This window comes from Hylobates moloch, unplaced genomic scaffold, assembly GCF_009828535.3.
Source record: "Hylobates moloch isolate HMO894 unplaced genomic scaffold, HMol_V3 SCAFFOLD_4, whole genome shotgun sequence".
In the NCBI taxonomy this organism is placed as follows: domain Eukaryota; kingdom Metazoa; phylum Chordata; class Mammalia; order Primates; family Hylobatidae; genus Hylobates; species Hylobates moloch.
In genome coordinates this window covers 86826975-86899063 of record NW_026652279.1, presented here as the reverse complement: position 1 = coordinate 86899063, position 72089 = coordinate 86826975, and the positions used below count along the sequence as shown (strand labels likewise).

At 38.7% G+C, this 72089-nt stretch overlaps 1 non-coding gene and 1 pseudogene across 1 annotated transcript; both read right to left on the bottom strand.

The window, feature by feature from the left end:
* Positions 1-27915: 27915 nt before the first annotated feature.
* Positions 27916-28759, bottom strand: LOC116466377 (voltage-dependent anion-selective channel protein 1-like; annotated as a pseudogene).
* Positions 28760-46576: 17817 nt separating this feature from the next.
* On the bottom strand, positions 46577-46704 carry LOC116467690 (small nucleolar RNA SNORA25). Its single transcript, XR_004247896.1, has one exon. It is a non-coding gene; the product is annotated as a small nucleolar RNA SNORA25 (small nucleolar RNA).
* Between the last annotated feature and the right edge of the window lie 25385 nt (positions 46705-72089).

Here is a 72089-nt window from a genome sequence, read left to right as displayed (position 1 = left end):
CTGAACAATATCCTGAAGTGTGTTTTCCAACTCGGTTCCATTCTCCCCATTACTTTCAGGTACACTAATCAATCATACGTTTGGTCTTTTCACATAGCTCCATATTTCAGGAGGCACAGGGGTCAGGGACCCACTTGAGGAGGCTGTATGTCCATTAGTAGAGCTCAAGCGCTGTGCTGGGAGATCCACTGCTCTCTTCAGAGCTGGCAGGCAGGAACATTAAAGTCTGCTGAAGCTGCACCCACAGCCACCCCTTCCCCCAGGTGCTCTGTCCAAGGGAGATGGGAGTTTTATCTATAAGCCCCTGACTAAGGCTGCTGCCTTTCTTTCAGAGATGCCCTGCTCAGAGAAGAGGAATATAGAGAGGCAGTCTGGCTACAGTGGCTTTGCCATGCTGTGGTGGGTTCTACCCAGTCTGAACTTCCCAGTGGCTTTGTTTACACTGTGAGGGGAAAATGGCCTACTCAAGCCTCAGTAATGGTGGACGTCCTTCCCTGCATCACGCTTGAGCGTCCCAGGTCGACTTCAGACTGCTGTGGTGGCAGCGAGAATTTCAAGCCAGTAGATCTTAGCTGGCTGGGCTCCATGGGGGTGGGACCCGCTGAGCAAAATCACTTGGCTCCCTGATTTCAGCCCCCTTTCCAGGGGAGTGAATGGTTCTGTCTCACTGGGGTTCCAGACACCACTGGGGTATGAAAAAAAAGTCCTGCAGCTAGCTCAGTGTCTGTCCGAATTGCCGCCCAGTTTTGTGCTTGAAATCCAGAGCACTGGTGCTGTAGGCACCCGAGGGAATCTCCTGGTCTCTGGATTGCAAAAACCATGGGAAAAGCATACTATCTGGGCTGGAGAGCACCATCCCTCATAGCACAGTCCCTCATTGCACAGTCCCTCATGACTTCTCTTGGCTAGGCGAGGGAGTTCCCTGACCCCTTGCACTTCCCAAGTGAGGCAACGCTCCATTCTGCTTCTGCTCACCCTCTGTGGGCTGCACCCACTGTCTAACCAGTCCCAGTGAGATGAACTGGGTACCTCAGTTGGAAATGCAGAAATCACCCACCTTCTGCATTGGTCTCGCTGGGAGCTGCAGACCAGAGCTGCTCCTATTCAGTCATCTTGGCTCTCCCCACAACCTTTGTTTTTTTTTGTTTTTTGTTTTTTGTTTTTTTTGAAATGGAGTCCCACTCTGTCATCCAGGCTGGAGTGCAGTGGTGTGATCTCAGCTTACTGCAACCTCTGCCTCCTGGGCTCAAGCAATACTCCTGCCTCAGCCTCCCAAGTAGCTGGGGTTACAGGCATGTACCACCACATCCAACTTAATTTTTGTATTTTTAGAAGAGACAAGATTTCACCATGTTGGCCAGGCTGGTCTCAAACTCCTAGCCTCGAGTGATCTGTGTGCTTTGGCCTCCCAAAGTGCTGGGATTACAGGTGTAGGCCATCACCCCTGGCCAGGAACCCTTCTTGACAACAATAGCCCCACTTAGTACGTGCCACTATTATCTGGCTAATCATATGACTATCCTTGTGCCTTGGATTCTGCTGTAATTCTCGGAAAAAGTAGCAATTATGCTTATATATAACTAAAGAAGAAAAGGAGGATAGAAAGTTTTGGGTAAAAAAGGTAAAAAAAAAAATCTCAAAGAACACAAATATAATTCATGTTGTTGAAAAGATAGAGGAATTACTTACACGCCCAAAATTAGTCTTAATTCTCTGCATCAGTAGTTCTCAAACTTTGGCAAGCATAAGAAGCAACTGGAAGGCATGAGAAAACACAGATTGTAGGGACTTATTCCTAGAGTTTCTACTTCAGCAGGGTCATGTATGTGTGTGTGTGCATTTTTTATTTTAAACAGGTTCCCAGCTGGTCCAGGGAACATACTTTGAGAATGATGGCTTTATCATTTCAGGAAATATCCACTTGCCATATACAATTCAGCTTCTTTCCAACAGTAGTCAAATTAGCGATGAGGTCACCAGTAGCTAATTGCATTTGACTGATGTGCTAAGACAAAGATTCCTAACACCTGTCCAGAGTTTCCTTGGAGCACATTTATTGTATTGTATTCATTACAGGCTGTACTGTAATGAATCCCCTAAAGAAAAATTAGCTTTGTACAACTGTCCCTTGCATATCCTTCCATTCCGAGCCAAGGCACAACTCTGTGTGCCTGCTGGTGAGCACACATTCATTCATTATCGTTTATTATCACCTAAGGCTGTGCTTACCATGCTGCAAAATCACAGCCTGAATAACCAGCCAGGCAACTCTTCTTAATATCATTGTCCTGTAGGTCTGAGTTCTTTAATGTGCAAGAAGCAGAAGAATATTTCCTGGAACTCATTTTTCCCCAAACATTTCCTTCTTATTTTCACAGTAGTCCTCCTGCTGAAGTGGCCCATCATAGGATTAACATTTTTAAAATGGCACATTTAGATGGCAAAGTTGGAGCTCTTGATAACATTCCTGACATTCTTCTGGGCCTTTTTCTTCCCTTCCTCCTGCCTCATTTTCTTTCTTCCAATATTTTAATGTCTCCACTGGAAAACATGCCAGAAGAATTTGGTGAGAGACTGTCATAGAAGTGTGTTAGTGTTGTAGTTCAAAAACGCAGTGAAGGGTGGCAGAATATGACACCCTGCCTGAAATATGCCACTGTGACAGAAAGACTTTTTAAAGTTGAGACAATTGAGAAGATACAGGAAAAGCTACCTGCCCTCCCTTTATTTGCTTCAAAGCAGGACTTACATTTACAAAACTGTCATTCCTCTCTCTACCAGGAAGAACAAAATTAATCACCCTGGAGACTATACCAGAATGCAGTCCACATAATAAACTTTACTATTTAGCCTTTAGCTACCATTAGTTTCCTTTATACTTGCATTTCCACAATTTACTGTCCCTAGAGACATGGGTCCCTTTCTTTTACCTTGTCATTTCTCTTTAAGTTTATTGTTCTGTGTTGAAGACACTGTGTAAGCCAGAGTTCTAGGCCACTGCTTTGAGTTACTCATTTCTGGGCATTCCCACGTGTTATATGCATAATACACATCTTAATAAACTCATTTGGCTGAGCATGGTGGCTCATGCCTATAATCCTAGCTCTTTGGGAGGCTGAGGCAGGAGGATCACTTGAGGCCAGGAGTTCAAGCTTAGCCTGGGAAATATAGCAATACCTTGTTGCTACAAAAAATTTTTAAAAATTAATCAAGTATGGTGGTGCATGCTGTAGTACCAGCTACTCAGGAGGCTGAGGTGGGAGGATCACTTGAACCAAGAAGTTTGAGGATGCACTGAGCTATGATAACACCATGGCATTCCAGCATGGGTGACAAAGCTATACCTTGTCTAGAGAAAAATAAATAAAATAACAATTAGAAACTTGTTTTTTTCTTGTTAATCTGTTTTTTGTTACATGGAGCCCAGCTGAGAACTTAGAAGGGCAGAAGGAAGATTGTTTTTTGTCCCCTACAATAATTTTAGAGCTAGCAAACTAAAACACTAATACCTGTTTTTTTATTGGCAATTCACATATGTGAACTTTCCAGATAAAAAGAAGTTTATCTTTTAAACATCAGCCCCCCTCTTTTAAAAATTTATTTATTCATTCATTCATTCATTAAGTTATTTATTTGAAGAGACAGGTTCTTGCTCTGTTGCCCAGGCTTGAGTACAGTGACACAATCATGGCACATTGTAGCCTCGAACTCCTGGGCTCAAGCAATCCTCTTGCCTTAGCCTCCTGAGTTGCTGGAACTACAAGAGCATACCACTACACTTGGATATTTTATTTTATTTTATTCTATTTTATTTTATTTTATTTTTGTACAGATGGGGTCTTGCTATGGCAGCTTGGTCTTGAACTTATGGCCTCAAGCAATCTTCTCACTTCAGCCTCACAAATTTCTGGGATTACAGGTGTGAGCCACCACACTGCCTCCCCTCTTTTTTTTAATGAAAATTTTAAATTTTTGTTCAAAATGTACTGTGTACTACTTTTTCTTCTTAACAGAATACACCAATTTGTGTAATCTCCCCTTGATGTAAGGTCACCATGACGTGTCTGGTGTTTGTACATAGCTGCAGGGATAAAGTGTGATGGTGGTGGAGTAGGGGGAATGTTCCCACTGACTTTGGAATTCTGGTGTATTTGTCTTTATAATTTTACTGTCACCTAATTTTGTTATTGTCCCTTTTTGCTATTGTTAGTTTCTACCAAAGTTTTAAATTGCTCGTTTAATTTACACACTGTTCTCAGTTGTTCTGAAATTTTTCGAAGTCTCTTTAGAAGTCAAGTACTTAGGCTTTGTGACTTTTTTTTTGTTTGTTTTTGAATATCAAGCTGTGCTCTAACTGCTAAAATAAATTATGTTTAATGACATCAACTTTTTTTTATATGTGGAATAGATGCTCCCAACCTCCTTTCAGAGAAGTGGGAATTTCAAGTGCTTTTCTTTTCTTTTTTTTTTTTTTTTTTTTGAGACAGAGTCTCGCTCTGTCACCCAGGCTGGAGTGCAGTGGCGCCATCTCCGCTCACTGCAAGCTCCGCCTCCCGGATTCATGCCATTCTCCTGCCTCAGCCTCCCCAGTAGCTGGGACCACAGGCGCTGCCACCATGCCCGGCTAATTTTTTTGGTATTTTTAGTAGAGATGGGGTTTCACTGTGTTAGCCAGGATGGTCTCGATCTCCTGACCTCCTGATCTGCCTTCCTCAGCCTCCCAAAGTGCTGGGATTACAGGCGTGAGCCACTGCACCCGGCCAAGTGCTTTTCTAACCACAGGAATGTTTTAGCATTGATGTAGCCATATCTTCTTCTTGTTAAAGAATTAAGGTGTGCACTGCTAAAAAAAAAAAAATAAAAACAATGGACTGGGAAGGGTTGGTCCTAGGTAATAATGTGAAGTATAAAAATGTTTTTCTCTAGACCCCCAGCCTCCTCTTTCCAAAACCTTCCCTCCAACCAAAAGTTGCTTGATTAAATATAAGAATCTCAGTTAGATTAGAAATTTATATAAATGCTGTATTTGTTCATTCTTACACTGCTATAAAGAAACACCTGAGACTGGGTAATTTATAAAGAAAAGAGGTTTAATTGGCTACAGTTGCACAGGCTGTACAGAAAGCATAGCTGAGGAGGCCTCAGGAAACTTAACAATCATGGTGGAAGGTGAAAGGGAAGCAAGCATGTCTTCCCATGGTCAGAGCAAGAGGAGGAAAAAGAAGAAGGAGGTGCTACACACTTTCAAACAACCAGATCTCGTGAGAACTCACTCACATTCACGAGAACAGCAAAGGGAAATCTGTCCCCATGATCCAATCACCTCCCACCAGGCCCCTCCTCCAACACTGGGAATTACAATTCAACCTGAGATTTGGGTGGAGACCCAAATCCAAACCATATCAAATGCCTAAGTTTCTTTTAATTTGGTATATCCCAAATATGAAATGGTACATACCTATACTACAGAAATGTTTTTATCTAAAATTCAAATTTCACTTGACATTCCTTATTTTAATTTGCTAAATCTGCTTTAACTTCAACTTACATTAACTTTTTTCTTTCTTCTCTATCAATTTACTCCCAATGGAAGAATTGTAAAGTCATTCAAACTAAGATATCAAAAGATAGGGAGAGATTATGGTCATCATAGTCATCTTCACTTTAGTGAAAGCAGAATGCTACATGGGAGAATTTTTTTTTTTTTTTGAGACGGAGTCTCACTCTTGTCGCCCAGTCTGGAGTGCAGTGGTGCAATCTCGGCTCACTGCAAGCTCGCCTCCCGGGTTCACACCATTCTCCTGCCTCAGCCTCCCGAGGAGCTGGGACTACGGGTGCCCGCCACCAAGGCTGGCTAATTTTTTGTATTTTTTTAGTAGAGACGGGGAGTTTCACTGTGTTAGCCAGGATGGTCTCAATCTCCTGACCTCGTGATCCACGGGCCTCGGCCTCCCAAAGTGCTGGGATTACAGGCGTGAGCCACCGGACCCGGCCATACATGGGAGAATTTAAATGGTCAACAGGATGGTGGTCAGGAGCCTGGGGTAGAGATGACTTCTTTCCCCTGAACTCCTACTGTGAGAACAGCTTCAGGGCCTCCATGGCAATGCTGACTCAGGAAATGCAGATTAGGAACCTTACCTTGCTTCTGACTTGGCAACTGTATAGAGTACACTTAACATAAATAACTCCACCTTAGAAGAAGGCTGAATTTTATATTTCATAGGGCACTTTGCCAACAAGGATAAGATGTTGTGCCTAATAAACAAATAAAAAAATAAAGACTGCCTCTAACCAGATAAGGACACAAGCACACTTCTTCCACTATCAGTTCTCAAGAGAGGACCCTGTGACTATAAAATATTAGGTATTCAACAGCTCAAAGCGGCCATCTTAACTGACACCGTCTTGCAGTCACTCATGTTAAGAATTTGACATCAGCTGCCAAAGGCTCTGCCACCTTGAAGATTCTTTCTCGCAAGACCTACTGACACTCAGCCCAGACCAGGATTCTTTTTGTCTTCTTCTCTCCCCCTGAACTGGTTCATTAACCTTTTCTCATATCTCTTTTTCCTCTTGATGTTAAATATTACTTTGTTTATTGTGGAATGTTTAACTTACAATATTTATATATTGATAAAATGTGCTATTATGTATGATTTGCAGTGCTGACTTGTGGAATGGCTTCAGCCTGTGTGCCCATGGCTCTGACTACTGAGTAAATGAGTACTGAGGAGAATGCCCTCCTTGGGAACTCCTTGGAGCTTGGGACTTTTGTGATTGAAATAACATTAATAAAAGCTTGACATTGTAGAAAGACACAAACATGTGTGGACCTGGTTATCTCTAACCTTGTACCACTCATGACAGCTACTATAAAACTGTGGATCTAGAACAAGCCATTTAACTTCCTTGCCACAGTTATCTACCGCCATATATCAAGCTAACCAAAACTTAAGGGTTAAAAAAAAAACCACCATTTTATCATATCTAAGAGTTTTATGGTTCAAAAATTCATGCGTGGATCTGCGGAGGGATTCTTTCCCACACGGAGTCACATGAGGACACTTGGTGGTATTGGCTGGTGGCTGCTTAGGTCTAGAGGGTCTGAGACAGCTTCACCCACATACATGGTGCCTATGGACTGGCAATGAAAAGGATCAAAATATATGATCCAAAACATGCCATTTTGACATATTGCTTATTCTGGGATGAAGGCACTTCAGAAGCAATAGATACAGGAAAGAACTTCTCTCTTTCTATCTAAAAGCAGGTCATAAAACTTCCCATGAGAAAGGTGCTGCCCCTGCACCAGGGAGAGAGACTGGGAGTTGATGCTGAAATGCATCTGTACAGACAAGCCTTCTAAAATACACTTTCTCGTCCATTAGTTTACTTCATCTATTTCTGAGTCACTTTCCCACACTACTGCCCCTAGAAGTTTAAACCCTGTTTCCTCTGTCTTGTCACTTCTCCATAAATTTATTGTTCTTTGATATAATTGGTATATAAGCTCTCAGGCCTAACAGCTTTTTTGGATCTTCATTTTTCGTATGAAGGATCCCATGTGCATATAAAAATATTACAATTTGTATGCTTTTCTACTATTAATCTTCTGTCAATGTATATGTTTATATAGAATATGTAATTATATGAAAATTTACATATTCAATTACATATTATATGTGAATATATATAAACATAAATAATATAATTAAATTCTCAGACTCAGATATAGAACCTTAGATGGTAGAGGAAAAGCTTTTCTTCCTTAGAGCTGGTATTGCTCTTTCCACCTAGTGTCCTGTGCGTCTAGGTAGGTCGGACTTCCTCACAAGCAGAGCAGTCTCAGGGCAGTCAGACTTCTAACATGGAGGCTCAGGCTTCAAGACGGAGTGTTTCCAAGAGATCAAGGATGAAGCTGAAAGACTTCTTACCACCGAGCCTCACAAGACATGAACCTTCATTTCTGCCACATTCTGTTGGTGGAAAGAGAGTCAGTCCCAAGGCCAGCCCAGAATACCACGAACCATGGATCACAGTGGGGCTATCCTGGAGGACTAGCTACCACAACCACTGAGACTCAGTTCCTGCCTCTACGAAATGGGCTGTGATTACAAAGTGTTTGTGAGACACACATGGAATAAATGTAAAAAAAAAAAGGAAAATATTGCATTTCTGTTGCATTACATTAGATGACCTGAGTCGGACTCTTCTACTACCATTTCCATTTTATGAATATTGTGTGTCTTATTTATAAATAGCAAATGTATAATTATACACTATTTTGATGTTTCGTAGAATTCTATATATGTAATGGTATATTATATATAAATATATAATACATGTTTATCTATAAATAGATAATACACACACATATAATACATGTTTATCTATAAATAGATAATACACACGCATATATATATACACACATACATATATATATATATACACACATACATATATATATATATATATATACCCTATCTCATCATTTGTATGTAATGAATTGATTTATTTCTGTGTACCTAGAATGGTACTGTTTAGACAGTACCATCCTCGGGAGAGTTGAGAAAATAGTTACTCAGTTTTATATGGGGCTTAATTCTGCCACAGACTCTCAGTTGGGAAAGGCTAGTCTAAAAAGTTGAAATCATTTTGCACACATTAATCTAGCTGCTATAGTACCATCCTTTTAAAATATGATATTACCTTGAATTTAAATATAAAGAGACCTGTTCTCTCCGACTGTGCACACCTCCTTCCACCCCCAGCTGCTGTCTTTACCTAATATAAGTACATTATTCCTGTGTATGCATGTACACACACACACACACAAATAAGGAAGGAGAAATGTACCCACATTTGATGCATAGAATCAAATCAGGTGTGGATCTGCTGGCATTCTCATACCTCCTCTAATCATTAGGCTCACTAGTTAAGAAGCTCAAGGGCTGAAACTTGATTGCTTATTAGAATTCTGCTGTGGAATCCTCACCTTTTCAAGAAAACCCTCAGTAGCATGAGCTATCTGCCAGCCTGCAGCCTTAAGGCTTCTCAGTCATTTGGAGACTCCCATGAAGCCATGAATTTAACACATTATTTATTGGAGAAGACATATAAATTTTACTGCCTGTATGTAGCAAAGCAAAGATTTTTGAGATACCAGATACGTGATCTGACAGGACTTATTTAGCAGCCAGATATTTTGGATTCCTGGAAGAAGTCTTAGAAAGTTAAGCCCTTCAAAATTTCACAAAACTAAAATTCCGTATCTCTGTAATAAAATGCTTCTCTGACACAGTTTACGAACTATGCTCTGCTAAGGTGTTTGATAACATAACCAATTTTCACAAAACATACCAATGAGATTCTGTGTTTATTGGTCAGGTTCTCCAGAGGAAGAGAACCAATAGAATACACATAGAGATAAATATATAAGATGGGATCTATTGGAAATTCGCTTGCATGCTTATGGAGGCCAGGAAGTCCCATGATATGTTGGCTACAAACTGGAGAACGAGGGAAGCTAATGTAATTCAGTCTGAGTCCAAAGGCCTGGAACTAGGGGAGCTGATGATGTAATTCTCAGTCCAAGGCCAAAGGCCTGAGACCTGAAGCTCTGGTGTAGGTCTCAGAGTCCAAAGACCCAAGAACCTTGAGTTCTGATGTCTGAGGGCAGAAGAAGATGGATGGTTCAGCTCCAGAGAGAGGGTGAATTTGTCCTTCCTTCACCTTTTTGTTTTATCTGGGCACCCAACAGATTAAATGCTGTCCTTCCACATATTTGAGGGGGATCTTCTTCATTTAATGTATCAACTCAGATGTTTTTCTCTTCTGGAAACATCCTCACAGACATACCCAGATATGTTTTACAAGTCATCTGGGTAACCCTTAATCCAGCCAAATTGATCCAAAATTAACCACCAGATGCAGTGAGTAGTACTAACATCTCTTTCCTCAGTGGAAATTGCAGAAGCTAAAATACCTTAGCATTACTTTGCATATATTTCGCATTTTACTAAAGAATAAACTGCCAATAATGTTCAGGATTTTTTCCATAGTACAGGTTTTAAAAAAGTTATTGTCATTGTTTTGGTCTAAGGTAATGTTCTGTTATATTATTTCCTCAAGGAATATTGCATAAGTCAAATATTACTGTGTTTCCAAAAGTACAGAGAAATTCAAGAATGAGGTAGGTATCCTGTGTCACTTATCTGGATGGATCTAGTGGTTCTTGATAGTCCTTTAATTCTGGGAATTCGGTCTATGTGTGGAAATCCAGAAAAATCCAAATGTCTTTCTTAATGCAGATGATCAACCTAAGGTCCAAAATCAGTATGTAGAAACTGCAGAGAAGATAAGATTGAAGTGCTACCAAGTCCTCAGAATTTCTAGGAACTTGGTTTTCATTTCACTATACCAGAAGAAACACATCTTAAAAGAAATGGTGGAAACTGGCATTGAAACAATTAAGAATCATCAGGCATTTGGGTTATGTTACTTAATATATTTTCTTAGTATTTTAGGTATGAGTAGGAGGGATAAGAGCCACAGCTAAACAAACAAGTTTGGGAAAGCATTACCTAAGGAACAAGGAAGGATTTGTTGCCATGGAAATATTAGTGTTAGAAAGAAGTTAGAAGCTGTGTTGGACAAGAAAAAAAGAAGGAGGTTTTTAAGGGAAAGTGGATTGTTCGGACACTGAAGCTTGTCAGATTGTGGTGTGCATTATTTGGGGTACACCTGGAGATCACCTGGTGGGAACCTGGCAGCTGGTGTTAGGGATGCAGAGGCTGTTTCATCAAGAGACTTTCTTGACTTTCAGAAGCTTCCTGGGGGCGATCCCAGATGGCTCACTTAGCAGGAAACTCATTTATTTGTAGCTACAAATACTTGCCAGAATCCCTGATGTCCATGTGAACAGGACCACAAGCTCATAGCTGCTCCCCTGTAGTCAATTTGCAAGGCACATTGACTCTTTCAGTCTAAGATGGTACCTTTAGGAACCAGGTCACTCATGTTGTTTATTATTAATTTATGGGTTGGATTTTTAATCAAAATTAACTCAGCAAAGAAGCAGATTGGATTAGCATGGTAAGAAGCTCTGAATTAAGGGCTTTAAATTCTAGAACGTTAGGATAAAAACTGGGGTGGAGATTGTTGGAAGAAGTGGAATACTCTGAGAGAGGCTGAGGTTCAACGGAAGGTCTGGGGTTTTGTGGAGAGTGAAGGGCTTGAATAGCTGCACAAAAGAGAGTTGGGAAGCTATTACATATTAGTGGAAAAATGTAATCTCTGTTACTTGGGGGTGTATTAACGACTTTTAGTTTATTAATTCGCTGGAAAGATGTTCAGTTTCACTCAATCATAGGGTCCCTGGGTGTCATGTTGGGGAGCAGTCATTGAATGGCAGCCTCAATAGGTGAGCAGGGCCCAGATCACAAAGGCCCCTCTATGCTACTTAAAGAGTTTTCTCTTTTTTTTTTTTTTTCAGGCAATAGCAAGTGAGTAGAAGTCTTTAAAGAGGGATGTAAAATAAGCAGACTTACTGTATGCGGAAACAAATACTGATAACAATAAATAGAAAAAACTGATATCTATTGCTAAGGAGAAAAGAACAGTAACTCAGATGAAAGATTGTCATAGACCACTGACAGTAGAAATGAAGATGATAGGCCATTCATTCTACAACTCAACAGATACTTGTTGAATACCTTTTATGTGCTAGGTGCTAAGTTTTATACACAAGGAATACAGAGGTGAATAAAACAGACCAGTTACTTGATCTCAAGGAGTTTATATTCTAGTGGTAAAAATAATAATAAATAATCACCCAGATTAATGACATGATTCTTTCAGCTAGAGAGAAGTTCTTTGAAGAAAATAAAACTGGGTATAAAGGGAGAGTGACTGGGCCAGGTGGCCTCTATTAGGGAGTGACACAAGATTTAGGACTTGACTGACAAGAAGGAGTGAGCCATGTAATCTAGGGGAACAGCATTCCTGGCAGAGGAAACCACCAGTGTAGAAACCTTAAGGATCTAGGTATGTCGGGGGAAGAGTACAAGTAGCTGGAGCAGGTGATGGTGAAACTGTGCTTAACCAAAGAGATAAAGAAACCAATTACTAGACAGAAATTATTCAGTTTGCAGGATGGCAGATGAAAAAAGAAACAGCCTGCTGAAACACTGACACTCCCTCTGCTTAAGAGATGAAAGAACTGGTTGAAATTGGTTGGAACCAATATGGCTGACTGGTGTCTGCATAGAAAGATAGTAAGACGAGAGAACTGCACATGCTCAAGGACCTTACAGACTTCCCCTTTCCTTCCACCAATCACCTACTAATCTCAGAATCTACCCCCTGCCTGCTTTGGAGCCAGCAGGGCAGACAGATTTGAGCTTGACACTCGTGTCTCCTTGTGAGTCAACTTGCAATATAAAGCTTTTCTTTTCTCGAAAACCTGGTGTCATAGCATTGGCTTCTAGCACAAAATACCTTTTATTTGATAACAGTGGGAGGGGTTATGGTTGTATGGAATGGGGCTGAAGAGGAAGATTTGAAGGCTGGAATTGGGAGTTTAGATTCTAAAGGAAATGGAGTGACCTCATTTGGCTTCTACTTTTAAAAGATCACTGATTGGTGTGTGGAAACATGGAGGCCGGCTGTGAGACTATTGTGGTAGTCCAGATGAGAGATGCTGGTACTTGGATCAAGGTACCAATTGCAGAGACAGAAAGAAATGGCAAATGTCAGCATACAAAAGATATTGCAGACCCTCAGCTTTTGAGAGGAAGGTGCTCAGAAAATTCCTCACAAATTTTTAACTATGAAGATATCTCCACAACATGTGATCCATCCCCAAATCAACTAAACTATATGAAAAAGTTGTAACCTTTTTGTTCCCTTAATGAGATTACTACTTATGCCATGAAAAGTAGAGAACAATAAAGTCACAATGGAATATGGTGCAGCACAAGTCCATGAGTAACACAATAACTATACGCATGTTTAACAGAAAACATTTTTATTTGCAGTCATGGTTACCTTTGAAGGAGAGTGTTTCTTAAAAGAACAGGAGTTTTTGTCTCCTGGGATGCTTGATGGCTTGTTTGGAAATGTCTGCATATAGAAGTTAGGAAAGAATGAATTTCCTCATAACAGAGGGAGTAGTTGAGAGTGAACCATCCCTGTGTCTTCCTACTTCTTAAGAAAGTCGGCTGAGCTTACACGTGTGAGGACACATGAAACTTCTGTTAAGAGGAAAAACTTTCCCTCTACCAACTTAATTCCAGTAATAAGGGGCCGGAAAATTAATGGGCAATGGCAGATTAACAGGAAAAAAGATTATTATGCATCCAGGAGCATTCAGATGAAGAGGCTTCCTGAACATCTAGATATAGGAGTTTATATCCCAACTTAATAAAGAAAAGAGAGGAGTGAGAAAGGGCTTCGATGGGAAAACAAATGGGCTTTAGGAAAAACAAATTGGCTTTTAAGAAGATCCAATGAAACATATGACAGTTTTTGATGATGTTGTTATGCAATCTCTCATCCCAGTGAGTGAGTGGTCTTACCTGGAATGAAGCACCCGCAGCAAGAGGATTTATGGCAGCTTCACTCTTGGAAGTCTCTGCTTTTAGTCAGATATGAGAAACTCCAACAAAGCTCTTTCTGCATCTGAAACTAAAATGTCTTCAGTTTAAAATAATCTTCATATCAACTCTAGAATTTGGATGCGTCTCCACACTTTATTTCAACAAAGGCCAATGCACAAACTCAGCATCTCGTTTGGATCCATACGTATGAAGTCAAGATACCACAAATAAGCAGAGACCTAGGAGCAGAGGAGGCCATAGGAATATGGATCTTCACTTGGAAATCTCAGTGCAATTTATGCTTCCTGAAGGTATGGAATTGAATGCTTTAGCCAATCCTATCTAGATAGTTACGTAGTCAGTGAGTCCTTTCTAACTACGAGCATTAATTCCTTTGCTCCAAACAAATTTAAAAGTGCATCTAGCATAAATACTTAGGTGTGACAAGTGTTACAGGGAAAAGAATAAAAGTGTAAGATGTGGACATTTATAAGGTCAGATCTGGGATGAATGTCCTTTGTCTCATTACCTAACTCTGCCACTTTTGTGCGATCTTGAACAGATTAATTCACCTCTCTGAGCCTTAATTTCATTATATATGTATATATGCAATACAGGTTAAGTATCCCTGAAATGCTTATGACAAGAAGGGTTTCACATTTTGTAATCTGTTTTAATTTTGGAATATTTGCATATACCTAATGAGATATGTTGGGGATGGGACACAAGTCTTAATATGGAATTTATTTATGTTTCATACACACCTTATCCACATAACCTAAAGATAATTTTATACAATATTTTAAATAATTTTGTGTAATGACCAGGTGTGGTGGCTCGTGCTTGTAATCCCAGCACTTTGGGAGGCCAAGGCAGGTGAATCACTTGAGTTCAGGAGTTAGAGACCAGTCAGGGCAACATGGTGAAACCCCATCGCTACAAAAAATAAAAATTAGCCAAGTGTGGTGTCATGTGCCTGTAGTACTAGCTATTCAGGAGGCTGAGATGGAAGGATCTATTGAATCTGGGAAGAGTTGAGGCTGCAGTTAGCTGTGATCATGTCACAGCACTCCAGTCTGGGCAACAGAGCAAGACCCTGTCTCAGAAAAACAAACAAAAATATTGTGCATGAAACAAAGTTTGTGTTCAGTAACTAATGTGTATAATATTTAACTCGTGGCATCATATTGGTGCTCAAAAAGTTTCAGATTTTGGAGCATTTTGGATTTTGGATTTCCAGATTAGTGTTGCTTAACCTATATAATTTTTATTTTTGAGTGTTTATTTAAATGCATTACTTCATTTGTCCTTTTCGTAACATGAGATATTGTGATGCCTGTATTAACATTTAACAAACAAAAAAGCTTTAAGACATCAAGCAGGTTCTCCAAGATCACACAGCCAGAAAGTGACAGAGCCAAAATGAGAATCCAGTTCTCTTTGATCCAAAACTTTCTCTCTTAACCACTACATTGTACCACCTTAATATGCTGTAAGGTTGTTATAAGAATTAGGTTAAATTAAATTAATATAAGTGAGAAAGCATAAATAAATTGGTCAGCATAGTTCTGGCACATAGAAGTAACTTTAAAAATGGCAAGTGCTTTATAATTGTTTAATCATGAATAGTAAAATTATCTCTTGCTATGGTTTGAGTGTGTCCCTCAAAGTTTATGTGCTGGAAACTGAATTCTCAGTGCAACAGTGTTAAGAGGTGGGAACTTTAAGAGGTTATTGGTGCATGAGGGCTCTGCCCTTGTAAATGGATTAACATTGTTGTCACAGGAGTGGTTTGTTTTTTAAAAAAATAAATAAATAAAAGTGAGTCCTGTCTTGCTCTCTCATGTTCTCTTGCCCTCCTGCCTGCTGCCATGGAGTGACACAGCACAAAGGCCCTTGCCAGACACTGGCACCCTGATATTGGACTTACCAGCCTTCAGAACCATGAGAAATAATGTCCTTTTGTTTCTAAATTACCCAGCCTGTAGTATTCTGTTATAGCAACACAAAACAGACTAAGAAATCTCTACCTGGCTCTTTTTGTTTGAGTGCTCTCTGACATTTTGGAGATTAAATCTCATAACATATTTTATGCACGCACATACACACACACACAAATCTATTGAATATAGATGCATATGTTATTTTGTTATGAGAGATCAAATGGGTAGTAGCATGTTTTTCAAGGGGGAATTTAGGGAGTAAAATATTGAGGCAGGAGCCTTAGGGAAAGTCTTCATGAAGGAGGTAGAACCTAAGCTGGGGAGAATTTACATGGTTCTTAGCTGGTAAACACAATTTCTCTCAGTACTTCATTTACAATAGAAATTAGCTTAGGCGCTGGATGAATATGACTCATTTAAATGCTCAAAACCATGAATCACTCAATGTAGCACTACGGGTAATTTTAATGAAACATCTTTAATGTCTGTATTCCTTTGTTAACTGCTTCTATTGAATTTAAACAAAAGTCCCATTTTATTCCAAATTTAAATTCAAAAGAGATTTGATCTTTTCTTCCTGCCATTTTGCAACCCATGTAATTTCTCACAAGTGCCTGGAATTAAGATGTTGAGTCAGATGAGAAAGCTGAGTATGAAACTACATGAAACACCAAAGCAGAAGGGGAGACTTTGGAGTGACATATCCAGTTGAAACCACTCGAGCTGGCCCTTCTTAGTTCCTGAGACCTCCTAAATTGCAGTAGCTGACATGACCTCTAATCCTCAACTACTTGGAACACCATAAAATCAGAGAGAAAAAAATTAATTCAAAACATCAAAAATGCCTCACAGAAAAAGATCTACATGTATGTATTAATTAATATCAGCTTTATTCATAAGGCCCCAAAATGGAAATAAACCAAATGTCTAATGACATTGGTAAATGAATAAACCAATTCATTGGTAAATGAATAAACCAACTGTGGTACATCCATGCAAAGAAATACCACACAGCAATAAAAAGAAACAGACTGGTGATACATGCAGCAACAAAATTGAAGCCTCAACATTATGCCAAATGGAAGAAGCTAGGCACAAAATGTTACTACCTACTTTATGACTTTATTACTTTATTTATAGGATATTGTGCAAAAGGAAAAACTATGCAGACAGAAATCAGTTGATTTGTTGCCAGGGACCAAGGATAGGATACCCATTGACTGCAATGGGACAGAGCACTTTTGGGAATTGAATACTGTGTTTGTTTGCTAGAGCTGCGATAACTAGGTACTGCAAATTGAGTAGCTTAAGGAACAGAAATGTATTGTCTCATAGCTGTGGAAGCTAGAAGTCTAAGATCAAAATGTTGACAGGGTTGATTTCTTCTGACAGCTGGGAGGGGAATCTGTTCCACACTCCCCTGTTACTCTCTGGTGGTTTGTTTGCAATCTCTAGGGTTCCCTGCATGGCAGATAATGCATCACTTTGATCTCAGCCTTCATCTTCATGTGGCATTTTCCCTATGTGTGTCTGTGTTAAATTCTTCCCTTTTTATAAGGACATTAGTCATATTTGATGAGGGGCCCACCCAATTCTAGTAGGACCATGTCTTAACTAATTACATCTTCAATTAATCTCTTTCCAAATAAGGTCATATTTGGAGGTACTGTAAGTTAGGACTTGAAGAGGAGTAAAATGTACGTTTTCTTTTACCTTTCTAGGTTTCTGGTTGGGGCTCTGTAACAAAACAGATTAACAAGAAAACAATAACCACGTAAGTCTACTTACATGTATATTTCATATATATAGGGGAGAAACAGGGATGAATAATTCAAAGGGATCATTGAACTTGGATTTACCAACTTGGGCTAACACAAAGGAAAGATGGTTTGGGGCTAGGGAAGCAAGTTACAGGAAGGTGACCAGGAAAAGTATGATAAACAAGGGTATGATTTAAATGTTATGCAGATTTAAGTCAGTGCCTTCTCCATTGATAAGAGTGTCTTGTGATAAACAGTCCTCCTTCTCTTCCTGGTATAAAGAGGGGGACACCCTTAAATGGAGATTTCCTTTATAGATGTAAATTTCCTTTATAAATGGAAACTTATGCTCTGTCTTTAGAGATTCTCTTGTGTCTGCTGTTTCTCAAAATAATTAGCTCAAAATAATTCTTATGCCAAAAAGGCATATTTTGGGGTGGCATATTCTGGTCTCCTACAGACTTCAGAATATTAATTTTGGGGTGACATGATTCAACCTATCACAGAAATGTTCTCTATTGATAGTGGCAGTAAGTACACAGCTGCATACATTTGTCAAATCTTATCAAACTGTACACTTAAAAAGGTAAATTATACCTCAATAAACCTGACTTTCAAATTACGCATCAACTGACTTGACTTAAAAAAAAAAAGGTTGCTCAGGTCTCTACTATATCCTGCTTGGACAACTGCAGAGGCTGCCAGTCTGATCCGTCTCCTTCAGTATCTTGTCCTACATCCAGGTCACTTCTCTGCCTAATACTTCTTTAGGTGCCAATTGTCCTCTGCATAAAGAACAATGCTCCTTAACCTGGGACTCAGGGCTCATGTGACACTTTCATACTTCTCTAATCTTCTCATTTTTCATTGCTTGGCTAGCACATTCATTCACCAGTAACTGCCTGTGACTACCTGTAACACACACACACGTGCACACACACATACACACACACACATCCCATACCCCCCACCTCTGTTTCTTGCCTCAATGCCTTTGCTTTTGTACATACTTCTTTGCTAAAATGTCCTTCTATTCTCTTTTTCTAGCCAAATTCTACTCATTATTTAAATCTCAACTTTCTCTGACATCTCGTTTTTCCCACTCCCAGGCTCAGTTAAGTGCCCTCCCCTGAACTCCCTAACCCTTGTGCAAAGTTCTATTCGTGCACTTACCACCATTTCATAATTACCTCATGTGTATCATTAGACTGAGTTATTCAGTGAGTATACCAGTACTTCAGCCCACTTGTAAGATATGCTCCAAGCTCAGACTCCCCTCAAACTGCCAGCCTTCTACCTCCGAAGCTATAGTCACCCTTCCTTATTCTGTTCCAGGATCTTCTCCAAAGCCATAGAAACTGGCCCCAAGAGAATGCTATGTAAAAACTTTCAACTAATGGGAGAAGAAGTTTTCTTGCATTCCCTTTCACATTTCCCCACGCCCACATGCCATGCTAATTCTCTTTATGTGGACAGTGCTGGGAGGCATTCTATGTACAATACTGTTTAAGAACATGGAGCAATTCCTTATAAAAGTAGATAGAAGTGTGCAGAGTCAAACCTACATTGTCTACAGAAGCAGTCTACATAAAGGGGGATTTGTCTTCTCCCATTCCTCTCACTTCCTCCAATCCTGTATCCTGGCATCACCTCCCAGATAAATATTACACACAGTTGTTATAACTTCTTGTTGTAGTAAGCCTATTGGTATATAATATCTTTATGTGTTTGTTGTAAACTTTTAAAATTTAAAGTATTTTTTTCTGATATTTCTACCCTTTGCTCTTTTTGGTTACTGTTTGTATGGAATACTCTTTTTCATCCTTTCAGTTTCAACCTATTTTCATCTTTGAATCTAAAGTGAGTCTCTTTTAGGCAGCATATAGTTGGATCATGCTTCTTAAATCCATTCTGCCCATCTCTATGCTTTGATTGGAAAGTTTAATGCATTTATAATTAAAGTTAATACTCATAAAGAAGGATTTACTTGTCATCTTGTGATTTATTTTTTATATTCTTTATAGATTTTTTGTCCCTCATTTCCTGCAGGACTGTATTATTTCATGTTTAGTTGAGGTTTTTTTGTAGTGAAATGTTTAAATTTCTTCCTTATTTTCTTTTGTATATATTCTTTAGCCATTTTCTTTGTGGTTATTATGGGAATTAACAACCAAAAGTTGTAACACTGTAATTTGAACATATACCAGCTTAACCTCAATAACATACAAAGATTCTGCTCCTGCAGCTCTGTCCCCACCTCTTTCACTTGTTGATGCTACAGAATTACATCTTTACATACTGGGTGCCCCAAAACATAAACTAATAATTATTAATGCATTAGCCTCTTAAATTATATATGAAATAAAGTGTGAAGCTATAAACCAAAACCACAATAATATTGCCTTGACTAATAATTGCGTTTTTTAAAATGTTATTAGCCTCTTAAATTACACAGAAAATAAAAAGTAGAGTTACACACTATTGTTACAATAATACTAGCTTTTACAATTTTTTATGTATTTACCTTTAATGGATATTTATGTATTCATATAGCTTCAAATTACTGTTTAGTGTCCTTCTATTTTAACCTGCCAGACTCCCTTTAGCATATCTTGTGAGACAAGTATAATTCACAAAATATTGACTGGTTTTCTTCTTCCTTTTGCTATTTGAATACATTAGCCCACTCTGACCCACAGAGTTTCTGATGAGCATATGCTAATAATATTATAGAAAATTCCTTGTATGTGATGAATCACTTCTCTCTTGCTACTTTTAAGATTATTTGTTTTTGGCTTTCAACAGTTTGATTAAAACATGTTTCAGTGTTGACTTCCTTGAGTTCCTTCTATTTGGAGTTTATTGAATATCTTGAATGTTTCTATTTGTGTCTTTCATCAAACCTGAGTTAAGTTTTGACTATTATTTGTTTCAAACAATTTATCTACCTTTTTCTCTCTCTTCTTCTGAGACTTCCAAAATGTGTGTGTTGGATTGCTTGATGTTTCCCATGGGTTCCTTAGGCTCTGTTTACTTTTATTCAGTCTTTTTTCTACTTCTCAGATTTGATCATTTCCATTGTCCTATCATTAAGTTTATCACTTCTTTCTTTCATCCAATCAAATCTGCTTTTGAATCCCTCTAGTAAATTTTTCATTTTTATTATTGTGCTTTTCAGCTCCAGAAATATTTTGTATTTTTAGACTGTCTCTTTATTGGTATTTCCATTTGGTTCATACATTATTTTCTTGACTTTCTCCATATCTTTAAGATGGTTGTTTTAAACTCTTTTGCTAGTATAACTTTTATCAGGTTGTTTTCAGGGACAATTTCTGTTGATACGTTTTTTTCTTTGAATGGTTCATACTTTCCTGTTTCTTGGCGTGACTTGTTATTTTTTGTCAAAAACTGGACATTTGAATCTAATAGTTTGGTAATTCTGGAAATTACATTCTCCTACTTCACCATTCTTGGTTGTGTGTGTGTGTGTGTGTGTGTGTGTGTGTGTGTACATTGTCACGGGCTGTCTCTGTACTGAGGATAAGCTTGAAGTGTACACTTAAAGTTTTCTAGGTCTTCTGTGACCCCATGCCTTTTCCTGGGCATATGTGGTGATCTTCTAATTTCTCCCAGATATCTGATACTAGAGGTACACTGGGGAGATTCTAAACTATTCAATTGTGCCTATGGTATGCATGGCAGAAATTACTAATTGATTTTGGCTGTCTTTGATACAGAACCCCAAAATGGCTTTAGAATTATTTCCAACACAATACTAGATTATTACCAATTCTACCAAAGTTTTTATTCTAACTTTGATGTTTTTTTAAATAAAACACTCCAAAGGATTTGAATCATTTAAAAACGCAAAGCAGACACTGTAGTACAATAGATGTTATTCCTTCTACTTCCTGCCCATACAGTCTTCCTCTTTAGCCTTTTTTTTTTTTACTTTTGTATTTCTGTAGATGCTGCTAACATTGACATGACTATAATTTTTAATGATAAGCAGAAGATTTTTAAATTTCTTCCTCCAACATGAAAATCTACTCACTCCAGCTACTTGCTTGGTACGTGGTAGTAAGATTGCTATTTAATAACTTTTCCTGAATCTCTATATATTGAGAGTGTGTAATAGTCAACTCAGATTATTGCTTTTTAAATCTGTTGTTCTCTGTACCTAGAGATCAAATATCCTTTTTTTATATGTTAGCTTAATGTCATGCTGTGTTTCTGTAGCAATTATTTGTATGGAATTACCCGGTAATTTCACTATACCTTCCTTCAATGTAGACAGAAAAGATTATACCATCATTTCACAGTGTCTCTTTGATTTGTCACACTGGGCATTCGGAACTACTTTTGGAAAAAACAGCAATGAAGCAAAATTGTTTCTCTTTTCAATAGAAAAATTTGGTTTAAGGAAATAAAAGCATTTTCCTTATGATAACAGATGAAAAAATATACCTGTCTCACTGCTGGTAAACTCTTCCAAGATTAGAAGGTGCCTCTTTTCAATGTGACTGGCATATGAGTAGAAGGCGTGGAAGCCATGCTATTGGCAGGGGAAATCAAAGATTTGGCATTACAGGTTTTCCTGCATTTCACAATAATTTCAGTGGCTGGGGGCTAGTTCCTGGGAACTTAGGCTCTACTCTAGGAAAAGGTATGGGTGAAGATGCTGGGGGGTGGGGTGGGGCGGGGCTACTTTCCATTGTAGCTACTTGGAGGAGAGAGGGACATTTGGCAAATTCCTGCTAAATGTCAGGAGCTTTACAGCCATTATTTTTCTTGGTCTTTTCAATAATTTAGCAGAAAGTATTATTTTTTCCAGATGAGAAAACTGAGGCTTAGAAAGATTAAGCAATTGTTCCAACTGCCCATATTTAAACAGAGGTTGCATTGTAATTAAAATGAGGTCTGGATCATAGCTAAACATCCCTTCAGTTTAACTAAAATTTTGCATGAATCTTTTAATCTTTCATTGATAACCATCTCCAAATTACTATTCATGACTAATCTTGGCTTAGCGTAGTACTGCTACAGTGCTTTCTCATTTATTCTCATAGCCTGACCACAGACTGCAATGTCAAGTACTCTTTCCCCACTCTTGACAATCCATTCATCTCCTGTGAGTCTGGATTTAGTGGCACCTAATGTCTTGAGAGCTTGGGGGGTCAAGGAGAGGTCTGCCCTTCAATTGTCTTAAGCCAGAGTGGCGAAGAAAGAGATCTGGTGCCAGGCCATACTCCCCAGTCTCTCTCAGCATGTCCCATGACTTTTTCTAATATCCACTGCTGTCTTTCCATTCTAGAAAAGAGAAAGATGATCCAAGTACCTATATGGAAAACCTAAGGCATTGGGGGTCTGCTGGGAGTCTGAAGCAAGAGGACTGAGATACCCTCAGTAAGACATGACTCCTGAGGAGAGTGGAAAAGCCAATGTTTATTCTGGTTGCCTTCAATTCAGTCATTGCATTCCACATCTCTCTAATGCCTTCCTAAGGTCCCAAATATGGGCAAATGCGATATGAATCAAATGTATGACACTAAATATTTCCTTTATCCAGGATGGGGCAAAGAGGGACTTTATATAAATAAAGGTCAAGGGAAAGTGGTAACACAGTTAACAAATGGCAGCTAAGTTACTTTCAGATGACTGCCCAAGGTCTCTCAAAGCCCCATTTCTGCAAAGCATGTTGTTGTAATCAGCCTTCTTGGATTAATGCTCAGAGGCAGTAAACAAAACACAAAATAGAAAAATATATACATGACAAGCAGCTGGCTAGTACCATCTAGTGGTAGCAAAGAAGCAATAACTTTTAAAATGACCTTTTGAAAAGGGGAAAGGGGAGACTGAAACCATCCATTCCTTTCTGGGGACATGAATGGTTTACCACGAAGGTGCAGAGCTTCATTTTTCTCCGTGGGAGCTTGAGAGTGGCTCAACGCCAGGTTGCTTTTCAGAGAGAAGACAGCTGAGAGAGATTGAGCTGCATTTCAAGATGAGCTTATTTCAATGCCTGAGATAGGAGCACACAAAATTGCACACATAGCTCATTTCCTGTTTGGTTGTCTCTTGTGGGAAGGAATGGTGCTGCTGATCTCTGGGAGAGTTTGGGGGTTTCCTGAAAACCAGCTACTTTGTTTATAAACATTGCCATTCAAAATCCAAGTCCTGGATAAAACTCTGGCTGTGGCAATTGGTTTTGGAGACTTTGTTGTTTGTGACACCTGCCTCCTTTTATCCTAGGCAGAGTTTCAGAGCAGCAAATGCTTGCATGACCTTTCTCCAAAGGATTTCAGTGGATGATCTGCATTCCACTGGGCAAATAATCATCATTGCTATGGTTTATTCAGTACCTACTGTGTGCCAGGTACTGTGGTGATCCTTTTAGCTGCGTTGGCTAATATGATTCTCAAAACCATTTTGAGGCAGGTATTCTTGGTCTCATTTACATAAAAGAGAAGTGAGGCTCAGAGAACTCATATGGCTTGCCCAAGAGCACAGAGGTCATGGAGGTGGTGCTGGGAATCACTCACACAGGAAGGTACCTGACAGCCACTGTGGAGGATGAGCTTACAGCTTCAGCACTGTCCCTATCCTCAGAAAGCTTACGATATTTTTAGGAAGGTAGGACATGCACAAAAATAGAAATATACCATGAGGGCCTGTGCAAGATGGTTATGTTTCTGGAGATTGCTGACAAGGCTATTGAGTCTAAGAGACAGGCTGAGACGTCAATTCCCCTGTCCCCATATGAATAGGCAGCCAAGCCACCCAGAAACATTCGCAATCTCCCCTTCCTCACTGAATGATGTTTAAATGTGCCTGACTTGTTGATCATCAATGAGGTGACACCTGCTGGAATAAGAAAATGCTGTGATCAAGAAGATGGATCTGGTGCCGGGACAAGGTGGACTAGAGTAAAGATTCTGGGGTCAGGGAGATTCATTAGGAGGAAATTGTGAGTAACTTGGGTGTCAAGAGATGCACTGAAATGAAGAGACAGCTGTGGGGATGGAGAGGACGAGCTGACAGGCCAGACGTTGTAAAAGTACCAGAGAGAGTAATTGGGCCCTGTTCCTTGAAAGATGGGGAACAAATATGACTGGTGAGAAGGGGAAAAGGCTGTGTGGGTGCTTCTGGGTTTGTGTGACAGTATGTGTGTGAGTGCAGATGTGTATATGATTGTGTGTGGGGGAGTGTGCGAGCGTGTATGGATGTGAATGTGTGTGTGAATAAGCGTGTGTATGTGAGTGTGGGTGGGTGGGAATGTGTGACTGTGAATATATATGTGTGTGAATGTGAATGTGTGTGAGCATGTGAGTGTGTGTGTGAGCGCGTGCGTGTGTGTGTGTGAGTGTGTGTGTGTGTATGGAGGTCTATTAGGAGAATGTTGTACCTGGTCTCTGAGTTGTTTGTAGAAATGGAAAACAGCTTCTCTTCTGTAACCCATATTGTTTGAGCAGATTGAGCTCCCTAAAGAGATGTTTATATAAACTAAAACAAAAGGTGTCTCTTTATTGGATGTGGTGGACAAGAAAACAAAAATTGGAACCAACATCCTATTTTCCTTGTTATGTTCCTTTGATTTCAAGGCAAGATGGTCTCAATCAAGACACTCTGGACTGAAGGGGCTGGTGGTGAACACCATGTAAATGACCCACCCTGAAAATGACTTGAAAGTTACAAGGGCAGAGCTCCAGCTGAAGGGCAAAGAGGAGACAGGCCTACTGTAAGGTTTCCACTTTGTGACCCAGGTTTAATCTTCTTACAGTGCGCACTGCACACACATTCACACATATACAAATACACATGTGCACATTCAAACACAAGCACACAAATTCACACATGCACATACACGCATGCAAACATATAAACATATGTACACATGGAAACACACAAAAACAGACACACACAAATACACACCTATGCAGACACAGGTACATAAGCACACACATACATGCATACATACACACACAAACATGCACATTACACAAACACATGTACACACACAACACAGCAGCGCTGACTCAGAGTGAATTACAGCAGAAGCAGCAGGAGGTGTTTACTTCTCACTTGATACACAAAACCCAGGCAGATAAAAACATGTACTTATTATTAGCTCAACTTATAAAATCTTGCTTGGGGGTGCAAAATTTAGTACTACAAGGAAGTGGAACTATTTTATGGCCAGGGTTTTCTGACCACTATGTCAATTAATTTATATAGACCCATACATCCTATATTAAGTGTAACTTTCATTCCCTCTTTCCCATGGTGAATGACACAAAACTTTTAGGAAACTCTTTAGACAAGCAATAAAATAAATTCATTGTTGTGCATGTTGGGTTTGAGTGAAATGATTTCTAAGGAGCAGGTTGGAGTGGAGCTTGGGTGAGAATCAGGGCTGGAAATACGAATGTGGAAATGAGTAGCATAGAAGGACATTTTTATTAGGAATTGGAAGAGCTCACATGTAATTCAGAAAAACAGCACCACTGGGAATGTCAGCTAATATTATTAGGTAAATATCACTCAAAGAATGTCAGCATTTAATGAAGACCCCCTGAATGTACTTTTATTAAATTGTAAGTGATATGCTCAAAGGGTGCTGAATTTGTTGATGTAAGTTTACTTTTTTTAGTCACGTGAAATTAGATTCTCCCTCATTTGTGAACCACTCCCTTAGAGAAGGGCTGTGTTGATATGACCCCAAACTACCAAGCTGTAGTTAATTTGGGGCTTGCAGTAGGCCCAGCAAGTGATATAAATTGCTCTAGAATTGAATTATGAGTAGAAATCAAGCATAGGCAAGTGAGGAGAGAGGAATATGGAGACAGGAGGAAGAGAAACTTATTATTATGCTGTGGCCAATTTCATTATGCTGTGAAGGTATAACATAATTTGGAATCATTAATAGTTATATGAATCCCTTCTGAACTCTTGGGTTTTGAGGTAAGTTTTGCGCTAGTAAAATAGTTGCCATATATGCCTGACTATAAGGTGAGTTTATCATTTTTTCTTAAACAATTATCACTTAGAGAAGAGGGACTTTGATATTACATGGTATGGGCTTTATTGTTAATACTCAATTTTGAATAATAAAGATATATTTGGGAAAGACACATTTGACTAAAAATACCTTAAACAATGCTAATTTTGAGAATTTTTTAAGGTCAGCTGATAAAATTTTTTTGACAAAAATTAACATAGTTTAAGTTTAAATTATTTTAAACACAATTTAAATTATAACATTTCACTTGTACCCCTGTGTATATGATCATGCAATTTCAAATGTTGAATATAAGGAAGGCTTAAAGTTTCAAAGATTACTTTTAGGAGGAGTACAGTAAATCATAATGTAGAGGTTGCAAATAAATACCTGTAAGACAAACAAAACAATTTTCTGAAAAAATATACACAAATTGGCTTCTTGTGGCTTGAGATGAGATATTCATTGACGGCCTCCACACAAACGGAGAAGAATCATCTCTCGATCAGTTTAGACGGTAAGAAAGACACGGGCCCTGGAACCTGTTAGAAAAGTGAGTCAAGCAATGGTGAAAGCAATAAAGACAAGATGTGAATGAGGCATTCGAATAAAATTGTTTCAAATGCAATGTTGCTAAATTAATATAAACTTACTCTTTTAAGTCTGTATGTGAAGCTAAATGAATAAATTAGATAGTAGAATTTGCCTATTTGTTTTTTCCCTGTTTATTTACATTTAATTAATAAAGACAATAGGAGGATGAGGTTTCAGTATTCTATTCAAATTTTATTTTAAGTGATGTTACAGTATTTGAAGGGAAGGTTCTAATTCCACACAAAATGGAAGAATATAAAGTGTATTCATTAAACTGCTAAAAAATAGAGTGGTGAGAATACAACAGAAGTCCAATTTAGATTCTGAGTGTTGTCACCATGTTATTACAATCACACAGCCTCTTCCAAACTTATAGCTGGAGCTCCCGGAAGCTATTTCATACTCTGCTCCAAGGACCAAAAACCACAATGTAAAACTGAATTAAGTCCTGAATTATTGGCTTCATCACATGCACCTTCTTCCACCTCAAAATGGCACAAAAGAAACAGTTACCACACCTTGCAGACCTTTTGGTGTAAAAGAGGTGTTGATGAACTGGAGTAGAAGCAGGTCATGAAGAGCTGTCTTAAAATGTCCCTTTCAAGGTGAGTTTGTACACACCATCTAGCAAGGAGCTTCTCATCAAGTAGGGTTAGGTAACCATGGTTCATTTCTCAGGAAGTCACAATTTCATTCATTTACTCAATATGCATTTACAAAGTGCCTACATATCATCAGCTTCCAATTGCAGTCATTTCTAGATAAAAAAGAAACCTGATCTCTAGAGGGGCCACCTAGCTCCGCAAGTCTACAGCTGAAAGGATCTTTTGTGGAATTGGGTTTCTTCTGTACTTCTGAAAGGGTAACACCTTAAAGCTGAATTGTCTTTAAAACCTGAAGGTCTGACATGATATTTAGCAGTATTTGCATCCCAGACATACAACAATGAAAGATACACTAAATTCTGAAGGCAGCTATGCTTCAAAATACTTTAAATTAAATGACTGTACGGTATTCATTTAGGCTTCAAATTCCAGTCCTAGACTGAGCTTGTGGCCACTGACACTGATGTTCTTGCCATCCAGGAGAGCTGACAGTGTCAGTTTGATACCTGGCTTTAGGGTCCTGAGTGTATCCTACACTTATCAGGTTGGATGTGTTCACTTTACCTGCAAAGCAGTCTTTGGAGTCAATCTGATACTTGGCTGCTATTCTGAAATGAGTGTTATTGTTTCCTGCTGTCCAGGAGAGATTGACAGCGCTCTCCAATTTCTTGTTCACCTTCTGGTAAATGGAGCCACTGAACTCTTATCCTGTCATTCACATGTGTGAAGCTAGAATTCATCAGTCTTGTAGCCAACCGCAAAGTCGCTTTGGGTTACTCAGGACTTTGCAGTCTCAAAATTCATTTGGTTGCCAGCCAGCCAACCTTCCTAACCTGGCACCAGCATGCCCCAGATTAAAGGCCCAGTGATGTCCAAATCCACATTGCAGCCCAGGCCGATGGGCTCCTGATCGTACACTGTCTTGATTTTAGCATGTTTTTTCCCCAGTGTTAGGTAAGAAGAATGAGTGGAAGGAAGGTCAGTTGCAGTCCACATGTGAGCTGATCTTCATGGCAGTCTTGGTGCCTCACATGTTGTCAGTGTTCCATTTCCCCACAAATGCCAGGCCGCACTCAATGCTACTGTACTTGGTTTCCAGGCTGCCCATCACTTTGGTGGTCTCAGTGTTGGCTGAACCCGAACTTGTAAATTCCAGATTTTGTTTTTAAATGAAGTTTTATTACACCAAGTCCATAGCTTCGGTGAAGGGATCCCTGGCAGATTTGCCAAGATTGGCATGTGTGAGTGGCACAGCCATCCTCTGCCCAGAGGTAGTGATGATGGCCTCCAGCAGCCATGGCGGGAAGGTATGGATATTTGCCTATTTGTAATAAGACTGTTTATATTATAGGTCAAAATCATTTTGGGGGATGAGAGAGAAGAAGGTTAAAAATTTCATTAGAAACCTGGAGAAAGGCTTGCTTTTTGTCATCTCCCCATTCCACAAAATGAGAAGGCCACATCTCATCACTGGGTAATCTTCACAAGTGACCAGTTGCTTTGTGTGCACATAGGAGCCTGGCATCAAAGAAGGATGTAATGCAGGGAGGAGTTTGCTCTGGCACAGTCTCTAGCCTCTCTTTCACCAGAGTCAAAGTGATTCTGGCTTCAGCAATTTGTGTTTCAGCCTGGGTCCATTCTAGGTGGTATGAACATGCAGTATTTCTCAAACTTTTCCGAAGAGGGACCCACCTTGCCAAAAGAGCATGCAGACTGATGCCTGGACATCTTGGGATGTCTTCGACTTAATCTTAAAAATTTATGCAAATTTTACATACTGTGGCATAACTAGATGTCATGGCATAGGACCATGCGTACCCCAGTGGTGACTGATACTCGCAGTTGAGAAGTATGGCACAGGCCTGGGCTTTGGAGTCTGGAAGATATAGTGGCCTTGCTGCCTATAACAAGTTGACCTTGTAATGTAAACACTGTGAACTTTGATTTTATTTTCTTTTTCTTTTTTTCTTGAGACAGGGTCTTACTTTGTCACCCAGGCTGGAGTGCCATGGTGCAGTGGCGTAATCTCAGCTCACTGCAGCCTTGACCTCCCAGGCTCAAGTGATCCTTTTACCTCAGCCCCCACAAGTAGCTGGGACTATAGTCATGTGCCACCATGTGCAGCTAATTTTTGTATTTTTTGTAGAGATTGGGTTTTGCCATGTTGTCCAGCTGGTCTTGAACTCCTGAGCTCAAGTGATCCACCTGCCTTGGCCTCCCAAAGTGTTAGGATTACAGCCGTAAGCCACCATGCTGGGCCATGAGCCTTGGTTTTCTTACCTATCCAATACAGACACACCTTGGACGGTTGTAATGGGGATTAAATGAGATGACTGATATAATAAGTGTAACGAATGTTGGCTCCTCCTCAAGCACCAAACTACACTCAGAGATATAGCAGCTTGGAGAGACTTACCCAGGAGTTTAGACTTGTCCACTGTCAAGTCTGGAGTGGCTTAGATCCCAACGCCACATTGATTCTTGTAGAGATTTAGCATGGAGGTCAACCAACACGTCTGGGATTAATCCAGACCTCACTTTCTGGACGGGGTCCTTGGAATTTGGAAGTGGAGGAGCCTTAGAAGATGACTGACTTTTTAGAAAAGAATGAGGCAGTGACTGTCAGAAGCAAGTTTTCCCTTGTTCTTCTTGAACTCCCTCTTCCTCTCCTCTCATTTTATCTCTAGGCCTCTTCAGTCTTTTTATTGATCCTTTCTTCCAATGAAACTCTACTTGAAGACAACAGAGTCCTGTTAATAGTCAGATTTAGTCATTTCTTCTTAATCTCTATCCTATTTAATCTTTTTGTCCAGTTTGATGCTATGAGCCTTTCAGTTTTGTAATGTTTCTCCCTTGGTTTCCCTAGAACTTCTCTAACAGGTTTAGGTTGCCTCCATCCTCCCTCGTTGCATTCCATGCCTTTTTCCATTCAGCTTTTAAATACCTTTGCTTTGCCCTTAGCCTTTCATATTTGGACTCCTTTGTGTATTTACCTGGCTCATCTGTTCCTACGACTTCAGTATCATTCTCTGGTTTTCCTCCCTCTGATTTATGCTCTGCACACCATTGTTCTTTTATTTTAAAGTAGCTTACTGGAATTTCTGGAGTACAAGCATTTCAGAGAATGATTGGGGTGTGCCTTGAGAGGTAGACAGGATCAAAATTACAGGTACCTTGTACCCATGTTAATGGATCAATCTTGATAGAATAGTTATGCTAGTATAAAAACATCTCAACAAACTCATTGGCTTCATACAACAAGAACTAGCTCACAGCAACATCTTCCACAAGTAGCTGGGGCGGGGGTGGGGTTCTGCTTTTTGTCTTCCTGACTGAGGAATCCAGGCTGATGAAATAGATTTGATCTGAAACATTGCCTGTTGCCAAACCAGACAGAAGGGGATGGAAGACAGAATTGCATATTGGCTCTTAAAACTTCTGCCTAGAAATCGCTTGTACTACTTCTGAAAATGTGTCATTGGCTAAATCAGGTCATACGGCCACATCCAATTTCAAGAGGGCAGAGCATTATTCTCCTTTCATGTACCTAGGAGAGTGTTGGAAATAGTTGGTGAATAGCCCTGATGACTACCCAGTCCTATCACACAATTCGTAGTTAATTTAGTTTCCTTTTGACATGCAAAAAATACTTACATCTTTCCTAAGGGATTATAGCCCAAAATTTTAACCAACCAACTGGATTCTATTTCAAGTCCAGGATCTCTGAGTGATGCCTTTGGTCACCTTGGTCCTGACATGTACCCTGTTATTACAGAGACCTATACATTCATAAGGTAAGTTGTTTGTCTCTCCTTACACCCCTTATAACAGTATGCCAAGGTTAGGATGGCCCCAGTAGACATTCAGATGAAGGAAAAATGCAAGATACATTCATCACTGGTATACAGCAAAGGTAAAGATGTTGCAATGGCTCTCTACCCTTGGAACAAGGCATGCTATACAGTCATCCCTCAATATCTGTGGGAGATTAGTTTCAAGATGCCCTGCGAATACCAAAATCCGTGGATGCTCAAGTCGCTTATATAAATGGTGTAGTATTTGCATATAACCTATGTACATCTTCCTGTACAATTGTTATACTGCATTGTTTTACAAGTTTGTATTTTTTATTGTGGTGTTGTTATGTTTATCGCTTTTTTCCCCCAAATATTTTCCATCTGAGGTTGGTTGAATTTGAGACGTAGAACCTGTGGATATGGAGGGACAACTGTATATGATTAGGTTTCAGATTCTGTTCCCTGGAAAGGGCTCTTCAGTCTGTTGTTTTCTGTAGCTCTTGGCTCCACCTCATGTGAGGTTTTCTTCCTTTCATTTTCCTCCTTGGGTATTGCTAGAATATGCCTTCAGCAGGTGCTGTAACATTTTCTCAGTCTAATTCTTGCCTGTTGATGTTCGACGGCCTATGGTCATTTTCAGTTCCAAAAACTCAAAAAAGTTTCTTTTAGTGCAGGTTGATAATTCTTTTGCTGGATGACTCTCAAACACTGAGATTCTTATCTGTTCAATTACAGTCAGTTTCACATGTCAATAACCACACCAGCAGTCCTCAAGACTAAAGAGTCTTAATTTTCATATTAGCTATAATTTTTTACTTTCTTGCTGTCACCAGCTACCACTCCCTCCTATCCTTGAATTAATTTTTGCTGCCTGAGCCTATCAAACGTGGGTGGAAAAATCACCTTTAGGTTCTTTTCCCTGAGCAATCTTAACCAACTTAAAGGACTTACTGGACACTACAACTTAATTTGATATTTACCCGGGGTACCCTAATTTATCCATGGATTTTTAAAATGGATCTCATGACAATTCCTTAATTTGTTCCTAGATGAAACATTCAGTTTTAATGGGTCATCTTTGCCCAAAATCCTACTCATTTTCTCCTGTTTGAGTTTGAGAAGCAGCTGCCTTTTTAATGCCAAATTCTCTGAATTTCTGGGCCCTCTCCATGTTTTCTACATTATACTTACAAACGAGCCACTACTTTTTTGAGCTCATTTCTTTCTCAGAGAACCATTTCTAGCACAGTCAACTGGAACTGACACATACTACTTACTGTTTTTCAATCTCTTTCAATCTTGCTACATGTTCATTGTGTTTGTAATCTACCTAAAAAGTTCATTTAGGCCAGATTTTTCCAACTGTTTTTCTATTGCATAACATGGGTTACCATTTTTGTAACCTCCAGTAGCAGTTTTCTCACCACTGTCATCCAGCCCCTTGACTAATACACACAACTAATTTTCTTTGTTATGAAATTACCCAATTTCTGGTAATAATGTCTGTATCAGTCAGATAGGCAAGATTATGCTGAGATTAAAAAACAAACAAACAGAAAACTCTGTGGCTTAACACAGCATAAGTTTATTTTTCCCTCAAAGTCTATTATAGACCTGGAGAAGGCTCTAATACAGGTGAGTAACAGGCAGAGGTTGGAACAGTTTGGAGGACTCAGAAGAAGACAGGAAGATGTGGGAAAATTTGGAACTTCCTAGAGACTTGTTGAATGGTTTTGACCAAAATGCTGATAGTGATATGGACAATGAAGTCCAAGCTGAGGTGGTCTCAGATGGAGATGAGGAAGTTACTGGGAACTGGAGTAAATGTCGCTTTTGCTATGCTTTAGCAAAGAGATTGGCAGGATTTTACCACTGCCCTAGAGATCTGTGGAACTTTGACCTTGAGAAAGATGATCCGAAATTGAAACTTATGTTTAAAAAGGAAGGAGAGCATAAAAGTTTGGGAAATTTGCAGCCTGACCATGTAGTAAGACAGAAAAACCCATTTTCTGGGGAGGAATTCAAGTCAAATTTGCATAAGTAACGAAGAGTCAAATGTTAATTGCCAAGACAATGGGGAAAATGTCTCCAGGGCATGTCAGAGATCTGGATGGTAGCCCCTACCATCACAGGCCTGGAGGCCTAGGAGCAAAAAATGGTTTCATGGGCCGAGCCAGGCCCCCACTGCTCTGAGCAGCCTCAAGAATTGGTGCGTCTATCCCAGCTACTCCATTCAACTCCAGTCATGGCTAAAAGGGGCCAAGGTACAGCTTGGACTGTTGCTTCAGAGAATGCAAGTCCCAAGCCTTGGTGGCTTCCACATAGTGTTGGGCCTGCAGGTGCACAGAAGTCAAGATTTGAGATTTAAGAACCTCTGCTTAGATTTCAGAGGATGTATGGAAATGTCTGAATGTCCAGGCAGAAGTTTGCTGCCAAGGCAGAACCCTCAGAGAGAACCTCTGCTAGGGCAGTGAAGAAGGGAAATGTGGGGTGAGAGATAGCCCCCACTGAGGCATTGCCTAGTGGAACTGTGAGAAGAAGGCCACCATCCTCCAGATCCCAGAAGGGTAGATCGACTAACAGCTTGCACAGCGCACCTGGAAAAGCCCCAGACACTCAGCACCAGTCTGTGAAAGCAGCTGGGAGAGGGGCTATACACCGCGAAGCTGCAGGGGCAGAGCTGCCCAAGACCATGGAAACCCACCTCTTGTATCAGTGTGACCTGGATGTGAGACATGGATTTCAAGGAGATCATTTTGGAGCTTTAAGATTTAATGACTTCCCTCTTGGATTTCAGAATTACATGGGGCCTTTAGCACCTTTGTTTTGGCCAATTTCTCCCATTTGCAATGGGAATATTTACCCAATGCCTGTACCCCCGTTATATCTTGGAAATAACTAACTTGCTTTTGGTTTTACAGGCTTATAAACAGAAGGGACTTGACTTGTCTCAGATGAGACTTTGGACTTGGACTTTTAAGTTAACGCTGGAATAAGACTTTGGGGATTGTTGGGAAGGCATGATTGGTTTTGAAATGTGATTTGGTTCTCAAATCACATTTACATGAGATTTGAGAGGGGCTAGGGCAAAATGATATGGTTTGGCTCTGTGTCCCCACTAAAATCTCATCTCAAATTGTAATCCCCATGTGCCAGAGAAGGAAGTGATTGCATTATGGAGCTGTTTCCCCCATGCTGTTCTCATGATAGTGAGTGGATTATCACTAGATCTAATGGTTTTTTAAATGGTAGTTTTTCCTGCACTCTCACAAGCTCTCTCACTGCCATGTAAGATATGCCTGTTTTCCCTTCCACCATGATTGTAAGTTTCCTGAAGCCTCCCAAGCCATGAGGAACTGAGTTAATGAAACCTCTTTCCTTTATAAATCACCCAGTCTTAGGAAGTTATTTACAGCAGTGTGAAAATGGACTAATAAACAATTACCTTTTTACTTTTAACTCCTTTACCTTTCCTTAGACTCTCCAAACTCCCCACTAGCATTTAGTTGATTAACTCATTTTCAAAGTTTAGTTCAGGTGTTATCTTCTTGAAGCAAAATAATAATTACAATAGCTCACAGTCAGTAAGCATGTATTATGTTCTAAACAGCTCTGTATTTTTTTTTTTTAGATGGAGTCTTGCTCTGTCACCCAGGCTGGAGTGCAGTAGTGCAATCTTGGCTCACTGCAACCTCTGCCTCCTGGGTTCAGGTGATTCTCCTGCCTCTGCCTCCTGAGTAGCTGGGATTACAGGTGCCTGCCTCCAGGCCCAGCTAATTTTTGTATTTTTAGTAGAGACAGGGTTTCACCATGTTGGCCAGGCTGGTCTCAAACTCCTGACCTCATGATCTGCCTGCCTCAGCCTCCCAAAGTGCTGGGATTACAGGTGTGAGCCACCATGCCTGGCCAGCTATGTATTATTTAACTTAGTTTACACAATAACTCCACAAGGTTGGTCTTAATATAACCATTATATATGGAAAAAGAGCATCTTTCATTTAAGCAACTCTCCTAAGCTCGTAAAATTAGTAAGTTGTTGGGTTAGAATTCAAGTCCAAGTGAGTCAAAATTTGAAGCCTGTGCTTTTAACCACCATTCCACCTCACCATAATGTAATTGACACGTCCCGTGTGTTACTCTTGCATCACACTTATAATGCACTGTTTTTTATTATTCTCTGCCCATCTTTCTCTCCAACTATAATCTTCTTGATTACAGACACTATATAATCAATGCCAACCATGGAGTATGGCATTTCGAGACACTGAACATATACTTGCTAATATTAAAGCGTGATAAATTACTGACTTAAATTAAGATTCTGTAACAATTTTTTACTTGGGTTTCTGCATTAGTTTTCTTTTGCGGTGAAAAGAACAATCACAAATTTGGTGATTTTAAAAAGCATGTATTTATTATCTCCTGGTTTCTGTAGCCCAGAAGTCAGGCACAGTTTAACTGAGTTCTGTGTTCAGAGTGTCACAAAATTGCATTCAAGGTGTCAGACTAGCTGTGTTCCGCTATTGAATTCGAGGTCTTCTTCTAAGCTTACACAGTTGGAAGAATTCAGTTCCTGGCTGGGAGCGCTGGTTCACACCTGTAATACCAGCACTTTGGGAGGTCAAGGTGGGCAGATCATGAGGTCAGGAGATGGAGACCATCCTGGCTAACATGGTGAAACCCCGTCTCTACTAAAAATACAAAAAATCAGCTGAGCACAATGGTGTGCGCCTGTAGTCCCAGCTACTCTGGAGGCTGAGGCAGGAGAATGGCGTGAACCCAGGAGGCAGAGCTTGCAGTGAGCCCAGATCAGACCACTGGAGTCGGGTACCTGGGTGAAAGAGCGAGACTCTGTCTCAAAAAAAAAAAAAAAAAGAATTCAGTTCCTTGTGGTTGTAGGACTCAAGGCCTGATTTCTTGCTGTCTGTCAATTGGGTACCACCTCTCAGGTTCTAGAGGTTCCTGCCCTTATTGTCCATATGGCCTGTTCATAGCTCTTATAATGTGGCAGCTGGATTCTGTAAAGCCAGCCAGAGAAGCCATTGCTCTAGTCTACTGAGATGAAGTCTCACATAAAGTAACATAATTATGGGACTGACTGCCATACTCTATTTGCTAGAAGCAAGTTGCAGGTTTTTCCCACATTTAAGGGGAGGGGATTACACAAGGACAAGATTCATTGGGGGTTATTTTATAATTCGGCCTCTCATAATTCCTTTCTCTCCTTTAAGTCTGTTCATTTCTCTCTGCTGATATTAGTGACAGAAAACTTTTCCCATATTTTTACCACTCAAACTGATTCTTCCTTGCACAGTTTTTTTCTTAGATCTTAACTGCTATTTGAATAATGTCCAGATTGCATTGATACATTAAAACTCTCCACATCCCCTAACAATATGACATCACTACTGTTAATATTCTGATGTAAATTCATAATGCCATCATATGTATGGTATATTGAAAATTATAACTGTAATTTTAAACAAAAACAGGTTCACTGCAATCCTATTTTACATCTTACTTCTTAACTTAATAATATATAATGAACATTCTAACACCATTAAATTTTCTTTTATAGCATAATTTGTAATTTCTGTACGGTAGTGTATCATACAGATAACATGTAATTTATTTAATTGGCTTACTATTATTGGACGTTTATATTATTTCCAACATTTTGCTATTGTGAAAGCTCTTTAATAAGCTCTCCCATAGTTATTTCTGCCTGTAATCATAATTATTTTTAGTAAGATAAATTCTTAAAAGTAAATTTTTGTGTGTCAAAGAAGATGTGCATTTTTAAGTTATTTGATTTACCAAATTGCACTTCAGAAATTTAGAGTTTAGACAGCAGCACCTAAGGAAACTCAACATGGAGAATTATGTGTGTGTGTGCATATGTGTTTTCTATTACTTTTCTAGCATATTGCTATTTTTCAAGTTATATGACTAATACATGTTTTTTTAAACAGGGAATTTCAGAAGTCCCAAATGCATAATTAATTTGCTTTTCGCTTTTCTAATTTCATCCATCTGAGGTAGCCAGTATTAACAATTTGCTGTAAATCCCCCCAAACCATCCTTATTAGATGTGAGTGTCTATATATTTCAATTTAATAGTTGAAAAATGGCATCTCACTGTTGCTTTAATTTGGTTTTCTGGACTTACTAGTGAGGCTAAACATGCCTTTATTGGTGTTGGTACGTTTGCAAGTTTTGTTTCTTAGTTTTTGGTTCATTTCTTTTCAATTGTTATTAACCATTATGGGGTCAACCATTCATAGCCTGTTAATGCTCCAGTTTCAGTATTGTTCATAATTGTTACATTTTACGTTGTTCCCTTCACTTCACAAAATCTCATTTTTGCACATTATTTCACAGCACAAATAACTTGAGTGTGAGGCATAAACACTTTTAATGTAGACCGAAGAACATTCCAAAAGTATCTTTGGATTATAAAATATTTCATTTCCCAAGTGACAGCTCATTTATTTCAACTAAAACTCATTATCACATAATTCCAATTTATTGAAAGTATTTAAGATATACCCAGTTATTATAATAAGATTTCAACTATATTAGAAAAATTTATTAAAAATGTGTTCAAAAGACAATGTTACTTTTGTACTTGTACATCATTTTTTTCTCTTGGATATTTCATGCCTCTGTTATACTCTTGGCTTTAGTATTAAGCCTAAAAGAGTTCATATTACTTCCTAAAATTGCCCAGATACAACACTAGGAGTAAAATGTGTACCATGAGAAGCTGACATATTTCCTATTAGCATAGTGACAAAGCTAATGTACGAAGGCATGCTGAATTTTCAGAGGGTAGATTTTCCTTTTAGTTCTTGGATTTATAAAACTCCAAAGTGCTTCTGTGAAGAGCATCAGATTTAGTGAAAGAGATGAAAGGTAACAGGCAGAGCTTAGTAGAGTTAGCTTTCAAAGCAGTCTTTGTTTTCCCTGGAAATGGATTATGGAATCTAATTTTCAATTTTATAAATCTGTGTGGAAGACAAGGAAATAAGGAGTTGTCTGTTCTTTATTGATCATGCTATATCTTCCTTTAGCCGCATCAATCTGCACCAGGGTTTTCTTTCATTCTCTAGTTTTGTGTATTGCATGCTGGATTACTTCAGCATACCTTTTCAAATTTTTTTACCACTTAAAAAGAATACTAGGACTGCTGTTTACTGCTAAGAGAAATTGATTTCAAGTGTGAAAATAATAGAGAGCTTATTATCAGTGACTAAGAGATATTCAAATTCAGCACAGAAAGAAATGGGATCACAGACCTCAGCGATGAAAACATCCAAGAAGAAAGCTGGGAGAACAAATTGTATTCAGTTTTGGAAATTAAGAAATCTTTTGAGCACAGCAAAAGAGGAAAATTCTACCAAAGCCTATGAATGGGAGAAAGCAACTGAAATTTCAAAAAGAGATTTGGTAAGTGTAGCATGTAGGTAGAAATATACTATGAGATTATTTTCTGGACTTGTCTGTATTCCCATAACATTTTATACTGAAAATAAAAGACTTTTTAAAATGCATATAGGGAAAAGAGAAAGAAAATGTTGATGATGAATGTCATATTCCCCCGCAACCTTCAATTGAGGGATAGAGTGTCTTCTTAGTAGTCACCTCTTTGCTGGTACAGCACTGCTTCACTCTTAGCAAGAACATCCTCTCCTCTCACAACTACAGCATTCCTTAGAAGTCACACTAGAAAATGATTCAGTGTAAGTACAGCTGAGAAATGTGATTAGAATTTCTTTAAAACCTAATGGAAATTGGGCCAACTCTAAGAAAGCCATCACCCTAGAGAAAGAAGGAGGTAAAGTAAACATAGTTACAAAAGCAGACTAAAACTGAAGAGAGCCCAACACTCCTCTGTGTATCAGGCAGAGGCGAGACCTCCTTTTCCTCTGCTTATGGGTGCCTTACCCTTGTGCTGTAGATCCCCCACTTCTCTACTAGCAAGGGGTGACTAATCTTATAAACAATGTTCATTTGAACATGTAACATGCTATAGGTATGAAAAATAAGTTTCATCTCCTCATGGACATACTTTGGATTAATATTGAAATGTTTTAAATATGTGCTGCTGTATGTTGTTTGTTTCCTGTCTAAGAAATCTTAGCCTACCAAAGGTGGTGAAGATTTTCTCCTATTTACTTGTAGAATTTCATGGCTTTAGATTTTATGATGAGGCTTATAATCTGTACTTAATTAACTATTTTATGTATGGTATAAAATTAAAACATGATTTTCCCCCAAATGAATATTTACGTGTTCCACTATCATGTGTTGGAAGTCTATTCCTCTCTCCTCCATGGAGTTACCTTGAAATCATTGTTAAAAATCTATTGACCATGGGCAAGCTCCAGTGCTCATTATTAGAACCACAAGTATTTTCCAATGCTTCCAATTGATTCAGCTTTACTGTAGTATCATTTATTTTGAAATAATATTTTTTAGGTTTGAAACTATAAAATGTTGGCAAAAACAGAACCCATGTTACTTAAACAATCTGTTATCATAAATATGTGGGTCTATTTCTGGAACTAATTTTGTTTTATTGTTATATATTCAATCTTATTTCATCACTACTAAAAATGTCTGCTGTTTGAATGACAAAGACAACATTAAGAAAATGAAAAGGGAAGCCACCGACAGAAAGAAAATATTCACAATATGCACATGTAACAAAGGACATGTATCCCAAATGCATAGAGTTCTGATAACTCAATCATAAGACAAAAAGAATGCAACAAAAATGGGTAACAGATTTTAGTAGAAATGTCACAAGATATGCAAATGATTGATAAGCACATAAAAAGATGCCCAACATCATTAGTCATTAGAAAAATGCAAATGAGCACCAGAAAGAGATTCCACTGCGCATCCAGGAGAATGAGGAAAGTGAAAAAGCCGTGTTGGTGAGGATGTATGTAGAGTCTTGAATATTGACCTTTATTAAATTTATCCTCAATTAACACTCAACGTGATCTGGACACTTTGGACACCAAAAATCTTTTCTTAATTAAACAATTTGTTGCAGTAAATACAAAGAGAGGATGTAAGAAATTTTACATAATACATTATGATACTGCTATCTGTTAAATATAAGTTTATGACATTTGAGCTTGGTAACTATGTTGCCCAGTGTTTACTTGAAAAAATATGGATATCCACGACTTAGGATGGTTCAACTTACAATTTATCAATGGTGCAACAATGATACACATTCAATAGAAACTGTACTTTGAGTATCCACACAGCCATTCTGTTTTCTACTTTTAGTACAGTATTCAATACATTACAAAAGATAGTAAATACTTTATTATAAAACGGGCTCTGTGTTAGATGATTTTTCCCAACTGTAGGCTAATGTAAGTGTTTGGGCCATGTTTAAGGTAGACTAGGTTAAACTATGATGTTTGGTAGGGTAGGTGTATTAAATGCATTTTTGACATAGTATTTTCATGGTCTTATTGGGACCAATTCCCATCATAAGTCAAGAAGCATCTGTGCTTAATTATACTAACAGTCCGTATAACATATGAAATTGGTGAGTAAACCAGTGTTATCATGATGGCTCAGTGAATTTGAATACCATATCTTTATCAGAGTTTTAATCTTTTATAGTATTGTTTCTATGGGGAAATTAGATGCTATTTTTTAGTGTTATTTAATTTCAGCAAAGGGTGCTATGACAAATTGATATTCACATGCAAAAGAATGACGTTGGGTCCTAACCTCACACCACATACAAAAATTAACTCAAAAAGGATCAGAGACTTAAATGTAGAAGGTAAAACCTTTAAAGAAAACTTAGGGATAAATCTTTATGACCTTAAATTTATCAATGGTTTCTTCCATATGACAGTAAAAGCATGAATAATAAAACATAGATAAATTGGTGTATTAGGGTTCCTTTGAGAAAAGGAAAAAATAGGAGATGTAGAAGTATATGCAGAAACAGAGCCACTATGAAGGATTGACTCATGCAGTTATGGAGGCTGAAAAGTCCCATGCTCTGCTGTCTATAAACTGGAAGCCTGGGAAAGCTGGTGGTCCAGTTCCAGTACACGTCCAAATACCTGAGAACCAGGAAGTCAATAGTGTAAGTCCTAGTCCAGAGTCCTGAGAACCAAGTGCACTGATAGGAGAAGCAAGGAGAGCAAATTTTCCTTTCCTTTGTCTTCTTGTTCTACTCTGGCCCTCAATAGATTGGATGATTCCCACTTACATTGGTGAGGGCAAACTTATGTACTCAAAAGTTAATCTTTTATGAAAACATCCTCACAGGCACACCCAGAAATAATGCTGGTTATCTGGGCATCCCTTAACCCACTCAAGCTGACACATAAAAATAATCATCATAATTGGCTTTTATCAAAATTAAAAACGTTTCTGCTTCAAAGGGCACTATCAAGAAAGTTAAAAGACAACCCACAGAATGAAATAAAGTATTTGAAATTTATGTATCCAATAAGGAACTCGTGTATAGAATATATAAGGACTTCTACAACTCAATCATAAAAAGACCACCAAATTTAAAAATAGACAAGAGGTTCAAATAAGGATTTCTCAAAAGATATAGAAATGACCAATGAGGCCATTAAAAAGGTTCAACATCATTTGTCATTAGGAAAACACACATCAAAACCACAATGAGATGCCACTTCATACCCATTAGGATGGCTATAATCAAAAAGAGATGTAATAAGTAATATTGGCAAGGATATAGAGAAATCAGAACCCTCATAAACTGCTGGTGGGGATTTAAAAAATGATGCAGTGATTTTGGAAAACATCCTGGCACTTCCTCAGAAAGTTAAACATAAAATTGTAATTTGATCCAGAAATTCCATTCCTAGCTATATACCTAAGAGTAATAAAGACATATATCCACACAAACACTTGTACACGAGTGCTCATAGCATCATTATTCATAATAGCCAAGAGGTAGAAACAACCCAAATGTTCATGAACTGACAAATAGATAAACAAAATGTAAATGTGGTATATGCATAGAATAGAATATTATTCAGTCATTAAAAGAAAGGAGATTTTGTCACATGCTACAACATGTTTGAATCTTGACAACATCATGCTAAGTGAAAGAAGCCAGGTATAGAGGACCACATATTATATGACTACATTTATCTGTAATGTTCAGAAAAGGCAAATCCATAGAGACATAAAGTAGATTAGTGGTTGTCTAGTGGTAGATTAATGCTAGGGTAGGGAGCAGAGATGGATGTATTGGAGAGCAGTTCACGGGACATGATTTTTTTGGTGGGGGTGGTGGTGATGAAAATGTTCAAATTGGTTGTGTTGATGGCTGCATAGTTTACTCAACACAGGTACATGAGTAGATTTAGAATACATGTGTAAAATTCAATAAAATTCACAGTACAGTTGTTCTGTGAATATATCAAAAACTACTGAATTTTAAAAATGAACTGTAAATGAGTACTTTTTTTTTTTTTGAGACAGAGTCTTGCTCTGTCGCCCAGGCTGGAGTGCAGTGGCACAATCTCGGCTCACTGCAAGCTCTGCCTCCTGGGTTCACGCCATTCTCCTGCCTCAGCCTCTCCGAGTAGCTGGGACTACAGGCGCCCGCCACTACACCCTGCTAATTTTTTTGTATTTTTAGTACAGACGGGGTTTCACCGTGGTCTCGATCTCCTGACCTTGTGATCCGCCCGCCTCGGCCTCCCAAAGTGCTGGGATTACAAGTGTGAGCCACCGTGCCCGGCCTAAATGAGTACATTTTTATGACAGCTTGATTGAGATAGTTTAGATACTGTAAAATGGACTCATTTAGGATATATTTTATGGTATCTAAATACCATAAATATATAATTTAGATACCATAAAATGTATCCTAAATGAGTATCTATCTCAATCAAGCTGTTATAAAAATAGTTTTATTTGTCTTCTTTTGATTTATAATACTTTCTGGCAAGATAAGTCAGTATAAGTACCCATTTGGTCAATAGCATTTTAAAAATGCCATAGCTTTGAGATGCTCACATATATTTTTTAAATTATTGGACATTGATTATGATGTAGATCTTTTCAAAAGATGGATATATAAAAAGGTTTGCAATTTTTAGGTTATGGTGGATGAGAGTTTTAGTTGAATACACTCGTTATTAAGTTGTGATGAAGTGTCTTATTATTACTGGTACTCAAATATTTAGACTTTTACATAATTAAGGTAAAAATTTGTACCTTAGAAATTGCTTATTTTCAGGAAAAATTGTTACATGGGAACACATACACACACACACACACATGTTAGATGGGATTGTTCAATGGAAAAGATCTGGAACAGAGAAACTACCCATGGGCCAGAATGAGATTCTGGAGGAGAACAGCTCACAAGTTTCATGTGAGTACCCATGAACATGAACAAATGAGAGTTTCCTGCCATCCTGAGTAATTCCTATAAGTCTGACACACCTATGGCGTGATCATGGATTATTTCATGACTTAAGTTACAAATGGATCTACAATAAACCTTAAAAGACCAAAATATTATGTATCAATGTTGGTCACATAAGACCCACAATATAAGGATTTTTAAAGGCAACCTAAAACTGAAAGTAGTCTGCTCTTGAAGCACAAAGCCCAACACCCCCTTGAGAAAAAGCATAAACCCCATACCAAGAATGACAATGAGGTGCCAATATGGTACTGAACTCCAGAATTGGTTGAGGGTGAAGAGAGTGATACAATCAAACAGCTCCTTGGAAGATTGGAAGCAGCCTGCTGACCTGGTCTCTTGTGTAATTTCACCAATGCAGCTTCAGAAAATCATTAGGAATGAAAGCCCCAGTCGTGGCACATGGTCAGTTGCCCTGACTGCGCACCTCTGGAGGTGATACAGGATGGGTGACAGCAGAACACCTCACTAGCTTCTGGATAGTGTGTGCAAATGGGACTACCTCAATCAGGAGAGAATAAAGAGTTTAAGGTAGCTCTGAGGCTCAATTTTAAACCATGTGGCACAGTTGTGAACTGCTGAGAAACAGCAGTAGCAAACAGATTAGGCATCTGTGAAGATGAAGGAGCTCCCTTTGAACAAAGGCTTCAGGCTGAGTTGAGTCTTAAGTGTGCAACTCTCAGACACCTGCGGGTTTGGAAAACAGTGTTTGCAGCTATAAATCAAAGTTCTGGTTTTATGTGGACAAAATGTAGAGATAAACCATTTGTACTGGTCTTTTAAATTGTGCATGCACACATCACTGGTATTGCCTTTTAACTAACAGACAACCGTAAATTCTGGGACTCTTTAAGCATTGTTTTGATGCCTTCAATATTGCCCATAGGGTATTACATTAATGAGTTGTTCAGATGTATGAAAAAATAAAAATATTAAGAGAATTTGGGAGAGGACCAACATAACATCTCTCTACCAGAAATTTGTATTAAATACTCTTTTGTAACTGGAGAGATTTTCTAATGAAAAAACAAATTGAGACATTGGACACTTCTCTTTGAAATGAGACCTCTTTGAAAATTGCTCTCAAAATGACGAAAACAATTATTTGACCATTATAGACCAAAAAGAAATAATAGAGTTTTCAGACTCAGGTTAGCATTTTGAAAACAGAGTAAAACACATTTACATTCAAATTAAGTTCAAACATTTATTTGTTTTCATTTCTACAAAGATTTACATTATATGAACTCTTCTATTGAAAAATTACTTGAGCTAACCAAAAGGTCAAGGTCAATGGAAAGAATAAGATGGGTTATCTGTGTAGGTTATAATGTCCTGTACAAAAATAATTCTGCAATCACTTTTCAGCCTTCCTTTCCCGCTTAGTAGCTGGCTTCTTTTTTGAGGCAAGCACTTATCCAAGAATGATTGACTCAGTTAGAGGACAAATCCTTAAAACGATCCACTATGCCCGATGATTTTAGAGGAGTCTGTCCTATTTTCCTTGCTGTCTTGTTTACCTGACCTTCTCAGTTACTAAATAAGAGTGGATTTAATGAAGAGAGGGCTTTTATTTATCATTCAAGTGCCAAGTTCTTTGTTAAGGGACAGGTCTTTCTCTTAGGGAGGAATACTCAGGCAACTATCCTGAGAATTTGAAACTCAGCTCTGTGATAGTCAAGATTTCCCAAGAGAAGTTATTCTTCCATATTATGGTGTTACTTTTTCTATGATGAATTTTACAAAGGCAAAGTGGATAAAAGAATCAGAGCACTTAATTATCCTTCAGGGAAAAAAAAAGCAGTCTTTTCCCTTTGATAATTATCTCAGTTTTCAAATTAATTTCAACAATGAGCACTTGGTCTCATGCAGAACTTTTAAATAAAACTGGAAGAAAATTTTAACTAGAAATGTAAAAATGCTCACTACTAGGGTTAGTTATTGTAAAAGATAATTATTTGGGTGATAGCTTATACAGCAATTTGAAAGATATGTTTTATTTCTGTCCAATGAATACATGTACATGATTTTAAAGACAAATGCACTATAGAATGTAATATAAAGAAATACCAGTACCCCTGGTCCTGCATATGGTTAGAAACGATTTAGCTTTTTAAAACATACTCTCTTTCCCTCCCCCAGGTAATTGCATTCTCTTACCTTCCAAATATAGCTATGTCAAAAATTCTACAAAATTAATAGTCACTCCTCAGCCACATGACGTCCATGATTATATTTCCTTTTTTAGGTAAAGCTTGTTGAATTCTCTTCAGTTGATAATTGCCTCCGTTTAATTTTTGCTTTGGTTCTTAATGCCTTAGGGGTAGTTTATCATTGCCAGAAATGTAACTCTCCCCTCAGTAGATTCAATGTAACAGGTAATACAGCCTTCACTTGTGGTGTCTGTGTGTGTGTGTGTGTGTGTGTGTGTGTGTGTGTGTGTTTTATTCTTTTTTCTTAGAGATATAACTCCTGGAGTCTTCTGTCCATTTGCACCAATTGATAGTGGCTGTTCCTTTGGCTTACTACAAGCCGTCATCACTAGAATACCCTTCTTTCTGCTGTGTTAGACTTCTTGTGTTCTGAAACCCAGTTTTTTGCTTTCTTGGTTTCCTCCCTTATTTTCATTAAGTACATCCTCCAGTAACTCCATAAGATAAGATGCCTAAAAGGTAAACTTTTTGGAATATTGTTTGATTGATAGTTTTCCCAGATATACCATTCCATGTTATAAATAATTTTTTTTTAACTTTGAGACATTTACTTCCTACATTACCAATCATGGGTTATTAGGTCATGATTATTAGCAGCTAAGTCTTATATCTGCTTAGGAAGATATAGCACTGCTGAGTGACTATGGCATCCTATGGAGAACTTCAATATTTGGTCATACATTAAGAGCTCTTGGTTTTGCAGCTCCACAAGCCCTCTTTGAAGTGATCTACATGTTAGAAATAATTTTTTCTATAATTTTGAAGGCCTCCCACCACTATTTTCTAATTTCTACTGTTGTTTTTGGGATACTTCCTAATGTCGTTTTTATTCATGACTATATGTTACCCATAATTTTTCTTTCTGGGAGCTTTTTGCTTTTTCTTTTGCCTTAGTATTGTGAAATTTCATAAAGACACGCTCTTTCAGGAAGATAAGAACTTTTATTTTATTATTCTGAGCACTCAGTTTGGAAATCTGTGTTGTTCCACTCTATAGGATCTTCTTGAGATTTTTATTTAATCATTCCCTCCTTTCTGTTTTCACTCTTCTCTCTTTCTGGTGTTTTTAATTAGTATACTATTGGAAGTCCTGATCCTTTTTTTCCTTGTATTTTGCATCCCTTTTTTCCTTGTATTTTGTATCTCTTTGTGAGTTTTTCTTCTCTCTGAAATATTTATTAAATCTTGGCTTTCAACTCTTCTATCAAGTTTTGTTGTTTACATTTTTGCATTCTGTTTTTATCTTCTGAGAATTTTGTATTGTCTGAATAATCCTTTTTAAATAGCATCCCTTCCTGCATGCCATTTCTTCTCTTACATCTCTGAGAATATTGTAGTTCTAAAAAGTTTTTTTTCTGCTCTGTTTGCTGTCTTGGAGTTCTCCTTTTTACTTTGTTTCAAATCAGTTTGTTCTTTTACGTTAGGCTTTTCTAGTGATCACATTTAAAACAGACATAAAAACATATTTATGAGTATGCCTTGTTAACTGCTAAGCTTCAATATAGGGTGACTGGTGGTGGCCCAGCTACTTTGTTTCAGGCCTTCATTTGTGTATTTTTGTAGGTCTTTTGCCATGGGCAGATGTTTTCTTAGTTTGTTGTTTAGAGACATAAAATCCACCTGCTCCTTTCCTGGAAGCTGAGTGATGAAGGTTGCTGAATGTCTCAAGGTTCCGTATGTCAAAGTTTACATAACTTCCCTGTTTTTAATACAGCCCCTCATCTTCCCCCTCAGCTATATCTCTTGTGAGCAACCTAACATCCTTTCAGGTAAAATTCTCCAGGGTGAACTTCCAGGCTTTAGCTGTATTGGGAAAGGATGATTGCAAGAGTGAAGCCAAATTCTCCCTTTAAAAATTTAACCAGTCCTTCAACTTATCCTTCTGTTTTCAGACACTGTCCTTCCCCTTTTAGAAGAACTTATTTCTGCCATTTCCAGAGCATTTTGGAGGGCTTTAAGGTGAACATCAATTTGCTTCTCGTTAGCCTCCTCCACTTTAGAAGTAGATTGTAGTTTTCTCTGAGATTGGAAGTCAGTTACCGCTCATAATCTATCTTCCAGTGTTTAGATTTTGCTTTTATCTCTTGTATATTGTGTCTCTGTTCCTATTCTCCTTGTCTTCCTGGGTTTTCTTTCCTATGTCTTGTATTTTAAATGTAATTTAAAAGGCAGTGGAGACAGACTGTGTGTTCAATCGTCTTGCTTAACTAGAAGTCCTGACATGTGGAAATAGCAGTGTACCTCTTGAAAAACCTAAGTATTGGGGAATTCTCTTCATTGATTATATGAAGAGAGTCTCATGTACCAAGTAACATAATTTTGCATTAAGTTAGAGATTAAAGCAATACCATGGACAAGATTTATTTTTAAAAAGTAATTTTCATCTCAAATGACAGCCATGAAGGATCATAAAGACCTTGAAACTATGGTCAAGGTGTGGAAAATTTCAAGGATAGAGAAGAAGAGGGTTTTTTTTTTTGTATCACACTATTTATCTCAATATTCATATATCATGACAACCTCTTATTGTACAGTTGTTATGAGTTTAATAAAATTTCCATCATGTTTGATATAAAGTATCATGGGCATGGCTGGTATATTATGCAGTTAGTCATTATGCTACCACTGTGGGTTAACCTCAGAAGGTCTAAAAAACACTCAAATTTTGTTATATTATAGAAAATGCCCCCAAAATACCTTTCTTGGAGGAGTCTAAAAGCCAATGAGATGGAAGTCTTTCTACTGAAATTCTCTTATAAACAACGACAACAAACTAGTCAGCTGTGTCGGCGCTGGTTGATGTTTTTCCTGTGCTCTGACTACATTATTGGGCATGGCTTGAGGTAAGGGCTTTTCTGGAGGTAGGTCAGTGTAGCACACTGCAGCACCCAGTAGATTTGTGGCTTCTGGGCTGTCATCCTGGACTCCTGTGTTCCCAATTTATTTCCTCCACATATCCCCACACTCTATTCCCTCTGAACTCAGATCAAAACCTCAGAACCTTTCTTTCAGTTGGCACCTATTAACAATGTATGGGGGTTGACTTGTAAGCTGATCCCTATTTGCCATTCTTTACCTGGAGGAAGCTGGAAACCTGAAGAAGGTACAAAGTTTTTAAAAGAAATTATCATCAGAAATAATGACAATATTAAGATTTTCGCTCTTAAGATTTTAGAAAATTGGGAGCTCTAGACTAAAGCTTGTTGCTTTAAGACAGTTTAAAGTTTTCTTAGATTTTATTTTATTTTCCCAAAGATATAGCCAGTAGGATACTGAAAGTAAAAAAAGGCTATCATGCAACCTCCAGGGATAGTTGAAAGGTGGGAACCTTCTGAGTCACAATTCAAAGCCAGGCTGGTAGATACATATGCCCTGAAAGAGTGCATCAGGACAGTTGTACAGCGGGTCCTGGAATTTGCAACTACAAGAAAAGGGTCACTTAAGGGACCAGCATGTCTAAGGAGACTGTTAATGGTCAAGATGAGGCATAAAAGTTCATACAAATTAGAGGATATATAAATGGATTCAACCGATTATTTGATCCAATTAAAATCAGCCATATTAAATTCTTTTAAACATAGAAAAGTAACTTTTCGTACTGATCTTAAGCAACCCAAATATCCACAAATTCCATGAGAGTACACATGAAGTAATATTAGTATTGATATTAGTATTAGTAAGTATGGCTTCTTGTTAAACCCCTGACAGGGGACTTGAGCACTTTCTGTCACCTGGAAGTTTCCTTTTCTCTAAAAGTTGCTCATAGCAGGGTCTAGTCTTCCTGGATCTCCTGCTCTGCTTCTTTTTCTTTTTTGCATTTTTGTTTCTCGTAGTTAATAATTATTAAGTACTTGCTTTGCGTCAGATGTTATGATTAAAGCTTGACAAGCACAATCTCAGTTAATCTTCATACTGAGCTTATGTCACAGGAGCCATTATTCTCCTTGGTGTATACGTGAGAGAACAGAGTGTCTGGAGTTGTTATGCAATTGGCCACTCCACTGAAGTAGAGTGGAGTGGAGCGTGGACTCACCAGTAGAGTTTTTCTAATGGCAAAGCCTGTGTTTCTGTGACTAGGATACAGAGGCCTGTTGATGAAGGCCTCTCCTCATGGTCATTGCTACAGGAGGGGATGGTCTTGGGGCTGTTCCCTCCTATCCTTGTCCAAGCACAGCTTTTTCTACTCCTGAGAGTCCTCAGACTGGCCTGACCTGTAGTCAGACTGCAGGACCTCTGAGGCAACTATTCTTGTACCCTCAGGCATCAGGCTCCAAAGTCTTTCATAAAAGCCACTCTTAGTCTTCCTCTAATTCTTTCCTGTCTCCTTCCTATAGGCCCCAGGACTTAAAAAGAAACAAATAACCTGGCAAAAAAAAAAAAAAAAGCTTTCTCTTTGCTGCCTCAGTCCAAAATTAATGCTGTAGTGAAAATAGACATCTAGCTCATAAGATCAGAAAACAGCAAGACCCTGAAATTCCATTTCGGACCCAGCTGGGGCGTTTTTCTCTTATAAGTGAAAACTCTCTCCACGTGTATCTTCCACACAGCGAAATAATGGCAAACCCAGGGCAACAACCTGAACATTTAGATCCCATGGGACAAGTAAAACCACCAGGAGAAGGGGAGTGAACTCCAAGAAACTAAATCTAAGTACTTTTTAGATGGACTTTTGATGAGTATTGGGTCAATTTTGGAGCAGTTTTATGGAGGAGCTGGGTGTAAATGTGTTGCACATTTGAAAAGGCAGAATATTTCTACAAGGAAACATTTTATTCTCATAATTCTATCTTTTTCAGGTATTTCTAGATTAAGTCTTTTTAAAATGGTGATGAAAGGCCCAATAAAAAACACAAAAAACAAAAACAAAAAAACAGTGATGCAGCAAGAACTCGGCCCCTCAGCTCCAGTGAGACCCTGTTGTACATGAACAGGGTCATGGTCACTCTGTTCCCACAGCAGAGACTGGTTGCCAAGGACAGGCTGAGATCTGCTCTATCTGCTCCTGTCCTGGGGCCACTTTGGTTCTAAAATCATTTTGTAGCTTTGGCTGAACACATAGGGGCTTCAGCCAAGTCTGTGAGTGTTGGGGGACTGGCGGGGAGAAGAATTGTTTAAAAAGTAGCCACCAAAAGCTGTAAAACAATTGAAATAAGGGTAAAAGAACAAGAGTCAAGATAATGAAGAGAAGGATGTGGCTGGGCATGGTGGCTCATGCCTGTGATCCCAGCACTTTGGGAAGCTCAAGCCTGTAATCTCAGCACTTTGGGAGGCTGAGGAGAGTGGATCACCTGAGGTCAAGAGTTCGAGACCAGCCTGGCCAACATGGTGAAACCCTGTCTCTACTAAAAATACAAAAATTAGCTGGATGTGATGGCGGGCACTTGTAATCCCAACTACTTGGGAGCCTGAGGCAGGAGAATCAGCCTCAGGTTGCGGTGAGCCGAGATCGTGCCATGGCACTCCAGCTCGGGCGACAGAGCAAGAATTCGTCTCAAGAAAAAAATAAAAATAAAGAGAAAGATGTGTTAAAATGATAAATATTTGTATAAGAATATCCAAGTAAAGAGAAATTGATGCACCTGAGTGCCAAATGTGGTTGTCAGATAAAGAGGTAAGACAAAAAGAGTTCATGATGACTTTAACAGCTTTTATTATTTAATAGAAGAAAGAGTATCAATTTATCAGGAAAGATCAACTGTTTCTTGTGACATAATTTTAAGTTCAGAATTTCTTGTTACAATTATTTTATTTTATTCCTTTTTATTCCCAGTTGCTTTATTAAATCATGGAGATCAAGGATTATGTATACTTTCTTTTTGTCTTCATATCCTTAGTAATAAACATAGTGTCCAGAAGAGATGTTGATTAATAAGTGAATGAATAAATAATATAATAATGATCAGGAATAAATAACATCTTTTCTAGCATATTTAAAGACTTAGTCACTTGTACATCTGGGAAAGTATTTCTGTGAGGCACAAAATAATATAATCCAGGCTAAAGTTTTTAGATGCTCTGACTAATTATAATTATGGAGAGAGCTTAGAAATGGAGGAAATCATTATTAGTAAAGTCATCAGAAATCTCAATTTTCTTCAGGAGGTTTTTGTCAAGATTTGGATGGTCAGTAGTTGAAGATGGAAATTATAAGTGAGTACTTAAAGTACAGACAGCTTTTCTCTGTTTTTGACCGGAAAAACAATCCATAATAACTTAGATTCTAAGTACATAGAAAACAAGGCTGACTGTAATCCCAGCACTTTGGGAGGCCGAGGCGGGTGGATCATTTTAGGTCAGGAGTTTGAGACCAGCCTGGCCAACATGGTGAGTCAGGAGATTTTCTTGCAGATGGGTTTGTGGTCTCAGTAACTTTGAAGAATGAAGCTGCGGACCTTCGCGGTGAGTGTTACAGCTCAAAAAGAGTCCACGGACCAGGAGACTGAGCAGCAGCGCAGTTTATTGAACAAAGTGAAACGAAAGCTTTCATGTGGTAGAAGGGGACCTGGAAAGGCTGCCATTGCTGGGTCGGGTGGCTAGGGCTTATATCCCTGTGTTATCCCCTCACCTTTCTTTCTTTTTGTCCATTGAGAGTGCTTCTTTTATCAATCCTCCCTTGGAGTGGTTAATTTTGAATCCTTCACTCAATTGGTTAAGAACTCAAAACCCTGAGTCACAGGGGTCTTTTGCCAAAGTCCCCGAACCAGCCCAGGAAGTCTTGTCAACTCCACATGTCAATGGTGAGACCCTGTCTGTACTAAAAATACAAAAATTAGCTGGGCGTGGTTGTGCATGCCTTTACCTCCAGCTAATTGAGAAGCTGAGGCATGAGAATTGCTTGAACCTGGGAGTAGAGGTGGCAGTGAGCCAAGATCACGCCACTGCACTCCAGCTTGGGCAACAGAGTGAGACTTTGTCTCTAAAAAAAAAAAACAAAACAAACAACAACAACAACAACAAAAAACAAGGGTGACATTTTTGTATTAAAAAAAAATCCTAAAATGTAAAAATCTTCAAAATCAAATTTTTGCCCATATGGAAGACCGTACCAAATTGGTTACACTATCACAGGATATTTGGGGGTAGAATCAAACCCAAATATTGTAAAATAATTTTAGTTCTGTTTACATGCTAATGAAAGCCTTAAAGTTCTGCAATACAAAATACATAACTAGTGTTAGTAGATTAAAAAATGGGGTCAAGATTATTGACTTTGGAATCAGATAACTTGAGTTTAAGGCTTTACTTCACACAGCTTCTACCACTCCTGTGACCTTGTGCTAGTTAGAGATAGTAATACTTACTTCACCAGGATATGAAGACAAACAGAATAATATGCTAAGCACTTAGCATGGAGCGAGGCATTAGTAGGTATTCCATAGGTAGTCACTGTTATTTCTGTTAAAAAATAAAAAATAAAAAAAAAAGAAAATGCTTAGAGAAAAATGTTGAGCTTGCCTGACCTTGAAGGGTCAAGGTTATAATGTTAAAATACAAAGAATCTGTGGAATATGTTTTTAAAGTACAATTCAAATATTAATAGATAATAGTAATGTAGATAATAGATAATCCAAATAATAGTTTTGAATTTCAAATAAGTAATATATTAATTGAACTGTTCTCACTCGGGACATCTTATCTGCATAATAGAATGTGTGTGTTTCCCATCTGCTCCTGTCTGGGAGGCAGAGATCCAGTCACCTAAAAGCTATACCATATTACTTAGGTGTAGATTAAAAAGCTAAAGGAATAAGGAACGTTCTGGCTTGATGACATTTAAAATGTGAATTTGCTCTTTCAAAAGGTCATTACTGTCCATTGTTTCTCAAAGCGGTGTGATAGAAATTTAAAGGAGTGTCCTGAGCATGCCTGATGTAACACCCTGATTCATAGGTGTGGCTTTTCTTTTATATTAAGGCCAAAATGTTTCCTATGGGACTATACATCTCTGAAATGACAGTGCAAGGCTTCTGGAAGGTGATTCCACACACGGTAAATACTGCTTTTGCTTTACTGGTGCTCAGGGAGGTTTGTAAGACTTGGAGAGGTGATAAGTCCAGGACCCACAGTGCTGGCCTGCATTCCAGGTGGGTCAGAACATATAAGAAGGCTGGTTTGTGGTTTTCCTCCATGCTGTAGACAGTGGGTGCCTAGCTAAAGCTCCTTGCTTTGACTTCTTTTATAGTTCTTCATGTTTCCTATTTAGGGAAGACACTGTTCACAAACAGACTCACTCTGGCCCCTGAGATAGAAGGGACCAGGATAGAGAGCAAAGGAGGAAGGGAATCAAGGGCTGGGAAGAGTAGAGGCTAAGAGAGAGATCTGGAGAAGATGTTGATGACCACTTAGCAATGAACTGTTTTGATAAGATATCATTTGTTTGAAATTCTAGGAAAGTCATCACTAAATTTTACTGGTTGTATTTGTCCATTTTACAACCCTATTTTGATACATACTGAGCTTGTGTGTCATTCATTGTTCATTCAATCAGAAGAAAAGAACCACTTTATCAAGGGCTTTGTTGCTGGGGTCTGATCTTATGCAACTATGCAGCTGGTTAAACTGTCTCTGTGAGGCTGTTGCCCTCACATCAGCTGCTGGAACTTACAGTCTACAGGCTGGGAATCAGGAAGGATACTATAACTAAAATAGAGCTCACCTGATCACTTACAAAAGCTTCTGCACTAATGTGGCAAGATTATTTAAAATCATCGACATCCATGTGGCTCAGAATATATTTATATTTTCAGATTATCAACACAGTTTTTTTAATTAAACAAATTTAAACTACTAAGAGTTAGCTTGAAATCTTTAGAGACTTGTGAACCTCCAGTTTAAGAAACTCCCAGTTAAGAAACCTTGTTATAAATGGAAAAAGAGTCAGAGAGACTGGATTCAAATCCTGTCTCAACTATTAGTTGTGATCTGACATGTTCTTAAAATTTCTACATCTCTGTTTCCTCATAAAAAAATAGATAGTAATGCACATATATAATGCATTGGTTGGAAAAATTCAATGAGGAATTCACTAATTCAGTAAATACTTATTGAGAATTTACAATGTACCAAGACCGTGCAATGGACATATAACAATGAACAAAAGGGGATAAAAGTCCAGTAAGTGAAGACAGACAAAGTACATATATATATATACACATATATATGTATATATGTATACATATATATGTACATATGTATACATATATATATGTATATATATATACACATACATAATGTCAGGTGGTGATATGCACTAGGAAGAAAAAAAGCAGGGCCAAGAGACAGGATGAATGGCGAGGTGGTATTTTATAAATGACAGGTAAGGAGGCTGTGTCAGCTATCAATGGCTGAGTAAAAAATTACCCCAGAAATTATTAGCTTAAAACAATACATATTAATTATCTCACAGTTCCTGTGTGGATCAAGAATCTGGACAATGATTAGCTTCAGGATATCTCATAAGGTTGTAATCAAGGAGTTGGCAAAGGCTGAGGTCTTCTCTGAAGGCCCGACTGGGGAAAGCTCCACTTACAAGCTCCCTTATGTGGTGGTTGACTAGATTTGATGCTTTGAGAGCTGTTAGACTGAGAGCCTCAGGCCTGTGCTGACTGTTGGCCGGAGGCTGCATTCTGCTTCTTGCCACATGGGCCTCTCCAATGTGGCAGCTTATCTCATCAAAGCTTGCAAGAGAGACACCCTCCCACCAAGGCAGAAGTAACAATCTTTATAACCAAATTATTTATGTGACAACCCCCCCGCCCAGTGTTGCTATCTGCTATTGGTTAAAAGCAAATTATTCCATGAGAGGGAGTTATGAATACCAAGAAGTGGGACTCTGTAGACACGATCCTAGAGGCTACTTGCCACAGAGGGCCTCCCTATAGAGAAAATATTTATTTCTCTCTTAAATGAATACCAATTTAATTGGAAGAGTAAGACTTATGTATAACTCAGGGAAGAGTTTTCTGTGGAAGAGGAAATAGTAAGTGCAAAGAATTGGAGGTGAGAGTGTCCTTGATGTGTCCAAGGGTCAGGATGAAAACCAGAGTTGCTGAAGAAGCAGGGGAGAGGCAGAGGGTGAAAGAAGTTCAAGAAGATAGAAAAGCTGATTCATGCAGGTCTTGAAGGTCATGGGAAAATGTTTGGATGAGATTCTTAATTTATTTTGAATGAGATTAGAAGTCATTAGAAGACCTGAGGGAGTGGAATCACAGAGAGTATTTGTCTCTGAAAAGGGTCTGGCTGCTGTGGGGATGGTGGTGGGAAAACAAAAGTAAAATAAGGGACACCCAGTGACAGGCTGGGGCAATGGTCCTGGTGAGTGATGAGGGTTGTTTTCAGGATGGTGGTAACAGTCACTGAAAAATAGAAAGCATTCAATCAGTGTCAGTCATAATATTATTATTGCCTTTGTTTCTTAGATCCATGAATCTCAAATAATTATACGTGTGAGTATTGCCTGAGTAATTTGTTTTAAATATAGATATGAGGCTCTCCATCCAGGGCAGTGACTTAGTATGTTTTGAGGGCAGGGTGGTATAACATAAATCTGCATTTTAAAGACTTAATTGATTATTCTGCTGTGGGTTGTTCATGGCTATATGATAAGAAACATTACCTTTCTTCTTCTTATTTTTTATAAAACACAAAGTAAATGTGATATGAAGAATCTCCCTAACTGCCACACACACACTCACACAAACATTGGAATTACTGAATTCATTATTTAGTGAAGTCTGACATGCTCTTGGAACAAGGGTGATTCTGCTGTGAAGAATATAGGGACAGGGCAATAGAGTGGAGTGTTTTCCCAACAGTCATTCCTATACTCAAGTTCCCACGAGGAGAGAGCAGAGTGGTGGGGATATATTTCTTTTTTTTTTTCTTTTCGTTTTTTCAAACCTAATTTTTCCAGGTAACTCTCTAAATTCAGGCCGATAGATAGATGTGTCTCTGTTTTAATCAAACTTCATGGGTGTCTTAAAAGGAAAGATGTTGCATAAATTATCAGTACAGGTATTAGAAACTAAAGTTATGTTTCTCTCATGCAATCTTGACAATGGCAGCAGATTGTGTTTGACATGTCATTAATGACACAAGAGTTAGAAAAATGACTTAGTTTTGTGCAAAACTAAGCATGTTACTTGGATAACTCATTTTTACTGATAAAATGTAAAGTCATGTTCAGTAAAGCCGGTGATCTTTGTGTATGGCTGTGTGTGTGTGCATGCGTGCGTGTTTAGGGGCAGCCTTGGTTATTGAAATGATAGTATCTCACTTAGTTCAAGAACACATGATCCTTTAGAAATCGTGAGATTAGACATCATGTCTCTCTTTTTCTTAGTCCACCCTCTTTTCATATGTTATATTTACATTTTCCTTTGGAATTAAAAATATTATGGGTAAGAAGTGTCTCTTACCTATTCCAGAATCCATGCCCCTTCATTAGAGTTAGCCAATATTAACTCCTATGTATCCTTCTAGAAATTTTCCATGTATATGCTCTGATCCTTTTGTTTATCCAAATGGAACCATACTAAGTGTACTGTTCCATACCATACGTTTTCTCTATATATTAGCTTTTTCTTTAAACAATTAAATCCATTTTTTATTTGAATAATACAATATATTGTAAAAAGATTCAAACATCACAAAAGAGAAGACAGTGTAGAGTAGGTCTTCCTCCTAACCAGTTATCCTGATCCCCTCAGTTACTCTCCCCAGATAAACCCTTTTTTATTCATTTCTTGAGTATCCTTCTGGAGATGGTCTATGCATATACATGCACAGAGATGCATGTATCTATGTCATCCTTTGTGGTGCTATATTGTGAAAACCACTTAGTACTTCTGGGCATCTAGATAGGAGACAAATTATTCATAAGCAAATATGAGGCACCTCTCTGCCTACTCTAAAAGAGAAATACTGACTGTGGGTTTAGGGAAACTGGAGATCAAACAAAAATGCAAGCATATGAGCTCCCTCGATATATACAAGAAGGGGAGGAAAGTTTTTCATTTAGAAGAAGCTTGGCCTTAAGAAATAGAAATGAAGGGAGCTCTCTATGACCTTAGCCTGGGCCAGAAACAGATTAAGATGCAGAAAACATTCTGACATTGAGATTCTAGAACAAAAATAGACTGGCATCCAGTAACTGGATATGAAGGTCTGGTCTCTTAAGCTGGCTCCATCTGACTTTGCCTGTCATTACCATTGATATGTTTTTGGTCTCCAAACAGCTGGATGGCAATTTTTCTAAATGTAATACAAACTTGACTGATCTTAAATGAAATAAAAACAATTTTATTACCACTTGTAAGATTCTTAGTGAGCAGAAGTAAATGGAGTTTCTTAATGTTGACATCGCTTCAAGAAATAGCCTTTAAAACCTTAGATGGTCAAAGTGAAGGCAAAAAGGGTGTGATTCTGCTACTGTCTAAGCCCAAATTCTAAGATTGCTAGTCTCAGTGGGAATATTCCTTGGATCCATCCATCCCTTTTCCTATTGTTCTTTCCTATTGTCTGTCATCAGAAATGACAAACATAGTGATACAAATGGGAGATGGGGAAATACTGGGTAGAAGAGGGCGGTTCCCTGTCACCCTCAAACTTGGAAACCTGCAACCCTAAATGGGAACAAGTATTCCTGTTTTCGCACTCAGAAGTTGCCTTTTGGCCCACCACACCCTCTATCCTGTACCCATCATATAAACCCCAAACCCCAGGCTCCATGAGCAGATGAACAGAAGGGCAAAAGAGCAGCAGAACAGCATGGCACAGACGGAGAGGAGAGTTTGACATCAAGAGGAGTTCAGCTGGGGATGGTTGGAGAGGAGACCGGCCGCTGGGTGGCCAAACTCCAGGGGAAGATCATCTTCCCACCCCATTCCCTTTCCAGCTTCCTATCCATCCTACTGAGAGCCACCTCCGTCACTCAGTTAAACCTCTGCATTCACTATCCTTCAAGTCCATGTGTGACCTTATTCTTCCTGGTTGCCAGATACCAGACAAGAACTTGGTACTAAGAGGGCACTGAGCTGATTAACACTTAGGCCATCTATAGATGGCAGAGCTAAAAGAGCACTGTAGCATGCCCACTGGGGCTTTGGGAGTTGCAGGCACCCACCCCTAGATGCTACTCTGGGGCTGGAGCCCAAAAGTGCTCACCCTGGCTCCTGCACCTGCCTGTCTGTGTGCTCCTCTTCCTGTAAGGGGTTTGAGCAGCAGTTGCAGCTGAACAGACAAGCCACACCCCTGTTGCACATCCTGAAAGGGGGGTCAGGGAACTCTTCCATTTCAATAGAGCTTTGAGGTCTTATTTATATACATCAGCAAATACATTCTGTTGGAGAAGCTGATGTCCCAATAGAATACTGTAAATGTCTTGAAATCTGAGAACTTACTTTCCAATTGCAACGAGTTTCCTGGTAATTGTAGGTAATAGTCACCAGAAAATAGGATTTGAAGATAACAAAGAGAAGTCCTTGCTGGAAGTGTGAGTTCTGATTGACTCCTGGATCAGAAAATTTTCCCACTAGGATTTTCTAAAGGGGCTATTGACTTACTTTCCTAATGTCTCAAACCAGCCCATAAATCATAGCAAAGAATATACACAGATTTTATTTCTTAAGCCAAAGAGTGAGTGAGAAAGAAAGAGATAGAAAGGTTAAAATATTAGTTATTGATTTTTTGGCAGGCAAAATTAATAGTAGCTTCTCTTCCTCCATAATTAAATCTGTGTCCTAACTATAACCTCTCTTTTATTGAAAAGCCCAAGAAATGCATGAAGAATTTTGGGATTACTGCTTTGATTGAATCTGCTAAATAAAAATATTATTCTTCATGGGAGGTTGAATTGCTATTTGGACTGCTGATGTGAAGTTTTCCATTTGGCTGCTCCCTCTGGGAGAACTAGCTCAGCCTTAAGCAAGCCTTCTCTCCTTAGGGAACCAGAGTTTCAGAAGCAAACCTGACTAGAATAGACAAACTGTGGCTGGTGAAGCCCATGGACGCCTTGTGTGTTCTAGTACATGATTGAAATAAGACTCAATTACTTTTGACCCAAGAGTCTTACCAGAAGTGATGTATAAACATGATACAATTTTCTTTCTACACATTTACATTAATTGGTACAGGGAAAATAAATTGATACACATTTAATTCTTTCAAAGTCATTTTTATAATCATATTTGTTGTTTTGCTGTTTCTGTTGTCTCTTTCAGAAAGTACATGAAAATGAGTTGGCATTTATGTGACACAGTAGTTGGAAAGCAAGCTTGACACTGTTTACAGCAATAAAATGAAAAAGAGCGATTTATTTCCCAAAAGTCCTTCATATTCAGATCTTTTGGGTTCTATACATGCTCACTTGTTATACTCATTCTTTCCCAAGTCATTTCTGTCCATTGTCCATAAGTTAACCCAAGAAGATTTAGGTTCAATATAAAGATACATTGAGGCATCTGATAGACATTAGTCACCCTAGGATGACTGAAGGATAAAGAGTTTGTGTCTGGAACCAAGCTGTGGGACAAAATAAAAGCCTGCGGAGCCACCCTTGGTAGCAGCATTCTTTCCCAGACCTTGGCACTTAGCTCCATTGCAAGAGTGAAATTCCTATTCTTAAGCAGTCTCAACCTTCCTTAGACACCAAGCATAATGCAAAAGACACGGTCCTAGATCCCCACTGTCCTTGGTTGAGGAGGTTTGTGGGTAGCAACAGGTGGCTCAGGCTGTGGTTGAATAGACAGCTGGAGTGAGAACCCTGGAAATACCTAGGCTTGACTTCCCATGATGCAGCATTTGTGGGCAAAATGAGGAAGTTAGAGCTTCCTCTGTTTAGAAATGGTTTCCTGAGGTCAGTGCCTGGCTGGGCTGATCATCTTTCCTTTAAGCAAAACTAAATTCATCTATTTCTGGTTGAAATGGGCTCAGCATCATCACCAGTTCATGCCTAACATTGTTGCAACCTTTGCTAATTTCATCTAATTCATAACTGCTTAGTGTATCTTCAAAGTAATTGATAGAACAAAATAATTTCTGGTAAAAAATATCTCCAGCCGGGCATGGTGGCTCATGCCTATAATCCCAGCACTTTGGGAGGCCGAGGTGGGTAGATCACGAGGTCAAGAGACCAGGACCATCTTGGCTAACACGGTGAAACTCTGTCTCTACTAAAAATACAAAAAAATTAGCTGGGCATGGTGGTGGGCACCTGTAGTCCTAGCTACTCTGGAGGCTAAAGCAGGAGAATGGCGTGAACCCAGGAGCCAGAGCTTGCAGTGAGCCAAGATCACACCACTGCACTCCAGTCGGGGTGACAGAGTGAGACTCCATCTCTCTAAAAAAAAAAAAAAAAAAAAAAAAAAACTTCATGTATTTATATTTTTGTCTTCTTTGAAGACTATTCGGATGATTTTCCTCTTTATTATGGGCTATCAGTTTTACTATTGCCAGGATATTTATTATACTGGTATTGATCATTTAATAAATTTCATTAATTCTATGTTATCTTAGAATGTTTTGATACTCAGTTCACCTCATCCATAGTTATAATCTTTGCCTTTGTCTCTGCTTTATTTCAGATACAGACGGTTGTATTGTCTTAATTCCCTTAAAAAGTTTATTCATAAAATTCTCATTCACTTACACATAAGATACTATGTACATATGCTTTCTGAAGGTTTTCTAAATGTGATGGTTGGTATTGAGAAAATATAATTCTTGCATATCGTATAGGCTTTTTGTCAAATATAATAGGCCTTTGGAATTAGAGGCATCCTTAAAAGTATTGCCAGAGAATCAACAGCTTAGTGTAGTTTTAATTATGTATCTGTATCTTAAACCTTATCTTTAATTCTTGAGCATGTGGTTGACTTATTTGCATTATTATTATTTTATATTTTAGAATAGGACATCATACCTTGCTCTCCCTGTCACATCCACCTCACCTATCTTCCACTCCACTCCCAGGCCCCAAGAACTATCAACTGGTGAAATAGGAGGTGGGAAAAGCCAGATGCGGTGGCTCTGCCTATAATCCTAGCACTTTGGGAGGCCGGGTGGGTGGATCATTTGAGGTCAAGAGTTCAAGACCAGCCTGGCCAACATGGTGAAATCCTGTCTCTACTAGAATAAAAAATTAGCTAGGCATGGTGGCACGCGCCTGTAATCCCAGCTACTCAGGAGGCTGAGGCAGGAGAATCGCCAGAACCCAGGAGGCGGAGGTTGCAATGAACCGAGATTGTGCCACTGCTCTCTAGCCTGGGTGACAGAGCAAAACTCCATCTCAAAAAAAAAAAAAAAAAAGAGGGCGTGGGGAATCTGCCTATACATCTACATTTCCTAGTGTCCTCAGTTGTACCAGTGTGCCACCAGACATTTCTGGCTGGATACTGTAATTGTTGCTAAGTCTTGTTATTTCTTCATCCAGCCACCATGTCCTGTTGATTGTTTCTTTTAAATATCTCTGATGTCCTTCTTTCTCTCCATTCCTGCTGTCACTTCTTTGATGGGAGGCCTATGCACCATATGTCTTAAATATTCTGACAGCTTCTTATTCATTTCTTCTTTGAACAACATTTGCTGAATGCCTTCAAATCCCCAGACTGTGCCCTGGGGATACAAGAATGGAAAGATAACACATGCTCAGAAAGAGCTCTCAGTGTAGGGGAAGGCAAACAAGAAAACAGAAAAAGTGTTAAGAAAATTTGCTTAAGTGTAGAAACAAGTGCTTTGGAAACCCGGAGGAAGAAAGAATTCATTTCCTACCATTGAATTTATAGGTTTTATGCAAATGTAACACTTCAGGCAAGGAAAACTCTATCGTCCTGCCCCCTGACTCCTCTACTCACCTCTGCTCTTAGAATGGATTTTCTAAAAGGCAATTTTGATCAGACCTCTCCTCAAAGGTGGCCCATGACTTTCCCATCACATACAGATTAATCTCCATTGTTATTTACCACAGTTTACGTCAGTGATTTATATCTAGTCATGAGCCCACTGCCTCCCTTCACTCCACTGCTATTATTCTCATCCAGTGCATAAAATGCACCACCTTCAATTGTTTATCCACTCTAGTAATCTCATTTTCCAACTTGATGCTTCCTCCCTGGTTCAGCCTTTTATAACAAGTCTTTCTATTCTGTTGTAAATCCATCATTTCAACTCACACATCTTCACAGAATTCTCCCTTCTACTATTCTGCTTAAGTGAAATGTATCATTTTCTCTGAAGCCTCATCTTTCTTGCAATCCCCTTGAAAAGGGGCTGCTCCCTCTCTCTTACCCTTGAGGTCCACAGCTCACATAGGAGCTAAGCCAGCAGGAGGGGGGCTCAGCGTTCTCTCTCATTCCTATTATCAGACCTGCACTCTTTTCCAAAATCTTTTCTTTCTTTCTTTTTGAGGAGAATAGCAGCTATGTATAGCCTTCTCCTTTTTTCTCTCCCTTCTTCTCAGTCGTGTTTTTCATCTCTCTTTTATGTATTTTGAGGACCTTACCTCTCACGGTTTCCACAGCATCCCTTGCTGCATTAGGCAGGGTAGAGTTTCGATTGCTGTCAAAAAGAAAATCCCAAATGCCTTGGCTTAAATAAGTTTGGAGTTTATTTCTGTCATATAAATATCTAAGCAGGTGGTCCACGGCCAGCATGAGGCCTAATAGAGTTGAGGATGTAATAGAGTCTGACTTTATTTTGGATGTGGGACTGACTGCTGTTCTACCTCACCCCTCACTCTTTCCCTTTTACCACACATCTGGGCAAGCCAATAAGGAAGCCTCTGTGCTCCCTCCTTTGGAATCAGCAGGGAGTTCAATGCACACAAGTGCTGGCCAGCTTGAGAACCCTCACCCCATGTCCTCATCACAGTGAAAACCAAAGCCATTCACTCTACCTTTTTCTCAAGCCATTTTGAACCTGCTTGAGTGCCTACCCAGCTCTCAACAAAAAGCCTCAATATGTGAATAATAAACCTTTTCAATGTGTGTCTGAGTGTGTGTGTGTGTGTGTGTGTGTGTGAGAGAGAGAGAGAGAGAGAGAGCATATCATTCTTGACATCCGATTCAATTTCAGAAAGAGGGCTTCATTCCTACACTCTGCTGAGAAGATACTAAACAAGGACCTGGATGCTTTCCATCTTGCAATTTTGCCATTTTCAACAAGCAGTTTACATTAAATGACCCAAGGTGACTGCTCCAGCTCCTGGCATCACATTCACATTCCAGACAATGGAAAAGAGGAGAAGAGAAGGGATGTGCACACAATTTCTCTTTCAGAGCATGACCAGTAAGTTGCGTACATTATTTCTTACTCACGTTCCGTTGGCCAGAGTCTAGAAGCACAGACAACTATCAGGGAACTGAAAAATGTACTCTTTATCTGGGTACATTATTTGTATTAAATGTACTCTTTATCTGGGTACATTATTTGGATAGGCAAACCAAATACTCTATAGCTATACAAGAAAGAGAGAATAGATGTTAAGGAATAATGAGCAGTCTCTCCGACCCTTACTTCACGGTCTGATAGAGGAAAAATTACGTAGCTCAGCAAAACTAAAAAATAGTAAGACTTAGTGAGTCTTTAGGACCAAGATAAGACAAGAATGGAAGAATTAAGTTCATATTCCTAGCCTACTGACTTGACGTATCATAGGCACATCATACATAGTAACTTGCTATTATTATGAAGCAATACTAAAAATATTACTTCTATTAATAATAATATTTTCCTCTACCATAAATTTTGTAATCATCACAGAAAAGCTCTCTCTACATAGTGGACTAGTAATTCAAATATTTATCTTTCCTGAGTCTGAATTTCATTTGCCTGTATATCCATTCTGTTTGATCAATCTGATGATATTACCAAGCTCTTTCTTGTCCTTATCTACATTGCAGTAATTGCTAAGCCCAATATCCACTCTGTAATTTTAACCACCTAACCAACTTCTTTTTTTTTCCTTCCACTCTTGCATATTTCTGTTCTTCACTTCCCTATTCTTTCTTCATTTTGTCCTTCCATTCTTTCTTCTTTCCAATTTCTGTAGTTCCTTATCACTCCTAAGCTATATTTCAGTTTTTTCCTCACTCGACTCACTTTCTCATTCCTCTCAGTAGCTAGAATAACAAGTTTCCACCCATCTCTTACTCTGCAACTTCACCATCCTTAATAGACATCCACATTATTTTGAAGAACAGAAAGCCCACTAGGAAATACACTGCCTACTTAATTTCTCTCTCCAAAATCAGTGAATATCTGTTTCTCTTCCTCTCCAGAGTGAAACTTTTCAACTCATTTCTTCTCAGGCACTTATCTGTTTAGAGCCTTTTTTTTTCTTTTTTGAGACAGAGTTTCGCTCCTGTTGCCCAGGCTGCAGTGCAATGGTGCAATCTTGGCTCACTGCAATCTCTACTTCCCAGATTCAAGCAATTCTTCTGTCTCAGCCTCCCAAGTAGCTGGGACTACAGGCATGCACCACCATGCCCAGCTAATTTTTTTATATTTTTAGTAGAGACGCAGTTTCACCATGTTGGCCAGGCTGGTCTCAAATGCCTGACCTCCAGTAATCCACCCACCTCAGCCTCCCAAAGTGCTGGGATTACAGGCGCAAGCCACCGCACCTGGCCTGGAGCCTTTTATTTGCTATTTATTTAGCCATTCTATGTCCACCGTCGTCTTTTCTTAGAAGGTATAATGATAATCTATTGCTGTGTAACAAATTGTTCTCAAATTTAGAGGCTTAAAAAATGAATCATGTCATAATTTTGGTAGTTGAGGAATATGGACACAGCTTAGGGTTTCTCAGAAGGTTGTAATCAAGGTGTCATATGTGGCTGCAGTCTCATCTGAAGCTTAAGGAAGAACCCCTTTCAAGCTCCTTCATGTGGGAGAAAGGTCTGGGGTCCTCACTGGCTGGTGGACTTAGGATTTCAGTTACTTACCACATAGACTGCTCTATAGAACAGTTCCCAATATGGCAGATGGCTTCCCCGAGAGAGAATAAGGGAGAGAGTCCACACAGAACAAGCAAGATAGAAGCTGCGGTAATCTAAGTTTTGACTCCCAACATTGTTACTGCATTCTACATATTAGAAGCAAGTCACTAGGTAGTCTAGCCCCATCAAGGGAAAAGGGATTGCACAGGGCATGAACATCAGCATATAGGAGTCCTTGGGAGTCATTGTGAAGCTGCCTATTCTAGAAGGTTACACATGCCTTCTTTGTTATCAAGCCTGCTGAAAAGGTGGGCCAATTCCAGTGTTTTCAATTCTTCTTCTTCCCATTGATGTCTTGCTTTTGTATCCACCTCTGTTCTGATGGCTCTACTGGAGTCATTAATGTCTTCCAAATGCCAGATTCAGTAGGCAATATTTTTGTCTTAGATTATTCTAATTCTTTGCAGAATTTGACAACAATTTGATATAACTGACTACCCCTTATTCTAATATATTTCCTTTGGCTATCCTGACATTATTCCCTCTTGGTTCATCCATTACCTAACCTCCTGCTTTTTCATTGTCATCTTACGTGATAATAATTGTTCTCATTCCTCTTCTCCTCATTTTTTCTATTCTTCCTGAGAATTCTCATTGGCTTCAGCTGCCCTACACATGCTAATGACTCCAGCCCAAGTCTCTCTTTTGTCCTCAAGACACATATATTCTAATGAACTGCCAAATGACCATCCCAAATTTGACACTGAAAATCTAATATGTCCCACACAGAAATCATAACTTTCTGCCACCACATTCCTCTTCCTGAGTTTCTCTTTTGATGGATTGCACTATCATCCTCTCTGTCACTCCAGCCATGATTCCAGGAATCAATCTAGGCTCCTCTTGCTCACCTCCTACAACAATCGGATTAAACACTATTTATTTCATGCCCTCTCTTCTTACTTAATTTGGCTCCCTCTTCTCTGTCTTCACTGCTGTTTTTGCCAGCTCAGCTGTCATTATTTCTCTTCTGGATTGTTAAATTGTCTCCCTGCCTTCTCATCCTCCCCTTTAATCTATCCTAAGCATAGCTGTCAAGCTGATCTTTCTATGATACAAATTTAATTACCTCATTGCCCTATTTTAATATCCCCAAATGGCTCCCTGTCTTCCACAGGATTGAATCTTAGTGCTGAATGACATGGCATACAAGGATTTGGTCTTTGCCTCATTCTCCTACCTTTTTCATCTCACTCTCCTACAGGTTTCCTACTTTCCAGCCATACTAAAGTATGTGCAATTCCTTGACCACACCCTATGTTCTCTTGCCTCTGTTCTTGGGCACATGCTCTTCCCAACAATGTTCTTTGTATTGACGATCTTCCTCCTATATCTAGCTAATTTCTATTCTTTCCTCAGACTCAGCACAGAAGTCACCTTCAGATGTCCTTCTTTGAGACTCTTTCTCCCAGTCAGACTCATTTTCCTTCTCTTATTTTATGTTCCCATCACACCCTATGCAAACTTACAGTATAGTGCTTATGCCACTAGGCTATTCATATTGGTTTCTCGCTGTCTCCCTCAAGAGAAAGCAAGACAGGCTTACAGATATTCTACCTCTGAACCTTTCATAATGCCTGTTTCATAGAAGGCATTAAATAAATGTTTGATGAGTAAATTGTAGGGGAGAAATGTAATATCTTTTCCTCACCTATCACAAGGGTCATGGTTAAGACCCCCACAACAAAAGATAAAAGCACAGAAATTTATTTAATAAAAGTTTTACATGACATGGAAACCTTCAGAAATGAGGACTTAAAGACCCAGGGAAAACTGTAATTTACGAACAGTCATGTGGAAATACGATTGGAGGATAAAAAGGTAGGATCTACTGGTAATAAGCTAGTGGTGGATGGGGACTTAGGAAGACCTACTTGTTCCTATCCTTTTCTGTGTCCTTGTGTGACATTTCTTCTTCTGGGTATAGGGTAGGACACTGTGATATGAGGGTCTTCAGGAAAGAAAGAATAAGAGAAGCTCAGAGAGACTTTCCTGCTTCTGTGGTTTTCTCAGTTTTCTTCAGCTCAAAACACTCGCTATGCCAAGGTGCCACATTTTAGGGTAGCATGTTCTGAGCTCTGATAGAACAAATTTTTCATTCAAAATCCTCAAGCTAAACCAATTTCCCCAGCCATTCACTACATTTTTCTATCTCCTACCCTGAGTTCTAGCTTTTTCCTGCCTCCACCTTGACAACCAGGAACAACTTGTCAGCAGATACAAAGGGTTCTAGCAGGAAGAAAAGTCACTGTATATTTATCAAGTTGGAAAATTAACCGCAGTATTATTTTAGTTGTTATTTTTGTTGTTTTCATAAATAAAAGATACAAAAGAGGTTAAGTCTAAATTTGTCCATTTTGGTAACTTATAATCTGATTAAGTGAGAAAGAATATTATATAATAAAAACTTGTTCTCATATATATAAAGGACAATAAAGACAGTAAGTCATCAGTCAGTAGGCAGTGTAGGAAAGGTTGTAAGTTCTCCAAGGGTAGGGAGAGGTGGGTGCTGGTCATCATTCCTGGAAGACCACAGAGGAGGAATGCCACCTCGGGTTTGTCAGCTGAAGCATTGGCCATTGTGTTGGCAGCTGAAGGTTAGATGCATGATGTGTAGGTGGGAGTGAGGGCAAAGAGAGGAGTCTGTTTCTGGTACTTTTAGCAACTTAGAAAAATATTCAAGAAAAATCTGAATATTACCTTTTTTGAATTTGAACTTGGTCATGTAGCAAAAAGAAAAGCTCTTGACGTGCATGAACTGAAAAACCCATATACGCTCCGAAATACTAATGTAATCTTCCCTGGCCAGGTCAGAAAGCCAAATATGTTGATAGAGGCATGGTTGCACTTATTTTTATTTTTATTTTATTTGCTTATTTATTTTTTGAGACAAGGTCTTGCCCTGTCACCCAAGCTGAAGTGCTGCAGCATGAACACGGCTCACTGCAGCCTCAATTTCCTGGGCTTTAGCTTCCCAAATAGCTGGGACCACAGGAGTTAACCCCCATGCCAGACTAAATTTTTAACTTTTTTTTGTAGAGATGGGGATCTTACTGAGGGAGGAGACCACCCCGCATATTGTCTTATGCCCAATTTCTGCCTCCAAAGAAAGAAGAAGTAAAAACTAAAAGGCAGAAATGAAATCCATAAGCAGACAGCCCAGCGCCACACCCTGGGCCTGGTAGTTAACTATCGACACTTGACCTAATCGGTTATGTTATCTATAGATTACAGACGCTGTATAGAAAAGCACTGTGAAAATCCCTATCCTGTTCTGTTCTGTTCTAATTACCAGTGCATGCAGCCCCCAGTTACATACCCCCTGCTTGCTCAATCGATCACGACCCCCTCACATGGACTCCCTTAGAGTTGTGAGCCCTTAAAAGGGACAGGAATTGCTCACTCAGGGAGCTTGGTTGTTGAAGACATGAGTCTTGCAGAAGCTCCTGGCTGAATAAAGCCCTTCCTTCTTTAACTGGGTGTCTGAGGGGTTTTGTTTGCAGCTTGTCCTGCTACATTACCATGTTGCCAGGCTGGTCTTAAACTCCTGGGCTCCAGCAACCCTCCTACTTCATTCTCTGCTATTGCTGAGATTACAGGCATGATGAGCCACTGTTCTGGCTCATTTTTATTTTTGAAGAAAACTTACAAATAGTACTTATCAAAATAGCAATTTAATGCAGAACTAGGAAAACCTAGGTTGGAACCAATGCTATTTTAGTGAACAGTGCTTGGGAAATACTGTATAAAATAAACATCAATCAAACTATAGTTGTGATTTCTCATATGACAATATTTGCTTCTAAATTTTATTCTCAATACCCTAAATAGTGTCATTTATTATAAAATATTTGAGCAATCCGTAAAATAATACCATAGCACACATACACAGTCACACACGGTCAAGTACCTGACAGTGGAATGTTACTGAAACATAAGTTAAATTTTTTTTAAATGTTAATATGTGAACCATATCAATTTACATTAATATTTTATTTGTTTACCAATTAGTCAGCATTATTTTTAAGGAAATCCTCTTTCATAGATTAAAATTTCTGTCTCCTATATGTTTTTATCTTATTTGACATCACACTTTTAGATAAAAATGATTTATTGTAATGAATATGTCTATGGAATTATCTAATTTTAAATTTTCAATAATGTATTTCTTCCCTTACCAGTTCTTTCTTTCAATGTAGAAAAAAATAGGTTAATTTATGTAACATTTAAAAAAATAACAAATTGGAAATTAGTACAAGGTTTTTTTCCCCACATTCATTAACTCATTTTTTCTGATAACTACGTTTTTGGATAATTGGTTTAGTAAAATATGTCAAATAATTTAATCCCTTAAATGTGTAATTCTGCTATGCTTATGTACATAAGGACATTTTTCTTCATTTTTAATTTTATTTTCATATCTTGCCGCAAAATAACTTTTAGAACTTTTGTTAAACATTACATGCATCTAATACATCCATATGAAACACAGTTTTAAAGACATGAGGGGATAGTTTTATGTTTCCATATAAGCCAAAGTGCCTATATCTTTGCTTTCATTTAAGTGACAAAGTGCCTTGAATTTTTAAAAATAGCAACCTTGGACAGCCATTCTTTCAATAGAACTCTATTATGTTGTTCTCATTTTTCAATTGAGTTTCTGTTGAGTTGAATTTTATGGCATTAATTACTGACTTGCCTGAGTTGGATTCATTAAAAAAAAGTCTAAGTACATATCTGATAAGCTGTATACATTAATCTTGGGCTTTACTTCCTTTAAGCCATGGGTATAGGTGTAAACCTCTAAATATTGATTGCCCCTTGGGGTTTGGGGTTGGTGGGAGGTAGGAATAGTTTCCTGCAAATGCAAATAGTCAATTAGCTTTTATAACTACTCTTCAATTAAAATAAAAATAGAATTCTCTGGGGAGAAATCTAACCAGAAAGATCACTCCTCTGTAAATAGGCCAGTCAATTTAATAGAAAAAAGCCTCCAGCACCTAGCACTCGCTCCCATATATATTGATTTATTCAGTTAACAAATAGTTACTGAGTGTATATGCTGTCCAAGGCATATTGTGTCCATCAGTTACATTTTATGCACACAGTGACATGACTCAGTTTTGGCAACAAGGCGAGTGAACAAGGACTAGTACTTCATACTACAACCACTATTGCTGCTGCTGCTGCTGCTACTACTACTATTAGTACTACTACTACTATTACTACTGGCAACAACCACCACTGACCCTGCACCAGGGTCAGACAGTGTTCTAACATCCTCATAGCCAAGATTGCTTTCAACTACCTGGAAATAGAGAGATTATGATGTCCATTTTGCAGATAAGAAATTGAGACAGTTTGTTTTTCATGAAATCATCAGACATAGAAATATAGGAAAAATAACTGGAGAAAGCTTTTATTTCCCTTTCAGAGAGGAGACACCATTGTAAGAGTAATGGTAAACCAAGAGGAATGGGGAGGATACAGAAAACCCAAAGTGAGAGTTTTCTTATTCTCAAAATCCAGGAACAAAAATCAGGGTGATAGCAGGAGTTACTTTCTGCCATTTACCTTCAAACCATTTTTTTGACAGTGAGGAGGAGGTAAAGCAGAAAGTGAGATGACAAAGAAGAACATTATGGTGGATTCCAACCTGCTCCTCTCTGTTTTATGTAAAAATATAATTTATTTTAAGTAATCTAAACATTTTCTTGCAGTCGTTGTATCTTTCTTTTGCTGAGTTTTCTGTGAGCCTGTTACTTACTCATCCCCAAATCCTCTGCAAGATTGAAAAATCCTTTGATACATTTACAAACAATGTAAAGTGTGTCCACCTAATCCCTTATTTCACCATGGACGCTTCCAGAAATGTCTGTTTGTCTCCAGTGTTTTGAAATTTCCCACTAATGCGACTTGGTGTGAGGTATTTTCCAACCATTGTGCTAAGACCTTGGGAAGAGGGCTCATTCCAACTGGAATAAATCACACCCTGCATTTTGAGTAGTTTATTGCTGCTATTATTATTGAATTATTTGACAATTATTCCCTTGTGTGGTCTCTGTTCTCTCCTCTGTTATCTTTTATTTTTATGTTTCCCTTACTATACCGATTCTCTATT